At 37.1% G+C, this 60,486-nt stretch overlaps 1 protein-coding gene, 3 long non-coding RNA genes and 1 pseudogene across 4 annotated transcripts; all 5 read left to right on the top strand.

The window, feature by feature from the left end:
• The first annotated feature begins 6,656 nt into the window (after positions 1 to 6,656).
• LOC145225034 (uncharacterized) lies at positions 6,657 to 8,206 on the top strand. The gene is made up of 2 exons (XR_013859790.1): positions 6,657 to 6,874; positions 7,003 to 8,206. It is a non-coding gene; the product is annotated as an uncharacterized LOC145225034 (long non-coding RNA).
• Positions 8,207 to 21,998: 13,792 nt separating this feature from the next.
• On the top strand, positions 21,999 to 31,732 carry LOC145223749 (NACHT, LRR and PYD domains-containing protein 12-like). Its single transcript, XM_080090141.1, has 7 exons — positions 21,999 to 22,205; positions 22,262 to 22,581; positions 22,814 to 24,473; positions 24,997 to 25,188; positions 27,658 to 27,819; positions 29,174 to 29,335; positions 31,559 to 31,732. Exons 1-7 carry the CDS (start codon positions 21,999 to 22,001, stop codon positions 31,730 to 31,732), a joined length of 2,877 nt encoding a protein of 958 aa, XP_079946267.1.
• Positions 31,733 to 36,254: 4,522 nt separating this feature from the next.
• Positions 36,255 to 37,734, top strand: LOC145225357 (uncharacterized). Its single transcript, XR_013859870.1, has 2 exons — positions 36,255 to 37,285; positions 37,429 to 37,734. It is a non-coding gene; the product is annotated as an uncharacterized LOC145225357 (long non-coding RNA).
• Positions 37,735 to 38,492: 758 nt separating this feature from the next.
• Positions 38,493 to 40,247, top strand: LOC145223748 (zinc finger MYM-type protein 6 pseudogene; annotated as a pseudogene).
• A 787-nt stretch (positions 40,248 to 41,034) lies between these two features.
• Positions 41,035 to 50,800, top strand: LOC145224569 (uncharacterized). The gene is made up of 3 exons (XR_013859692.1): positions 41,035 to 41,086; positions 50,012 to 50,140; positions 50,596 to 50,800. It is a non-coding gene; the product is annotated as an uncharacterized LOC145224569 (long non-coding RNA).
• Positions 50,801 to 60,486: the final 9,686 nt, after the last annotated feature.

The raw sequence follows: 60,486 nt of genomic DNA, 5'->3' as shown, positions 1-60,486 counted from the left end.
CCACGAGCTGACTGCCTAATTACATTGATTGACATTTTATTCTGATGATGTTTAGCAAATAACTCTGAAAAATTACATGGTTTCTTTTAAATACATTTAAAATGGGTGAGATTTGAACAACTAACCATATGACTTGAAAGCGATTGTGCTAACCACTTGCCCATTCAAGCTACTTACCGTTCGTTATGGTTCGGTGGTTTTTGGCATCAATGTGATCATTTGCTTGCAAACGTTTGGTTCGTCATATTTCGGACTCAAGAGGAGGGGAAATTTAATTAAGTCAAAAACATGCGCTCAGATCCAGAAAGTTTCCACAAATACTTTCGAATGGACAAAGAGACTTTTGATGAACTGTTGCTGAAAGTTGAACCACTTATTCATAAAAAGCAATATCACCAGATGAAAGACCGGCAATCACGTTAAGCCATGGTTTAAGTTATTAAATCTCATTTAGCTTTAGCAACGTATACTTAGTTGTGTATAAATGTTTTAGATATTTGCAACTGGTGACTCTCAGACCACAATTTCCCTGAGCTACAGGGTTGGACAATCAACTGTTGGCTGATAATAATGGAAACATGCGAGATAGTTGCAAAGCGTTAGAACTGACTTCATCCAATTAGTTCTGATCGTATTTTCGAACATACGATTGTTCATTTAATCATAAACATTACTGCCAAGGTACTGGTGTAGGTGCACCTTCACTGATGATGACAACAGAGATTGTCGAAACGTCTGAACGATGAATTCTGAAAACACCAGTACCTTGGCAGTAATGTTTATGATTAAATTACTTTTCAAGTCCGTGTATAGTGTTCCTAAGCGATTGTTCATTGTTGTGAACATTTGTTAATTCTTTTAACTTGATGACTTGTTGCTTTTCACTGCTTTGAGCTGTGCAACTCCATCGATAATGATGTTTTCGTGACGTGGCCCCGGGATTCCGTCATCGGTTTCGTGACGTAAGGACGGTTGTGCTGCATTGTTGCACTAAACTGCTTCCTTTACTCTGAGAAATGTTGTACGTTTCTTCGGGATCGATTTCTTCAGCTGTTTAACATAAACAATTTACTTTATCACAAAACACATGACCGAAATAACTACGTCACGATAGGATTCATCTTAAGTTACTTGGTTTCGTCACGCAAAAAAAGTTAGTGTAATCATAATAGCAACCAGTATATACTACCTCCTGCGTTGTTGTCCATCAGTACGGCTTCGTTCACCGGTTGGCTTTTCCTGCGAAATTTGAAAGCGAAATTACCCACGCCGAGTTGTCAAAGCAAATATGTACTCGTAAAATATTTTTTTAAGGAGATAATACTGGCAGCATTATTCATTAATTATCGTTCACAAATTGTTCAGTTTCATATTGTTCATTATTGTTGTTACCTTATTTTATTGCGTGTCGTAACAAAGATAATGACGATGCAGATTATAACTAAAATGACGCATCCGCCTATTGCAATAGCAATGATGGCTGAGTTGCCTTTCTTTGGAGCTGCAAAAATCAGAAAAGAAAATGAAAGTTATTCCGCAATATTAGCATCAACTAGAAATGGTGAAATTTGTAGATTAAATCCTTCTTACCTTGTGTAGTGTTGTCAGTATGCAAACTTTTGGTGGTTGTTATTACAGTGGATGGTGTTGATGTATTAGTTGGTTTGCTATATGGTTTCACGCTTCTTGGTGGTGTTTGATGGAGGATACGATGTTGAATGATGATATGGATGGTGTTGATACGGTTGAAATTGTTGGTATGATAGATGGTTGCACACTAGTTGTTGGTGGTTTGGTCGATGATAACAGAATGTTTGTGGTTGTTGTGGATGGTGTCGATATGGTTGAACTAACTGGTTTGGTAGATGGTTGTACGCTTGTTGTTGATGATTCTTTTAATGCAAGCAGCAATTTGTAAATTATGAACTACAGACAGTAAACTCGGAATAGATTTTTGTCACAGTAGGTTTAAATAGAACATTTAATTTAACTTATTTTTATCATCGATTACAATGATCAGCGTAACCAAACATTGCTTACCTCTTGACTTTTTCTCGCAAATGTATCTCGCATTGTAATGTGTACACGGTACATCATGGCATCTATATAAGTCTTGATCATCAAGGCGTTTGTAAAAAATACCCATTGTGACGCAATTATCACTTTTATATTATCTGGTTGTCCAGGGAACCACATGGATGTTGTAAGATAAGCATTACTTCCATCACTCCATCGAAACTTATGTGTGTTTCCAACACTTTTAGCACCGATGTAAAGCGAGAAGGGTTCATCTAAAGCGAAAATTTAAATTGTTTAAATTTAAACGGTCACAGATCAAATTGCATTGTATGTTAGCAAGAAAAAAAATTAAAGTCACTTGCGTGGAAACAATATCTGATTACGTTCATTTCAAATCAAACATGTGTTTACTAATAAAAACTGATAATAATATTTATGTGACTATTGCAGTCAAGGTCGTCATGGTGTTATGACGTCATTTTGCTATATATCATCACACTATCGCGAAGATATCTGCAAAATATGTCAAACTGGCTTAAAATTAACAAATGTGGATAAACATTACCTGTCAGGTTGATATATTTCCTCAAAAACTCAAAGATTTCAGTGATTTTGACATCGGCTACATTAGCTTGCAACGCAGAACATCCCATCTCTGCTTCAGCGTATGAAGTGACTGAAGTCATTTCCATGAAATATTGAAAACCGTTGTAGATATGCCAAGTGCGTGTTTCAGCAGAAACAGACAAACACAACATAAACAACATAATTAACAATGCCATGATTGTTGTAGGCTACAAAATAATCCAAAAGCCAAAGTAATCACTGTTATTTGATACAGTAACACAATATTCAAGGCACAATCTCTAGTCAAAACTGCTTGAAATTGTTGACAGATAAATAGTTTTTTCACATGAATCTTACTAAATCTTCTGGACAAGTTTTAAGAAAAGTGAAATCTGTGTTCAATTTAAAAATGAGTCATCGCTAAGAGGTGGCATTAACTATTAAAACAACTTGTTGGTTACACATCAACTCCTTAAATCGAACCCGTTGTGTAACAAAAAACCTAAATCATCTAAATCTGACAACTCAAGAAACATGTTAAACAAAAGATTACTTAACTCCTGCTGTATTTTCAATACATCTTTGCGACTGAATCCTTTTGGAGACTTTACATAACATCGATAGCTGATTCTAGAAGTCAGGTGAAAATGGCTATGGGATAAAAATTAGTGATGCACCGAAGTTTCGGTTGGCCGAAACATTTCGGCCGAATCCGCTGTTTTCAAATGTTTCGGTTTCGGCCCGAACTTTTTTAAAAATTCGGCCGAAACCGAACTTTTGTATTGCATTGAATTTAGGCCCAAAATTTCATTTTCGCCCATCCGAAACATCAGGAACTAACTATTTGTTGTATCTATAAAATACGAGCCACGTTTTCCGCAAAATATTAGATGTTTACTAAAGCTTATACATTGTGAAAGTGATTTTAGTTTGTCAAAATTGAGTTCTCTCGCATCTACAACGCAAGGTTTAGTTGAAAACATCCATAAGAAAGGGGATTTTAGGTTCGGCCTGATTCGGCCGAAATTATTCGGCCTCATGGCCGAATATTCGGTTTCGGCCCGAACCTTTTTAGTCGGGTTCGGTGCATCACTAATAAAAATACTTAACAGGCAAAATCAATATTAAATGACGAACACTTGGCGCAATGGTCAAAAGCGCTTGCCACGTGTAACGAAACAAAGGCTGGTTAGGATTCTTGCTGTTGAATCCTGTGTTTAGCGCAAAACATAATTAGAACAAAATATTTTGGACATAAAAACAAATACATATATGCGTATACAGAATCGAAACACCAAGCAACATTTAAACACATCAACATGTCAAAACAAACATTGGATTTAATCATAATATTTTGGGCGGTTAGATGTGTTTGGAAATAACTATTAACAGTTTGTAAATTGAATGAAAGTTTCTTTTGTTTATTTGTCACGCAGTATTTTATTATAGGTTGAATGCGATTCGTCGTTAACCCCCGTATCTACTATTATAGATGTTAGTTGGATCGTCGTTAGTCAATTAAATGGCTTTTCTCTAGGCGCCGTAAACGTGGTGGTGTTAGTATTGGTATTGGTGGTGGGTTGTCACGTGCCCGGTGTAATGTTTGTCGTTTTTACATTGTTTTAAATATAAGTCTGCGCCCATCAGCTAAACCAGTGTGCGGGAGTAATTGGCTTTAGTGGTGAGCCGTTATTGCAGTGTTCTGGTCAGCAGGCTTAGTGCATAAGATCGATTTATCATGCCTGCCGAAATAATTCAGTAACAACAGTATGTTATAATGAGTGCAAGTTTTAAGTTTGAGTTTACTAAGTGTAATTATCCGTTTGTTTTGACTGTTTAACATTTTACTTTTTGCAAACGTTGAAAATAGGCGATTCGGAAAACAAAATAAATATTTTACTTTCATACACACGTGTACGCCAAGAGTATGGAAACAGCTCAGAGCAGTTTTTTTTTAGCTCAGAGCAGCTTTAGTTATTCTATGTCTATTTGATCCCAATACTGACAACTAGTGTCCAGACTGAAGCAAACGGTTTAGCAGCTTTGCACATACCGAGGTTAGCTTACCGAGGGGCTCTGTGCTGCGGCGGGAAATAAACGACCGAAGGCCCGTCCAAATTTTACAGACAGTTTTTTGTTTTGTTTTGTTAACCATGCAGTTAATGTGTGTCCAGTCCAACATTTTGAATATACTACGTTCCTCGCCACCACCGATGTTACAGAGTTGTAATTTGAGACTGGCTTTTCTGGTTCGGTTTGCGCTTTACACTAAGCAAAGAGGACATAAAACTGAATTCACACTATGTCCCATCTGTGCAGCAATTCCACCAAGTTTGGCTGTAACTCGGGTTTTCTAAAACAAAAATGAGGGTGGCTCAGCCATAACTGCTGCCCGCTTTCATACAAAAAATACAAGTACATGTCAGGTAAGTATGGATGTATTGACGAAGGGGACATTTTGCTGGAGGCAGAGTTAAACTAATAAAGTTTCCGTGGGAATTGCTGAAACGTGATTGTTGTGGTATGCATTTTAAATCTTATGAAGATCCATTTTAACCAGCGAGTTCTAAAGAATAAAACTAAAAAAGAAAAGGTGGGAAGAAATATCTGTATTTTAGCAATCAAAAATAGAAAGAGTAACTTATTAATTAAGGATCAAATGTTATGTACTCTGGACGTCGTTCTTGGCTGACGCAATAGGGATGGTCGTCATCAGCTTGTGATTGTGACGTGGTTGGTTGTACGGAGTTATTGACGTAAGTTGGTCGGGGTTCTTTGTGGGTTTCTACAAACGGACAATGGATTCCATTTAATAAAACAAGTGCAAACAAGTGGGGGCGGGAACTTGACCGAATGGCCTGGCGCGCCTGACCCACATACAAAACCTGATCGGGTTTCGTCCCCGTAATTATGCTGGGTTCGAATCCCGTGAACGACAAAGGGCGATTTTTAGTTCTCGGACTGCCGACGATTGTCGAAATATATAACAAAAAAACAAAAAACAAGCGCAATTTGCAAAACATTTTCTGCCCAAAAAGCAGATTTATAATAAAACATGAAAATTGACTACAAATAGACGAGGCCTATATTCGTTCATCTACTCTACTGTATATGTTGCCCATCTATGAACACCATATTATGAATTAATGATTGCGTCATCGGTACCTTGTTTGTGGGCGACGTAATAAGGATCTATGTCATCAGGTTGTTGTGGTGACGTCGTGGATTGTACAGAGTTATTGACATAGATCGGTGGATTGTTGTGTGTTTCTGCAACCTGGCGATTTCCACCTGTTTACAACAAATACAACACACTTTGTGTTATTTTTGTCACCACTGGAAACAGATAAAGTGCAAAAAACGACAAAAAATAAAGAATTCCGACAAGTCCAAATCAATGTTATTGGTTCGTATAAGTCGACGGTAAAGCTTGACAAAATATTTGTTCAATCTATCTATGGTTGTATTTTGATTTACTGTTACTCTGCTTTGAACAAATGTACTTACTTATGTTGACATATGCACTTTCCTCTTCCAACTTCACTGACAATTCGCGCCTGGGAATTAAATGCATTTATTGACAAGTCGACAATATAAATGTGTACATTTGTTAACTTTATTTAAGAAATTAAAAACAAGTTACTTCTAAAACGAAAATTTGTTTTTTTTTGTAGCAATATCGAGCATTTTGCTTTTGCAAACATGCCGCTTACCTCCTTCTACGTTTTTGCAACGTCACAATGGCAACGACAATGCAGATTATGATGACTACACTCCCACATGCTGCTAATGCTACGGTGACGTTGGTAGTGCTTCCTGTTAAAGCGCAAACAAGTTTGGCCTAATTAATATAGTTGACAGCCGGTGTATGGTGTTCCTAAAAGTAAAACTTAAAGCAAAACGAATGACATTTACTTTAGTAATGCAGATGACTACGAAAATAGTTTTTTTGGTGAGAAACACTCGCGAAAAGTCACTACCTTGTTGAGTGTTGGTTTCTGAGGGTGGTTGGCTTGGTCGGATGGATGTGGTAAAAATGGTGACGGACCATGTGGTGTCGGTTGCGGTAAGCATATTTCCAAAATGTAATCTATTTCGCATATGGGGCTTTTTTAACCAATCAGAGGGGCGGATTTTTGCGGACTTTCGTTACGTCACGTAGGCCGTTGCGTAGTGGTTTACTTTGCGTATTTTTGATGTTGTAAGGTCGTCACTGCTTTTTCAAGTCAAAATAATATTTTATTTTGAAAATATGGCGAAAATGGAAGCATTCAGTACAAAAGTGCAGGTAATGACCAGTATATAATGTATTGCAATAAACTAGATAGATTATATTTTTCTCTTTGTAAAATTACTGATATTATGCACAGCAGCACACAGGCTACTTTCAGAGAAATATATGCAATTTTGTTTTAGATACCATCGCATCGTGAAAGCAAGCAGCAAGATAGAAGTGTTCATGTTTACTAAAATGCAATGCTTGCATGTAATGGCAACAATGAGGGCTGGTCTTTTATATTTAAAGCTACTTTTAAAAGGCTGTATGGCTATAGAGACCTATAATCACCATCACTTACCATACTTTAAATGACATAAATATCTGAAATCAACATACTGCTTAAACTTCCAAAATGTTTACAGTGATCAGCAGTATAATCTTACACTGCAAAAAAAATTAGCTAGCTATGAAGCCAAAAAATAAAAAAGGCTGAATTCAAGCCAAAAATGGTTTGGAATGGCCCATTTTAAAAATCTTTTTAAACATGGCTTATATCAATCCAGTATCGGCTTGTAATGAGCCATGTTTCTACTTTCACACTAAAAGTTTGTTGGCTGAAAATTAAAAATGGTTTCGGCTCATTTCCAGTCAAAAAATAAGGGAAAAATGAGTCAGTACAGTTAAAGGTTGGTCCTTATGGCTCAATAGTGAGCCATTATTTTTTGCAGTGTACTATCAATTCTGTAATGAGTTGACATCTTTTGTTGTTAACAACCTTTGGATTATACAAATACCCAGTTCAAATGCTGTGTTATTTTCTTGTAACCAAGTGTTTGTGGGTGCTATTTTTTTTTAATAGCATATAGGCCCATGTCAGTTGATTTGTTGACCTCTCCAATCTGTCCTAAAATTGTTTTTGGCAAGTACAGAACAATAATTGCCTATGCACCTCCTTCCAAAAAGCACTCATTTAAGTTATGGTGGGGCAAAACACATGTATCAAATCCTGAGGTTCTGTAAAAGATATTTAAAATGTGTAAACGAAAGCTTTCGTGGTCAATAGTTGGAAATAATAAAATGAAATACCATCATTCTATTTTAGATTTTGGTATAGTATGATTGTATAAACATGTTGGAAACCTCACATTAATGTCCTTGTCAAAAACTAGTGTTGTTTATATTGGTGTCAAAACTACTGGTTGCCTTGACCTTGTTGTCATTAAAAAAATTTAGGCCTGAAAAACCTTTTTGTTCACTACCAATTTACCTAGTACACCAAATTTTTCATTTTCTGCAGTGTATCCGTTAAAGTGTCCTGTATAAGCCTCCCGAATTGCACTGCCTTCGTGAGTCTTGTGGTCGTATATGTGTAATTAATAAACTGGAAAATGGCAAGCATAATGATGACTTTAAAAAAGGCAGGCATAGTGTTTAACCATAAGCAAGCAGTCAATTTTAATTTGTTGTCTTTTCTTTCCACAAATATCCAAAACCATTTCATTTTTATTAAACAAACATTAATCACATTTTATCACCAATATGAAACAAGTTGCACATATTAGTTTCACAAGTTAACAGATCTTTAAAATGTAACAATACTTTTCATAATCTTTTGAGACAATACATACACATTAAAACATTTTTGGATTGCACTGTGTCAATCTGACACACTGGAATGCACTGCGTCAATCTGAAATAACTTTTTTAAGACCCCAATTATACATTACACATAAATTTTGAAATGCTTGTGTCAGGTCAGCCAGACTTTTTCTGTAGTCTATCCTTTCCGAAGTTTGATAGTTTTGGCAATGTAGAGGTTCTTTTTTTCAGAAAATATACATAAATATATACAATCTCTTGTGAAGATTGTTCTATTGAGTTATGATATGTTCATGATCAAATTAATAATGACACAAACATCGTCGAAAATGCTGAGGCTTAAGCATACTTCCATGCGGCAACAATAAATGTCCTACAATGATACAGCACTCAATCCTGAAATAGTGTGCTTTGGATAAGAGTGGTTGTTGGCAACTGCACTTCTTTATCTGCTACAAGCAACTTGGTCCTATTTGATTGCATTTGTTAAGTTGCCTCGGTGTTAAGTTTGACTTAAACATTTATAGATACAAGGCATAGAGTGTTGAATTTAATTGCACTGGTTTTTTTAGGACTAGAAAATGTTTGATACACATTTATTGGAAATTAAATCGGTATAAATTAGGGCTCAAATAATTAACTTCATTGACATAGCTGTCCCCAATTTGGCTTGATACACGGTCAAAATTTGGACCAACCCCCAGTCGTCAGATTGGTTGACCAAACCAATTTTTTGACAAAAATTCAAGGTCAAATTTGGATAAATTTTTGCTGGTACAAAGACAAATTGGAATTCCAGCTTGTATCAGAGATTTCACATCTGCAGAAAGACTGTCCACTCTATCCAAGCCAATTTGACTATTCTTCTGCTGAAGTTTTTTCCTCCAAAAAACATTTCGGTTCTTTCTTTTGTTACTACCAATCCAGCAAGTGCTTCTACGAAATGTTGTGCTTCTATTTTTTGAGTTTTAGCTGCAACTTTAAAGGTCTATGGTTTTGCCTACACAACAACTAAAGTTCAGTTTTTTTTAATTTAATTACCATTACTATTAAAACTACACGCATAGTACGCTTACACTGGCATCACTATAAACAATGCTATTACCATTAAAACTACATACATATGCTTAAACTGGCATAACTCTAAGCAATGCTAATGAAAAAGCTACACCTGCGAAACGGAACTTAAAATTTAAAATAAGTTGATTGCATGGTTGTCACGCATCGTGTCCTGTGATTGGTCAAAGGCAAAGTGTTCTCTGATTGGTTTGGACTGACGAAGCGGCGGTGAAAACGATACCTGTGATTGGTTAAAAAAGCCCCATATGCGAAATAGATTACATTTTGGAAATATGCTTGCGGTAATGGTAGTTTTTGGTGATGTCAATGTTCTGGGGGTTGTTACTGGAACGATGTTGTTGGTTGTTGTGCTTGACAATGGTGATTTAGTGATCAATGTCACACTTGGTGTGGTTATTAAAGTGGTCGTGGTTCCTTTGGTAGTGGTGGTTGGTGTGACTGTTGTTGCAGTGGTAGTTGATAACACCTCCTTGCTGGTTGCACTAATCAACGTGATTGCTATAATAAATAAAAGAAAATACAGTTTATTACACCAAAATCAAAAATATTTTTCTAAATGCGGAATAAATGATTATTATTATATGCACGTGAATTATAAAAGATGAACCTTCACATAAATATGATACCTTTTAGTATGAAGTCGATTCTTACGTATAATTGCTAGCAAACTTTAAAATTATGTTAGTGGTTTTCGATCTTTTTTACATGGCAATCCCTTTTTAGGGATTTTGTAAATAATCTCTTAAGCGTTTATTTTAATACAATGCGACTTTGTTTCCTACTCATTAGTAATGTCTAATAAGCTAGCAGATTTGATATACACATATACATTACTACACCCAAATATATTTTTTCTGTGCTACCAACAATACAACTCGTAGTTATATCATAATAGATAAAGCCATTTGCGGATCGCGGTCAGCTTTCATTCTAGATCGCTTTGTGTCGACAGTTCCATTTTAATGCAAGTAACAGCAAACGCAATTTCGTTCCAATACATTTAAAATTAGTTGTTCTGAAAAAAACAAACATTTCAAACAAAGATAGTGACATGCGTGTTCTGTAAATGTTGTGACTCGTTTTTTTTCTTTGCAACCCCATTCAGCAATGAATACCTTATATGGTGACTTACTTGGAATGGGTTTCTCACAAATATATCTGGAAAAATATGTGCACGGTACATCAAACCATGGAAAAGATGATCTAACGTTAAAAGCATCGCCCATGGTTATACAATTCTCTTTCCCTCCGAAGTTGTTTGGCTGGTTCAGATACCACTGAGTAGTTGTGACGTCACTTCCATCGTTCCATTGAAACAAACCAGTGCTTGTGTTTCTCATTGCTCCGATGTAAAAGCAATAAGGTTCACCTGGTTTTAAAATAAAATTTTGTTTGAGTCATTGTTTGTAAGTTCTATAAATGTAAACTTTAGTGGAAAACAATTGACAATATAATAAGTTAATCGTTTTGGACGTAAACAATCACAAAATTTTAGGTGTACGCTAATTAGTAACAAATAAAGCTGCCATGGGACCTACTATACCAATCCAGGACCAACTATTTTTTGTGTTTTCAGCTTACATTTATAAAGAATTGTGGCAAGTTTTTAATTTTTAAAGTTTTTAAAAGTGCGGCGCACCGTTTACCGTTTAAGTTTAAAATTAAGATAATAAAACAAAAAGAGATACGGAGAGATAAGGACCGCTCAAGTGCGTGATAACTTTAGTAGCTTTACATCAAGGCAGGCAAACTTTTGCTTTTTCTGGGGTCTTCACAGATTGCCAATGTTTTTACGAGCTTGAATAAATATTTAGCACCTGGATGCATCAATCGGCTTTGTCTGTTACATAGAAATCTTTGAAACCGATGTCTTCTAGATCTGCTTAAAAGTCTACACTTGTTTTGGGCTTAGATCTAAACTCTAAATACAAGCCCTATTGCACACAATGAACATTAATATTTCAAGTTTAAACACTTGTAGACACAAACATTAAATATCGTATGTGAAAAATCAATTTTTTTACCTGTCACATTTATATGGAGCTTTAAAAAATCAAAGATTGCCGTGGTTTTGACGTTGGCTACATTAGCTTGCAACGCAGAACATCCCATCTCTGCTTTAGCATATGAAGTGACTGTAGTCAGTTCAATAGAATATTGAAAGTTCTGGAATTCGTGCCAGGTTCGCGAATCAGACATCGCGCACATCAATAAAATCAAGAATATGTTAGAATTCATATTGTTTGTTAGTTAATCTGTGACACAAAAGCAACACTTAACCATAGGTTAATCCCTAATACAGTTAAATGGTAATGTACTTTGGTCGCAATTTTATGCTGTTTTATTCGTCGTGTTCTCTAATTATGCTGCTATTTTAGCTTTGGTATTTGTATCTGCAATTGAAATAAACTCAACACCGCTCAGGTTCGAATTCTTGCAAACAGCGCATGTCAGTTCACAAATTTACTCCGCTTTTCCACAATCCTAATGCCACAAATATCTGTTTTGTACGTTTTGCAAGCAGAGCTACTGTTTAACACACGATGCTCGTTCCGGCAACCCGCTTCAGACACACTTACTCGTGTTTGTAACTCGTTTGTGATCACGCATCAACAGAACGTCACCACCAAATACAATTTGCTTGTGATGAATTGCTCAGGCAAAACTCTTTAAATCCTTTGCTACCGTAAACTCTCGATTAAATTATCCGAGAGGGTCTAAGAGGAAAAGTTTACAAGGGCTACGAGGAAGTAATTAATAAGTATAGATTGAAGATTCCAGTGACTTGGAACTGCAGCGGATATTGCGTTATATGACGCAAGGTACTAATACACCTACACAACACCCATCAACTTTACGGCTCAACTAGTTACTGGATTACATTACGTATCACTACTCGAAGATTTACCTGTTTTTTCAATTATATTTTATTGCCACATGTTCTACATAAGTGGCAATCTTTTAAGTTTATGCATGACTTTAGAAACTTAAAAGGTTTCTAGTTTTGAAGTTAGCTACTTTGACTTAAACAATTGCTCGATCCCCATCAATATGTTAGTTTTCATCTCACCCAGTCTTTATCAAACTGTTGTGCCGTGGCAATTGTAAGCATTAAAAACATTCCAAACTTGTCGAAAAAATCACTGTATGCTAGTTGCCGCTTCCTCTTAGGTTTTAGTGCTTAACCTTCTGCGCGCATGGGTTGACCGAGCATTTGGTTTCTTCACCGGAAGTTCGGGTAAAGGTTAGGAATTTTTATTAAAGGCTGGTGATACTTTAGATACCACCAGGATATTTCCAAATGGGTTGATGGGTTGACCGAACCAGTTGCACCAAGGTTGACTGTTGTAAATGAAGAATCAACTTGCATCAGAAACACCTAATATAGATAAAAACAGTGTCGGATTTATCGGATTTAACTTACGATGAATTACGAAGTCAAAAATAAAAATGACAAACTACGATCAATTGATGATAATTCTTTTTTCTGTTATGTTCATTTGCTTCACCGATGTATTGTAGAAAACATTGTAAATTTGGCGCACTAATTACCCTGTATATATCATGACCAAATCTAATGCTATTTTTGGTTGCACTGTATGTTTTAGCCGTAAAATGACTCCACTGGGGATATCCACTGGTCTAACGTAGACTTTCCCGTCCACGCTGCATGTGTACTGTGTTATACTTATACCAAAATATAGGCTGTTATTTTGTGTGTTATCTGTAGATTGCCATTAGCTTCACGCATGTGATAAAACAAGTTATCAATACTATTTGGAATTTTGTATGTAATGCATAAATGTTAACAAATCGTAAATTTAACGTCAAGAAAAAAAATTGCCGACATTTTTTATACCACATTTTTAACAAATAAGAACAAGACAGTTTTTAAACTTGGAAACCAATCAGACATTGCATAATTTGAATGAGCATGTTCGTGTTACTGGTTTTACCGAGTTACAAACGCTCTGCGCTTTCCAATCCTACAAGGTTCAATTTGATGTGAGCGATCGTAAGAATATTCAAATGTTATGTAAATTTCACGCTATAAACGTTTGCAATAAATAGATTTGGTTGTTACTCATCGAGATTCGTGAGAAGTTCTTAGCCCATTTACACCGGTTTGGTCCAAAATGACTACCTTATAATAATTGATTGATGCTATCTGAAGTGTTCGCAGAGATGTATTGAAAACACAGGTAGAATAAAATTAAGGACAGTCAAGTTTACAACGATTTAAAATATAAGTTTTCCAGAAACTAGAAACTAGATATTTTTAATAGTTTGCGACCCCTTGACTATGTCGTATTTTTAGACTTGGCATTTCATGAAATTGGCCTAGAAGATTTCAAAAAGTAATATAAATTAAAGGGGTTGATAAATTATTCAACAAACATGGTGTTGTTAATTTTGTTGCATATGCATTTATCCTTATCAGTTAAGGCCCAGACTTGGCGCATCACTTCAGTGGATTTCAAATTTCTATCGAATTTACTCAGTCAATTCTTATCCTAAAACCTGTAGCTTAACTCTAACGATACCCACTAGTCTTACTTAATATATACCTTATACCGAATCTAAATTTCCCACATTTGTTTATTTTTACTTGTATATTGTCACGAATGTTGTTTATAAGTTTTAATCATGGGTCGGCAACCCCAGAGATCAGTTTTCATTTTGGAATGATACAACATAAAACGATGCTTTTACGTACGAATGTTACGCCATGTAATTCGAACTTAATGTAAATCGCAGAAACGTATGCCACATTTTTAACGAAAAACAAAATTAAGCAAGAAATTACATGCAATGTAGTTACAACCAAATTAAACTGTTTGCCGAGCGTTTTTATTTGCGCCAAAGTTAAATTGAGCTTGCAACGCAGAGCATCCCTTCTCTTGGCCACATTAGCTTGCAACGCAGAGCATCCCTTCTCTGCTTCGGCATATAAAGTGACTGTAGGTATTTCAACAGAATATTGAAACTTCTGAAATTCAAGCCAAGTTCTCGAATCAGCCATCGCGCACATCAATAAAACCAGAAAAAATTAGGAATTCATATTGTTTGTTAGTTAATCTGTGACACAATATCAAAATTTAACCATACATTCATCCCTAATACAATTAAATTGTAGTATATTCTTGCCCTACTTTGGTCTCAATTTTCTTAAAATACTGTTTTATTTGACGCGTTCTCTAATTGTGTTGCTATTTTAGCTTTGGTAGTTTTATCTGTAAGTGAAATAAACTCAACAAAGATCAGGCTCTACTTCTTATAATGGCATGATTTCACAAACTAACTCCGCTTTTCCACAACCGTAGTGCCACAAATATTTTATTTGTACGTTTTGCAAGCAGAGCTGCTGTTTAACACACAGAACTCGTTCCGGCAATCCGCTTCAGACACATTAACTCGTGTTTGCAACTCGTGTATGATCATGCATCAACAGAACCTCAACACCAAAACTATTTGCTTGTGATGAATTGCTCAGGCAAAACCCTTCGAATCCTGTGCTACCATAAACTCTCGATCAAATTATCTGAGAGGGTTCAGAAGAAAATAGTTTGCAAGCTCCACACGGTAGTAATAAGAATAGATTAAAGTTTGAAATGACTTGGAACAATAGCGGATGTTGCGTGATATGATGCGAGGTATTTATTATTACACCCACACTTAGCAGCCATCAACTACACTCTCAACTAAGTTAGTTACTGGAATACATTAAGCATCACTGCTTTAAGGTATTACATGCTTTTTCAATGATATTTTATTGCCTCATATTTGGACTTAAGTGCCAAGTCTTAAGTACCAAAGTTTATACATGTCTTTATAAATTACATGACTTGTGTTTTGACGTTGGCTACAACATTTTGCTTTATCCCCATCAATATGTTAGTTTTTGTCCAAACCAGTGTTTATTATACCCTGTGCCTGTGACACTTGTAAGCAGTAAAAGGTTTTGCCAATTGACGCTTCCTCTTACGTTTGAGTGCGTAACGAGTGATATGTGGGTGTGTATGCATCATGAGTTTGGATCGGTGTGTGATGTTTGGAATGGGTTCAGGGACGACTTTTGGTCTGGTAACAACTCTTTTTCTCTGGTGGACCAATTGTCTAAATTTGATATGTCGTATGTTTTTTTACGTATCGGACTCAACTTCCTAAATTAGCCCAGAGGGCGCATTTTAAATGAAACAATGATGTCGGGTCACAAATATGAAAAGCTATGACAAATGTTGTGCGGTCAAACAATTACTTGCTTGGTCCAAAAGTTCCTTTTAATATTGAAAGACATGTTCAGTTTAACGTTAACTACATTAGCTTGCAACGCAGATCATCCTATTTCTGCTTCAACATATGAGCAGACTGGAGTTATTTCAATGGAATACACAGCGTTAAACGATTCCTTAAAATATAGCGTTAACTCAGATACGAGTTTGCGTACATGGATATATTTGTTTGTACTAAAGCGGATGCTTTATTCAACAGCAGTTTAATAATAGAAGACCGCGCAACCATAAAACGCGCTGATAAGGGGACAACGACAATGCGAGAAAAAGAAAAAACACACGCTTCGATGAACACGATTGTAAACATGCAAGAGAGGTGCCACAATACCGTACAATTTATCAATATTACTGACATTCAAGTCTATTGAATAGGTAGATATTTCTACAACTATATCAAGCTGATTTAAAGTTTTCGTCGTTTACAAAACAACGTTTGGTATGCAACGTTCAAACTATAAAGCTGACAAGCAAATGTGATAAGTGATAAATAAATACATGATACAACAAATTTGTCACGTGAAATTTGAATATAATTTGAATATTCTAAATATTGCCCGGTTATGACATAAGCTTGAACTTTTGTTCAATGGTTGAAACCAGTAATATGCACAGTTACATTTATTGCATGTCATTTTCTGCTTGAAAGCCTTTCTATGTTACAAATCGGAATAACAGAAAAAGCTTACAATTTTTATGACACAATTTTTTAACTACAATTTTTACAATTGCCGGCAAACATACACAACATGCATACAATAGTTCCGAAAGTTATAAGTTGACGTTTACGTAATTCATTTATCCTGCTAATCACACGGTTGTTTATCATTAAAATGTGTAAATAAACATATAATGCAAGAGTCCTTTTTGGAGGAAAAGGTTCGAACTGGCCAATACAGGTTTTTCAATTCTGGGCTTAAATGTGCAAAAAACGCAAATTTTGAAATCTAGCTGTCTGCTTTGGACCAGTGAGTATCAAGACAAATGTTAACCCAGCAATTTCTGCGCTTATACGTAGCTAAAATTTTTGTTGGTTGGTGCGCAAAGCCTTTCTTCGTTGGAAACCCTTAAGTAAAAAATGTATGTGTACATAAAATGTCGTAAACGTTTGTCAAAAGCTTTCAAATCGACTTTGTTACTGTCTGTAATTACAAAAAATGGACTTTCGATTAAAGTTTTAAAATAAATATATGTGTTTTTTTTGTTTAGTTGTCACGTCGTAGTTCATCGTAAGTTGGATCCGATTCGTCATCAGCCCTGTGTTTATTATCTTAGACATTAGTTGAATTGGAGCCGCTTGCAAATTGATCGTGGACTTCCAAATGTTGAGATATTTGCAAAGTGTCGTAACTGACTTCATCCAATTGATTGTGATTATATTTCCGAACATGTGATTGTTGTCCATTGTCGTGAACCTTTGTTGATTGTTTCAACTTTCTGAGCTGAGCATAGACATCGCTGCTTCCTGCTGTTGGTTGTGCAACTTCGTCAGCACCGATGACGTGACTCCCGGATTGCGTCATAATGGTTGACGTCATCGGTTTGTTGATGTGATGGCGGTTTTTCAGTTTCTGGAATGTTGCACGTTTCTTTCAGGTGCTGACTGTGCAACGTCTTCCGGGTTTCGTCATATTGGTTGATGTCATCAATTTCATGATTAACTGGTTCGACGAAACCGCTTTTTAGAATTTGAGAAATGTTACAAGTTTCTTCGGTTTGGCGTTTATCAGCTGTTGAAGAAATAATTTTTACAATGCATTGCACAGACATATGATAAGCGTTTCACAAAAATCAGGTTAATATTTATGTTATATTAAACAATGTTTTAATTCAACTTATACTGAAGTAATTATGGTGAACAAGCTATTCGATTTAACATACATAACTTTTTGCTAACGTTTTGCCTTCCATTTAAAAAGTCAGCGGAATACAAAAAATACTGATATTGGGGACATTTGGTTGGAAAGAAGTAATACTTAAAAAAAAAACGTTTTTGATCAATTCGATTCATGTTTTATTTTTGGCCATTAGTCCAATTATTCCAGTTTAAAAACGTAATGGCCAATCAACAATACAAACAAAAATGAGGAATGCAATGGCCAATTGACCCAACATCGCGCTTATTTATGAACTAGCAGTTTCCGGTACACACCTCCTTCATACGGTAGGATGTTTAAAGGAGGTTAATTGCTAAATCGAACCTATGTAGTTTCTTAATGGTAGTAATACGCCTGTGAATATAAACCTTGTGTGACACCACATGATTTGACGTCATGAACTGGATGTTTGTGTGACGCAGTACGTTGTACGGAGTTGATGACGAACATCGGTGGATTGTTGTGTGTTCCAGTGCATTGACTATTTCCAACTATTTAAAACAAAATCCAAATGATTTACTCCAATTTTTAGCCATGGCAAAAATAAACGTTACTTCTGTTTTCACCTACTAGTATCGATGAAGACACTCTTATTTGCAGTTCTCACTGGGTGTGCATTCCTACAAAAAAAAGTTTAAATTGACGACATTACCAATAGCACCAAACCCATGTTATAGTTTCTGAACAAAGTGATCTAATTTAAAGGTATGGTTAATATTTGTTTTTGCTGTCTTTATTAAAACATATTTGACATGCACCACTCGGTCCTTTTTATTCTTGCACACTTTGTTTTCGCATACTGATCAATCAGCGTCTAAACGCTCAAAAATTCCAAGAATGCAAACGAGAAAACAGTCAGTTACCTCCTTTTGAGTTCCAGAAACGTCACAGTTGCGAAAGCAAAGCAGATTATGACCAAGGAGATTACTCCGCATACAGAGACTATTATCTTGTCTAACGTTGTTGCAGCTAAGAAATCCAATGGTTTTGTGGAGTACAATAAATAGGAACCATACTAATTCTTACCTTGTCTTCTGTGCTTAGTTGATTTTATCGTCTGGCTGGTCGATTTAATATATAGTAGCGTTTTGTTTGTGGGAGATAATAACAAGGTATACGTAGTTTGCTCGGTATGTGGCAATATAGTTCTCACAGTTTGTTTGGAAGGTGGTATTATTGTTTCGGTGAACTGTTTAATAGATGGTAATATGGTTGTGGTAGTTGGTTTCGTAGATGGCAATATGATCTTTGTCGTTTGTTTGATAAGTCTTGTTATGGTTTTGGTGATTGGTTTGGTAGATGGTAACAAGGTTGTAGTAGTTGGTTTGGATAATGGTAACAAAGTGGTAGTTTTGGACTTAGTTAATTGTCTTACTGTAGTCGGGATCGGATCGGTAGACTGCTGTAACAAGGAAATATGGTTTCCTTTAAATATATAAAATTACAAACAAGCATTAATGAGCGTAAAATGTTAAGCTTCAAAACGTCAAGGATTTTGGCGTGGTAAGCGAAGTTTATTGATCTCAAACACTTAAAAAATCAAAACTGCCCCCTTTTTATTGTCTCAAGGACTCGCAATTCTTAAGCTTTAAGAATATTTTAGGAAAAACAAGTTAACAAATGATTTCTCACTTCCCACAGGACAATGCAGAATTTAACCCATAAAAACCAAGTGTTTTATATAAATTTGGGTAAAACTAACCAAGAATTTTATTAATAATCAGACAAATATGTGTGAAAAAATTGGGGTTTTTGACCCAAAACCTCGTAAAGGAGAGATTTCCGAAAAAGTTGAAGATCACCGGTTTAAAACATCCTTTATGTGGGCGCGTTAAAGGTATTTAAACAAGTTAGCACTGTTTAAGTAGCCAAGCAATTAGGTTTATTTTACCTGGAATAACTTTTTGGCAAATGTATCCTGCACTGTATGTTGTACAACTCATATCAGCCCATTTGTAAATCGTATACTGTACAATCATTATTACAACACAATCTTCTTTTCCGTGAAGGTCGTTTGGTTCTCCGTTTCCCCAAACACTCGTTGAAACAGAAACATCGCTACCATCATTCCACCTGAACTTATTTGTGTTTCCGACCCTTTTAGCGCCGATATATATCCAGTAACGTGGACCTTTAAGTTCGAACTGATTAAGTTCTGCTTAGAACCAACAATTAAGTTCTACTTCGCGTCTATAAAAAGTGTTTTATACCGAAACGAAAGGAAACAAAATGAAAATCTCAGTTCTGTGCATTTTTTGCATATTTCGTTTTGATCCGACCAAAATGAGCGGGACGGTATTTCGGCTTTAAAAAAGAATATCAGTAGGTGGTAATAAAATTCAAACTAAAATAGAAAAAAAAGTTGCAACACAAAACAAACATTGTCTAGTCGTTATTGCGTCACATTACTTTTGTTAATTAAAGTTGAGCAGATGACACAAGAAACAAAACACCCTTTAAAACTTGCGTTTTAAAGATATGATTTGACGACGCGTAAATTTACACAGCTATTTCATATTAAATGCCACGAACGAAAATACCGGAACAAAAATAACATGACTTTCCGATTTGTGGATTGTTTTTGGGTTTGGTAGTTTGTTTCGGTTATTTGGCCAATTTTTTTTCTTTTTGAATGACACTACGTTTTATTCTTATATACTGGTTGTGACTTTAAACAAGGCTTAATAAACAATGTTGTTTTAATCCGCAACAACTAACGCTTTTCCAGGAAGCGAGGTGATATGAAAACACTCAAAGTATCATAAGGTTTTGTAAATATCCTAATTAAATTCAGAAGCCTATGTTATTTAATGTATCAGGTACAAAGAAACTCTTACTTGCTTGGTAAACAAATCTTTTCACAAAGGTATAAATTTCATTGGTTTTGACGTTAGCTACTGTAGCTCGCAACGCAGAACATCTCATCTCTGCTTGAGCATATGAATGAACTGGAGTCATTTCCACTGAATATTGATATCCATTAAAGGTATGCCAAGTTCGTCCTTCAGCAGAAATTGACAAACAGAATATAAACAGCAAAATTAACAACCCCATGTTAATTCTGCATTAACAGCTGCGTCACGGGCGCCCCCGCTTTCAACCTACTCGAAGAAACGATTTACAATATAGCATCAAGCATGCTGCGCCAAACACAATTTTAACATCACGTACTGATGTAATTTTTCTCTGCAAGTGATTTGTGTGTACTGTTTTTCTATTTCTAATGGAAATAACATCTCTTTTTTCGCCCCGTTTCCCTTGTTTGTTTTATGTACACACCATGCCTATTGGCAAATTTTGTCAGCCAAGCCTTAATGTGGATAATAAGCCCACAATTACGTTGGATAATAAGCCCACAAGCAACATTTATGATGTTTAATTGCGCCCAACTGTCTTGATTTGTTCCTCTGACCATGATTGGATAGTCCGATAACCAATCGTAGATTGTTTTTGAGTAAAACGACCAACAAACTTAAATTTCCGCTTTTAACCTTGTGCTTTTCTTATGAACGTGGTTTCGTTTTCTTTTAGTTTTCTTCCTAGTTGTGTCAAGTTTATTATACGATCCCGCTTGAGACTTCTAGCCCCTTGATTGGCCGATCGTCCGCCAATGAGGGACTTTTGTTATAAGTTTATTATGTCCCAATTTTGTTTCTTTACTATCAGCTACCGAAAAGCGGACCCATGCTATCTCCCGATCACAAGCGCGCGTCTGCCTTTCTAATTTTCTGGTTCCTATTAGTGGCCTCTTTGCATTTGACTGTGTATCGCCGTTTCGCCAATGCATTTATTGCTGTGTTTCCGCCATTTTGTTTTATTGCTACCTGCTATCAAAACGCGGGCTCACGCATATCCGCTTAGTCGGGAAGCAAAAGCCCGCGTGTACCGTTTCATTTTTCTTGATGTGTATTACCTTGTGAACCAGTAGTTTACATCGTTTTATTGCCCTAAAAAAATTAAAAAAAAACAGTTAGTTATCTACAATTGTGATTTGTATCCTTTAAATGTTACACAACTCTGCAACCAGGAATTTTGATGAACGTTTATGTTGTATTACAGCCTCATTGGCTTTATTACTTTTTGTACCTCGTTTTTGTTACTTTACTCTCTTTGTGTAGATGTTTAGGTCACCATTGTTGTAACCTCAACATTTTGACTTTGATTAGAGGCATGCTGCGTGTTAACGACTGATGTTGTGTTTATCAATTCTTTGGGAAATTCTCAAGCACCAGTGACACTGACTGTCTTTGATAAAAAAAGGAAACTTGTTACACAGAACAAACAAAACAAGCAGAATGCCGTCGCAAACCTTGTTATAGTCACGTGAAAAACAACCTTTTCTTTGCAATGGCCGACCCGGGTAATGTTGGACCCCAACCTCGCTTGGTCCTACAACTAGATGAAGCTGAACCCCAATCAAACACACTCCAAAGACAGGGTGACGTTGTATCTCAGCAGAGCGCAAGGGAAGAATCCAGGTCTATGATACCTCAGCCAAGCTCAAGCCATCCTTTACCGGTTGATTTACAGAGCAGGAATTTAGTTTTAAACTTGGTAAGTATTATACAAAATCATACCGTTTACTTCTTCAAATCTTTTTTTTTGTGCAGGAAAGCGAACAAGCACCTCAGATTGGAGACACAAACATCCACACAACTGGATCAGTTTATAACGCTCCAGTCTATCAACAACACATTACACAACATGTAACGGTGTATCAGTCATCGGAACAAACTCACTGCTCGTCTCAGCTGCATGCCGCACACTACTTAGATGAAGAAACATCAATCGAACCTACTGATACGTCGCCCTCACCTGAACAGGTTCACTGCTCGTCTCAGTTGCCTGCTCCACATGACTTTGATGAAGAAAGGTTATCCAAATTTCCTCCTACTTCTCCCTCACCAAGACCAAGGCAAACATATTCTAAGCATCAAACTTTCCCATCAGCGCAACAACACACACAACCAACAGCGGCTGCAACCAATCGTCGTACAACTGGATTTTCTACAGTTTTTCGATTCTTACGTAAACGGAGGTGCTGATTTTTTCCTAGTGGTCTTACTTTGAGTTGTTTTACCATACTAAATTAGAAATATATAAACAAAAACATTAAGTGTTGTAGCTAAAACTAACTTAACTCTGTTGTAATGTTTATGCAGGCAAAAGCCCCAAAGAATTCTTATGAATATGCTCAAACAAAGAACGGAAGCCATCGCCGGTGAACAATCGTCGCTATCGGTTTTCACCAAACGGAAAATAATACCTGTCAACCTTGCCATAGTAGACAAACCACAACAAATTGATAACGAATTTCAAGCAGAAGGACATTATCGCAGCAGAAAGGAACTTGCAAAGGTTTACAACATGCAACAAAGTGACATCACTGGTGAAGAAATGTTTGGTCGTGCAAAAGAAACAACACAACGAGAAGCGGAAAATAGATTTGGACCGGATGAAGCAAAAGCTAAACAAGATTACGTTGAAAAACATGGGAACGTGGTCGGTGTGGTCGGACAAGCTGGAATAGGAAAGACAACCTCAGCCAAAAAGTGGGCCAAACGAATTTTAAGGGGAAAGTTGTTCGGTAAGACTTCCTACTTCTTCTACATTGTAATCAGGCACATCGACTTTACTAGGGAGATGACACTTCTTCAGTTTTTTCTCTCATCCATGTCAATAGAGTGGATGTACACGGACGATGAAACTAAAGTTCTCAACGCCATTTGCAATGATCCAAATGTTGTGATGATTTTCGACGGTTTCGACGAGGCAGCCATTAATTCATTTTCCACTGAAGTTCCCCAACCCCTATTACATTCGAAGTCCAAAGCGGAAAACTACCTGAAGCATTTGGCGGGAGGAAACTTGCTTCCACTTGCTCGGAAGATTTTTACTTCACGACCAACTCAGCTGTACAAGCTCCATCCTTCATATCGACCCAGGTTTATTGTTCAAATACTTGGGTTGACCCCATCTTCACAAGATGAACTTGGACGTCAGGTATGTGGATACAGATACGACGATATACGACAAAAGCTAGAGCAAAACCGCAATGTATTTGCTTACTGCTATGTTCCTGTCAATTTTATATTGACTCTTGTCTACTTGATAAATTTTGATGGAGATATTCAGTTTGTTTCACTCACTCGAGTCCTTGCTTTCACTTGTGGCCAATATCTCACAACCAATCATTTAAGGGGTCAAGGAAGTGAGTTGGACAAACTTGCAAAATTGGCCTATGATGCATTTCTGAAGATGGAGATTGTATTCAAGGCAATAGCATTCGTACAAGCAGGTATCAAGGAATCCACAGCCGATGCATTTACCAACTTGTCAGTCACAAAGCATGGAAATCTCAAGCTGACGATATTGGATGGTCACAAAGTTCGATGTTTCTCTCATCTCATCTGGCAAGAGTTTTTTGCAGGTTTCTACCTGATGATGATCATGTCCCTTGACGAGTTTGAGAAAATCCTCGAACAACTTTCAAAAGACAGGTGGGAAGTTGTTTCCAAGTTTGTTTTCGGGATTTGCGATTCTTCGGTTTTCCATCAACTCGAGCCACTTGTTCCTGAAAGCTCTCATCAGGATTGGGAGCAAAAGAAATCTTTGCTTATAAAATGCATCCAGTCCAAGCGGATGCTCAGCAGTAAAGAAGACATCTTGCAAGCTTGCAGCTGGGCTCATGAGTCAAATGATCCAAAGATTGCTTCGTGTGTGGCCTCCCTGCTTCCGGATGAGCTCGACTTTCGTGGTTCATCTCTCCTCCCAGTTGATTACGAGAATCTTTCCTACGTGATTCAGCACCGAACGAAACCGGTAATACTGTGGTTTGTGAAGTGTGCGTTAAATTAGTTGCTGAGAAAAAATGTAAACAACCTTAGACAAAATATAAACCATTAAAATTAAGGCAGAACTGTAACTTCAGCGTCCACAAACAGCACAACTGCGACACTCACCACGTTTACAACCAGAAAACAGTAAAATCACATCTTTATGAAAGGAAATTCAATGAAACGTCATATGACTAACGTCCAATCATTACCGACCACATATGTCGCGTCGAAACTTTATTTACTTGTGCATTACGCTCACTAATATTCATGGTTACATGTTTCGGTATATGATGGTGTCGTTGCAGGCTGAGAAGTAAAAATAGTTGTATATATCATATATACATATAAGATTCATTTAAGATTCGATACACACAAAGAGCAAGAAAAAATGCAGTAAAATCTGTAAAGTGCGCAAATAAACAGACTACACAAAACTATTAAAAATCAAAGCATAATCGAATAAAGGGAAACTACATAAATTGTTTACATTGAATTTTGCTTCCAAGCCGAAGCTCAGCGGTAAAAAAGACATCCTGCAAGTTTGCAGCTGGGCTCATGGGTCAAATGATCCGGAGATTGCTTCATGTGCGGCCTCCCTACTTCCTGATGAGCTCGACCTTCGTTACCTTTATCGTTCATCTCTCATCCCAATTGATTACGAGAATCTTTCCTACGTGATTCAACACAGAGCAAAACCGGTAATACTGTGTTATTGTGAAGTGTGCGTTAAATTAGTTCCTGAGAAAAAAATGTAGAATTATTATACAAAAACACTTTATCTACATGTTTCTATAACATCGACTTCTAAACAAACCTACTATTTCATTACAACGCACGTTCCGTTTTTCACGTTGTTCTCTCATTTTCAAATTTGAAGTTGTAGTTCAGTCACCCCTGTTTACAATTATGTGATGCAAAACATTATTTCGTTCCTATTTAGCTTTGAAAAGCTTGGAAACACAATTATAAAAACGTAAAAAGCCCATCACGCATAAAAGCTAAAAGCCCTACATTTTAGAAAAATAAAGTTCATCGCAAAAACAAACACTAAAAATTTACACATTATGATCAAGGTAGAAGACACAGTAATTATGTCGTCATTCAGTTAAGAGAAAAGCGAAGCGCTTTGTAGAGGCACAAACGAAATAAGTTTCACAAAAAAACTAAGCGAAATAAGGACCATGTTTAGTTTTTTAAATATATGCCAATGAATTTTATCGTAATTTATCAATATTTAAGAATTGTGAGTGTAAAAAAAGCAAATAAGTAGATATCATCTAGTAATCGTACATAAAAAATTTACGTAGGTAACCAACAGCTTTTTGCATTATAGGCTAACAAGTGTCTCTTACGTTTTTTGTTACAATGATAGTTCAGGCATCAATTCCGGGCCGAACAGATATTTGTTGAATTAATTTCAAATTTAGACTCAAATTTTAGATTTATTAAGGCCCAATGTGACCTAATGTAGAGTCAGTTCGCCTGTTTTAATGAAACTAAAATCTGACACTTTATCCAACTTAAAGTTATAATTGCCTGTTCAAACCAAACTAACTGACTTGCCCGAAAAAAGCAGACAAACATGCAAACCATACATTGAAGTAAAGTGCCGGGCGGAAAATGACAATAATCTATCTCGATTGCTTTTTTTAAACTTTGTCACAGCCGAGTGTTGCTATAACATGGCGGGTAACTTTTAGCATCTGCGAGTCTAATGAAGTAGTGGCATTGGGGAGGTGAGCCCGAACTATTCTCATGCAATGACATAAAAACAATTACCAAGCCGGAAATAATTACACAACGTTGAATCGTAATGGGGCACATACAAGTGAATGACACAATTGGTGGGTAGTGGCGATTGTAGCTACACCGTTATTAATAGGCGTAATGTGTCTTAGGTCATAAAGAAAGCAAGATTTGCGCATTGTGAGTACACACGACGTTAGTGGGACCAGTCGAGCGGGCCATATAAACCAATGGTCGGCAACTGCCGGTCCGCGGCCAGGTACCGGTCCGCGAGGAGTTGTTAACCGGTCGGTATACTTTTTCTGGTTAACTGCTTTAAAACATTTTCTCCCTCTAACCCAATAATAATAAACTATTTTAAGCGTTTTTGAAAACGGTCCGCAGTACAAAAAAAAAACTCAAATTCCTGCTGAAAGTAATAGTAAACCTAGACCTAAGCTGTCATAAAATGCACAAAGTATTTTCTACGCACAAGGGGTTGCTGGAACAAAGTGTTTCTGGCGAAATATATGGCATGTGATATGTCATGGATTATATAAATTCAAAGATTTATTCTGAAACGTTTGTTTTGTTTCGTATCACAAACAATATGCATGTGTTAACCACCTGCTTTTAACAGAAGCGCTAGTGCTGCACCTATTGGGCTTCTCATGTTACATTTAGCTTTGAAAGTAAGAAAATGTTTCTTCAAACGCTTGAGGTTAATCTGTCATAATCTTTTGATCCTAACCTTAAACACAGTGTTCAAAATTATGAATTTACATAAAATTTCAATATAACTCACAACACACTGTTTTCATCACAAACTCACTACGATTATTTCCAAATAATTCCAACTTAAGCTTGGCACTAAATTCGAACTTAAGATTATAATCGCTGAATCAAACCGTCCTCAATGTCCTGTCTGAAAATCAAAAAAACTAAAATAACAACAAGCAAACCATAATACGAAAAATCTGTAGAAGGCGATACTGTTCCTCATACACACATTTTGTTTCAACAAACAACTTTGTCGGAGCTTACTTTTGTATTTAGCATGACGTACAACAACGCATAGTAAAACAGATGTGCAGCGCATGCTTGTTTTAATCGTGTGTTGCTATAACACAACGCAATCAACCTAAATAAATTTCTGATGTAAAGCTAACAAAGCCTAGATAGGTTTGTTAATTATTTCAACAAAGATACTGTGAACATTCTACAGCTTACTTTTCATGTCTCATTTTTTATTGATGAAATGCCAAATTTAAAGTGAAATTAAGTGTTAAAAAGTTGTAGCATTTATAACAAAGCGAAATCCGAAGTTGTGTTGTGTTGTTTATTCTTATTTACTTAAATTTGTCAAATTTAAATGCCAAATTTAAAGTGTTTTCAATTTGTCCTTACAATTAATATGATAACATTTGTTGCATTAAAATCAGCTGACGAGACTCGACCTCTCTCGCAACGAGATCGGCAACACGGGAGCAGCTTCATTGGGTCCTTGCCTTCACAACACCGAACAACTTATACTGGATGGATGTAAGATCGAAAGTGAAGGCGTCGAGAAACTCAGCGATCGAGTAAAAAAACTAACAAAGCCGGTAGGACCTTGTGAAATTCAAAACATTTGCATTTGCATCAACTTGTATTACTGACCCTTATAAATGTTCTTGACAGGTATATTTCATACCAGAAAACCGCCGTCTAAAAATGTTTGTCTTGAGGGCAAACTATTTTTAAATGTTAATGAAGTTATGTCTTTTTATGAAGTAAATATGCATTTGTGACGTCAGAGTTTGATTTTGTCTTCACAATTAAAGGACTTTAAATAAACTCTAGTAGTAAAAGTCTAATAGTAAAACAGACCCGCGACTGCCGAAACGTCTTAACTGTGCCTTCTATTTTTAATATTCACCCAAAAACAGCGCTCGCTTTAGGCGTATTTTCGTGAAAGCAACGCTTTCGGCGGCTTTACAAGATGAAAAAATATAATAATATGCACTGATGAAATAAGCGATGTTAGGCGAAACACAAGCAAAAAGTGCAAATCTGATGGCAGGTTGTAATTGAATCCAGCAATAACACGACAACAGCAATATTCAAATGGTAATCAAATGTTATTAAGATTAAAGGCTATAACAGAAGCGCTAGCGCCCTAACTATTGGACTTCACTGGTTTCATTTTAAATTTTGTAAGAAAAAAGTAAGAAAAGGTTTCTTTTAAATGCTTACACGTTTCTTCAACGTTCCACAAACGTTTGACATTGATCTTTTATAATCCGTTAATCCTGACCTTGAATCACATCGTTCAAAATGAATGTATTTGCATACAACTTCGATGTAACGCATGACAAACTGTTTTCTGCTCAACTACAATTGTGGCACTATTTCCAAAGATTGTAATTGCTGAATCAAACCGAAATAATGACAAGCAAACAAAATACGAAAAATCTGTAAAAGGAATACTGTCCCTTACACAAATTTTTTTTTCAAAACAAATTTGTTACAGCTTATTTTTGCATCCAGCATGACGTACAACGCATAGTGAAACAAACGTGCTGCGCATACTTGTTTTACTCGTGTGTTACTATGACACCAGGTCGCCGAACTCATGTACGAGTTTGGATAAAGTATTAATTGTGGAAACGAACTCACGGCGCTAACACGAGATTTAAACTATACAATTAACCTAAATAAATTTCTTACATCAAGCTAGCAAAGCCTGGGTTGGTTTGTTAACCCTTTTAACAAAACTAGTGTAAACATTCTACAGCTTACTTTTCATATATTATCTTTTATTGAGGAAATGCCAAATTTTAAGTGAAACAGAAATTATGTGTTAAAAAGTCGCATTTGTAACAAGGCGTATACCAAAGATGTGTTGTGTTGTATGTTTTAATTTCCTTCAATTTGTCACTACGATAAATGTGATAATATTTGTTGTACTAAAATCAGCTGAAGATACTTGACCTCTCCCACAACGAGATCGGCAGCACGGGAGCAGCTTCGCTGAGTCCTTGCCTTCACAACATGGAAGAACTTATACTGTTGGGATGTTGGATCGGAAATGAAGGCTTCGAGAAACTCTGCGATGGAGTGAAAAAGCTAACAAAGCCGGTAAAAGTTGAAATCTATGTTGTGCGAAATATTTTTTTCAATAGTAAAGATTGTTTGTTTGTTGCAGAAATGATAAACTTATCACATTACGCTAAATTGAAATGCTATATGAACTCAAATGGTAGTTAAACGAATATGCAAATGGCCCAGTGGTCTCTAATTGTTTGTAAAATTGTTGAGAATCAGTCCTTATAATATACTGCATAGTATATATAGTAATGAGTGGTATGCCACAAGAAAGCATTAAATGTAACTTTTTTGATCTTGGTCGTGTCATCCATGCACCTTTGATGGTTAAAATGTCCGCACAGGGCGCTTCCTGTGTTAAACTAAATTAAAGAACATGTCAGTTTGCATTTTCCTAATTTTAACATTAATTTAAGTTATAATAACCAAAGCATATGTTTGCAACGCACAACCACATATAACCAAACATTATGCGCACGTCAGTCCATAACATATTCTTTGTTTCCATACTTACAGTGCAAATAGATTTCGGATACACTTAATGACATGCTGGACAAAATTTGACAAAATATTCACGCTCTGTTTCTTACCTCGTTTCGCTGCCGCAGTATAGACATAAAAATATTGTGGATTTAGATCAGTGAGTTGTAGGTGTAATGACCTATGAGATCACGCTATTCGTTGAAGTGCGTTTCTTTTTAAATACTCTACCATAACGTTTCGTATCGTTCAGGTATTCAACATTTTAACTAAAGTGCGAAGTTTTGACAACAGAACAAAACAATTATGTTCAGCCATACTAAGTTGTGCATCAACTTTATTACTGAATCTCGCGAATATTCTTTGCAGAAATTGTTTAGATTGACAAACGGCGCTTTGAACTGTCGAAATTATTGTTCTTTTGTCTAGTACAGGGGTCGCCAACCTTTGCCGCTCAAAGGGCAAGTCGGACCAATTTCAAATAGTAAAAAAAACGCTGGGAACCTAAAGGCCGTTTTAACATGTTAAAAAGGATATGCCACTGCAAAAACGTTTTTTTGTCTCACGACATACGACTTTGGGTTCTTATCCAGTTTGTCATCGCATATCTAGTAAACCAGTCTCGTCAGCAGTGCAAGCAAATCCATCTCTCCACTTAGCATTAAATGCCCGGTTTTCTTTAGACGTTGATTTTATTTCTTTGTTTGACACTGTATTGTTTTACAAATATTAACAAACATATGTTATTACACACGCTGCGAAGAAAATGGCATCTATCGCACTGCATGTTAACCCACATACCGCCAGTTCGTCTCTTTCCGACTTCACATTTCATATATAGTGTTGAAACGCCGTTGTACACAACTACTGGAAAAGGGTTCGCTCAAATTATTTTACAGGAATTTTTAGCTTTTGTGATCGGCATAATCGTCGCAGAACTTGTAATAAAAAGTTGTACAATTTAGTAAATTCAAGTAATCGAAGAGCCGCATGCGGCTCCGGAGCCGTGGGCTGGCGTCTACTAAATATACCTCTTTGATGTCAGAGTGTAATTTTGTCGTCACAATTAAATGACTCTATAAATGATCTCGAATAGTAATACTCGGATACAACCACGAAATAGTAAGATAAAAGCTTTGTCTCGAATAGTAAGATACAAGTTTCGTTCTTTTTTACCCGCGTGTTAGAATAAAATATCTAGCTTGGAAAAGATTCAGAAACGCAACTTATCCCCGAAACACAATAAGCTCCTAAGAAAAATAAACTACGAAAGTGTGGATCATCATATGCAAACGACACAGTGGTAGCCGCCACAGCTTGGGTGCACTACCTTTTGGCTATGACGGCCCTATCACTGGTCCGTATTTCACCAACGACAACCAAGTGTCTCCATGGTTTCGTTGATATATTTCCATTTAGATCATTTTTTGACGCCAAATGTCTAGCAAACGAGATTTAACAGTGTACGGCCACCAGTACATATATTTTAATGCATATTTTAGGGTGGCACAAGTTCGTTTCAGCAGCCGCAGGTTGTGCACCAAACCTAAATTCCCAAGCAAATCTACACATCAGTATAGTTGTTACTTGTTAACTTTATCTCACAGCGTTAGTTATTTTGTTTAGGTTTCCTCAGATATATTTTTCACATTTAACACATTTCCGATTTTCATTTAAAAGCAATTAGTAGTATGACGTCATACTGCTTTATTTATTACAACATACTTGATTGGCAATTAACTCTAGTTACTTGCCTTAAACTAATTCTTGTGTTAGATGGAACTTCTTGATCTATCTTTTAACGAGCTGACAGATGACAGTGCTGAGTCATTGGCAGGATCGGTGCACAGCATCAATGAGCTGAAGGTTCGGTATAATTACTTCACAGAAGCAGGGAAGAATCTCATCAGATTAAAGTCTCCAGGAAAAGTTGTGTTCGAAATCGGTTGAAAGTAAAACTTAAACGCTTGTTTCCATAACAATTTTTAAATAAACCTTATCTGTGGAAAAGTTTCTACTATAAATACGTGACCACAAAAGGAAATCAATGTGACGTGATTTCATCACTAATGATGGCATTGTCCATTGCCTGAACGTCCGATGGAATAAGTCATTATTAGGGCAAGTTTTTGTTGCACTAAAATCAAGAGAAAGTTGCACTTAATTTTAACAAAATTTGCAGTAAAAAGTTGCATTGATGCACAAGTTGCATTTATGCATACTTCTTGGAGTTAAAATGACTAGCGGGCTGCAGGTTGGACATCCCTGCCTTAGACTGTTATCTTAACAGATATCAAGGTTATCGCTTTTAACTTGCAAAATAACGAATGCACTTTTATAAACACACAGTTTAACTAACTAAGCTATCTCAACAAGACTTGACCTCGAAAGGCTAGACACAACCTGTTTCCGTTTGTGCGGGCTTGTCCAAAAGCCAAGTCATACTTCCACTTCTAATTTTAGTTAGATTTTGCGCAATACTTGATAAAAGTTGCAGTAAAAAGTTGCACTAAAAATAGAAAAAAGTTGCAACATAAAATTCCTACAAACAGCTTATAACATCATACTACATAAATTCTGAGTATTTAGGATACTGCCGATAGCTGTAAAAAAAGTTGCAAAACTTGCAAAAACTTGCCCTAGTCATTATTGTCCACTGTAACTGTCATGTTTGTTTCAAACATTATTACTTGCTTAACTCTGCCAAGTATAGGCGCCGAACATGAGTGTGTGCAAGGTATTTTCCATCAACGTAAAGATCCTAAACCTAACCGACGTTTTGTGTCAAACCGATTTTATGCATAAACTGTCGTAAAACGCGCACTCCATTTGGCTTCATTAAGAATACTGTAAGAAATAAAGTTTTTCTTCACAAACCACATGTAAATTCTAATAAGTTCTTTTTTTTAAATAGTCAATACATTAATCTAAACCAGGGGCGTGCAACATTTTTCGTCGGTGGGACATATAACCAATTTAGGACTTCATGGGAGGGCCATACAATTTTTTTTCATGTACACAAAAAATTTTAAATTTTTCAAAAGAATCAAAACGTTTCATTTTAAAATATACCGAGTTTCGCCACAACACTAGTTTTCACAAAGAAATAATTACTAGACAAAGAGAATTATTACGTCACTTTCGGTGAAGTATTTGCAAACTGCTGTATGGCCCACCGGTTAGAAAACGCTGATTTAGCTTATTGTTACTTGTAGTATAGCAAATTAGGAGATTTACCAAAAACTAGTAGAAATTATGCTGAATTTCTAGAATAATTGTTTTTTTTCTCTAAATCAGTGTGTTGTTGACCGCCACACTAAATTGCTTAGAGGGTCGGATTGCGGCCGCGAGCCGCCTGTTGCACAACCCTGGTCTGAACCATCTTTCTGCAAATGCTCTTGTCATCTTTACACATAACTGTTAATATTGCTGTATTTTGATTTTCTACCCTACAATCCTCCACCATACTTTTTTGTTAACTTTTCATTGCTTCATATTAGTGACGTTTTTGCTGCGTAGAGTAGTTTTCAAAGTTGACAACATGGGTGTTGGTTTGTTTCTCATTATGACGAATTTTGTGCCTTGTCAGTTTGTTGTTTAATACCGTGACGTAAGTTGTATGACGTCACAAATTCAGTTTTAAAGTCAAATCTGTTGAATACCCTGACATAAAGTTCGGCGTCTATGCTAACCACTTATTGTGATTATAACGTTATGAAACTAAATAAGAAGTCCTCCAAATTTAAACCTGGAAATGAATATTTCTATGCTTGTGTTATGGGAATTAACAGGACTTAAAATTTTTGAGATGTTTTTGTTGCGTAAATGACTCATAGCAACCTTCTTAGATGTATATAAACGTAAACACTGGTGATTAAACATAACTAGTGCAAGATTTTAGTACGTGATAAGCTTATGATTTGTTTTCTGCAAAATCCAGTGCCGTTTAATTTTGTAACTGATAGTGTTTATATTTTAACTTTTGCTGTCGTTCGCCATGCTGTTGTTTAGTGACGTCACTAGGAGTTGTCCCTCTGATTTCCACCTATCAATACGTTTTCGTTGTTTTGTATGAAAGTTTTACTGCTAATGTTGAATTTTGTGTTGGATTAAAACTTTGAACCCAACTTTCTTGTCTGAGACCAAACCATGAAACGAGTTTCTAACTTTTCAACCGAAACCAAACTATGTGACACGTTATAAAACAGGTTTTATCTTTCCCTAGACGTCGTATTTCGTCATTTTTTTTTCACGGGGTTCGAACCCAGGACTCTCCCTTGGACGAATCCCGATCAGGGCTTTTTATGTCTGTATATGGGTCAGGCGCGCCAGACCATTCGGCCAAGTTCGTCATAAAAAGTCTAAATTTGCCACATATCTCGCACACCATCTAGTGGCGTCTTTAAATTTAAGTTAGTTAAATTGTTTTCAACGAATTATGTAGCCCATATATAATGTATATTCTCATGTTCTCATGTTTTGTGCAGCCTTTCTGCATTGTATATCTGTGCATATTGTGTTGAAATGTTTCCTTTATTCTGTAACTATGGTCTTATTTTATTAAATGTTTCCTGCGTCCCTGCTGACCTATATAGCAAGGGCCGCTGCCCTACCTAGTACTCTATACTGTCTTGACTCTCCGCTTGTAGTGTTTATCTGTACAACCTAATTTAAATGTAAACATTAAATTATTATCCTTGTATAATTTATGAGACATTTTTATGTGTCAACTTGGCATTACATTTTTGTGTTCCTGCCTTTTTGTTTTGTTTTTGTCAATAGTTTTATCAATGGAGACGACATGTTGATTTGTTTTATTGGCCTGTCGTCACATGTTGAAGCGGGGAGGGGCCTCTACAAATAAAACTTTATTCAGATGCAAAGTTAATACCTTGGTCGCATGTTTATTACAAGCTCAGATTAAACCAATGTTTTCTTTATGACATTTCGACAAAGCATATATCATGGAACACGTGACCCAAACAGTACTTAAGCTATAACATGGAAGCAAAAAATAGTGGGCACGAAGTGATAAACAGGAAATGCAGAAATACATGGATGTACAATACTGATCAGCCAAACCAACAGTTGTGTTTATGGCGGGTTCAACAACAGTCGGTTCAGGGGCGCAAGAAACGAAGGTTTGGCATTAGTGCTCTATGATTAGGAGGCATGTGAAGTAACCGCATGGCCATCTGTGGGCGCGAAAGACAAAAGGTTTTACCTAACGTGCCTTGATTGCCTCATATTTGTCTGCGTCTGGCGGGCTTTCTAGCAGGTCTATAAGACGATTTGCTGTGTCTGACCCAGAGTCGATACAACATAATAGAAATTCGTTAGACCTCCTGTAATGCTTTTTAGAGCGAACAGTGGCTTAGCTTGCTGAAACCAAACTCGTGACTGAGCTGTCCAAAACGTAGGTAATTTAACTGTTTTTGTGGCTTCTGTCATATTGCAAAAATAACGTTTTTGCTCCCTTGTGGTTACCAATATCAAACACCAGAGATCTAAAGTTAAGAACTGTTACTTTTTCTGCCTGTTTTCCGTAGTTCCATTGTTATTTAAATTATTGATTTTTTTTTATCCCGCTGATCTTCGTTACATTATTCTGTGTTCTACTTCCACACAAGGTCAAAGTCTGCTGTATTTTCGTTGCGCATTACTTCGTGCTTTAGTGCTATCAATCCATTAGTAATAAGCAAAACAATTGAATCAACAAACGCCGAACTATATATGTGTTAACACTGGCACAGGACCGACAACCGCATGCGTACGTTGGAAGAAAATAGAACATGCTCTATTACCTCGAATTCGACCCAGCCCATATTAAAAAGGAAATGAGCTCATTACAAATCTCTGTCAAAAACAGCAGCAGTGCACAACTTAAAGGCCAAGTACAGAATATAACACATTCACAATTGAACAACGTTATAAACCCGATTCATAAGGAAATAACATCAGACAGGCGGTGGCGCTACTGAGCACATCGGACCAGGTCGCTTGCCTTTGGATATTACACGTTGTCTGGTGCTTGTGTTAATTTAGAGTTTTGCAGTATCTAATACGCCAGCGCTTCCCAACCAGTGGGCCGCGTCGTTCGTTTTGGTGGGCCTCGAAGCTTTTCAAACTATTACCATACCCATGTAGAAGTTTAAAAAATACACAGTTCGTGATAGTGTACTTTCAAGTTCTCAAAAATATGACACTACTCATACTCACTGTGAAAGTCGTATTTCACGTTATACAAAGCTTATTGTTACACAATCAACTGCAATTATCGCGTCACAACTGAACTTGCAATAGTTGTAAAATCTCAATGCGGGAACTCGCTTTGTTGGCTTTATTTAGTCTTAGTGTCGCAACAAAATGGATAGTTTTTTAAAGCGAAAAAGCGAGGAAGGGGAAGAAAATAAAAAAGTGTCCCGGAAAGTTGTAGTTAGAAAATATGATCCAGAATACATCAAGTATGGTTTCATCATAGTATACTAACATGGTAGTCCAGCTCCTCTTTTCCTCTCGTTTCTTTTATTATCCTGCGCATTTCGGTTACGCATGAATAACACTGCACGTCGCCTGAAGTTTTGTATGAGGTACATGGTAAACAGCTAGTTTTGAAAAGCCGCTGGCGACAAATCTGTGTCTGTTTTAAAGTTTTTTAGTTATTGGGTTTATTGTTTAATGTATGTAGAGCTATTAAAACGTTTTTAGCTTTCAATTGTATGAACTCTTTAAAGTATATTTTTAAAAACTTATAGACAGGCATCTTTTTTGTAAGAATTGCTTTAAAATTGCGGCAATGAACCGAATTGGCGAGGCAAGGTTTTTCAGCATGTTACTACACTAGCCAACATGTCCTATGTTTATCATCATGTGCGCTGATGAGACCTTACAAGTCAAAACAGTGAGCAGTATTTGCAGCTTACTTATCATCTATCTATTGGCTTATTAATCATATTGTCATCACTTTGGTTCCCCAGCAGTTGCTTAGGCATTAAAAATCAGTTTTTTTTCTGTGGTTTATACCCATTTGTGGTATTGAACAGATTTGGTGAGGAATTAATGTTCTGCCTGTTACTTCCAACAAACTGGAGGGCCATCAGATGGCTACACTAACCAATATGGCATATGTCTTTTAATCAGCTGCACTGATGAGACCTTATAGGTCGAAACAGTGTGCACTGTTTACTTCTACAGCTTCTGTTTTCAAAATCCTATAATTAGTAAATCACTTGGCTTTATACTGCACTCGGATACGATTTTCATAGTAGCCTACTGTTAGCTATAACATTATTATTAAAAAGCTAACATAAAGTAGTTTCATATTTTGTAATTTGAAAAAAGAAGCACATTTGTGCAGAAAGTACAGGCACTTTTGACAGTCATTTTGATTTATTTTTCAGAGCTCCTCTTTTAGACCTTTGGAACATTTTAGAAAAGAGCTTTTTGGCAAACGTGAACGACAAAACATGAATAAATAAATCCACGAATATTAAAACCTATTGGGTACTTTCTCTTTATCATATCAACTTTCAGAATATCACATGTCCTATTTTGGAAACTTTCATAATGAGGATCATAGAAAACTTTTGCAATACACAAAAAAAGTCTAGCTTGTTGGTTGGCTAAAAAACTTTCTCTCATTTCAGGTACACACTTTGAGAAAGTTGAAGTAACTCTAATGAAGGATAAGTGAGACTTCCAGGCCCTTGCTCCATAAAAGAAACCAGCTGGCCCTGCGATTGCATGGTGGACAACTTGCTAACAATTTTACTTACTTTTGCAAAATTGTTTTTTGTCTTGAACAAAACATCACCTTCCAAATACTTTAAACTCCATGTTACTTATCACAGTATTTGACTGTTTTTCTGCACCACTTTATTAGTTGTTTATGATGTCTAGAAATTGTTTTTGTACCTTGATTTTTTTTCAAATAAACTTTTTGCTTCACATCACTCTTTTGCATGGTTTCTCATCTAATCAGTTCTTTTAGGAAAAATCTACCTCTTGTTGACAGTTTAAAATGAGTAACTTTGGAAAAAATATGGTCTTCGTTTAAGCTTGACTTTCCGTCTGTCCGGATCGAGTTCCTGGTCGGGGTCAAAGTCGTTAAACATCAGTTTATTAAAAATGCAGTCAGTTTGGAAAAGTTCCATTTTCACCAGACTTTAGTTTGATCCGTAACAAGCTTTATTCACCCTTGAATATGTTAGGTAAAACCACGCTAAAATCACTTCAACGCGGTTAAAGAAGGACTAAACGGCAAAAAAACTCAGTAAATTCCCTCCAACAGCATAATTCCAACCAAACGTAGTAATATTACACATGGTAGATGCATACAACCGACCACACACGCACAGTTTTGTCATTTTCCTGCTCTTAAGGCACCCAACTCAATGCAAGCATCCGACAAGCGTGCAGAGTTAATCAAGCGTGACGGTAACAATAGCTGGACTACCATGTTAGTATACTATGGTTTCATAAGAACAGGAAGTGAATCTGAGGCAAAAGCACAATGTGTTGAGTGCGCAAAGATTTTTTTTCAAAGGCACTAAGACCACCAAAGCTCAAAAGGCACTTGGACACACACCATCCGCACAGAGCAGCGAAGTGCAAGCAATATTTTGAGAGAAAAGGAGACGGTTTGCAGTCACAGCAGCGAGTCATGACTTTATTTAGCACGCAATCAAAGTCAGCATTGAAGGCTAGTTATATGGTGGCTGCTCGTGTTGATCGCTGCAAGAAGCCATTTACTATTGCAGAGGAATTAATTCTTCCTAGTGCTATTGATATGTGCCGAGAAGTAATGGGAATATCTGCTGCATCTAAACTTGAGTCGATTCCACTGTCCAGCAACACTATAACGAGACGAATTAATGAAATGAGTGCTGACATAGAATGTCAGCTGTTGGAAAGGATTAAGTCTAGTCCATATTATTCCACACAGTTGGATGAAGCCACTGATGTTTCCAACAAAGCTTTGTTACTTGTATTTGTACGGTACTGTGCTGATGGTAATATTGATGACGACCTATTATTTAGCCAAGAACTTCCTACTCGAACAACTGCTGATGAGGTATTTCGTTGCCTTGACACCCACTTTGCTAACAATTCTGTTGATTGGAGGAACTGTGTAGGTGTGTGCACAGATGGCGCTGCATCAATAACTGGGGTACATCATGGCGTTGAAAAACAAATCCAAGAGAGAGCGGGACAAGCCAAATGGACTCACTGCTTTTTACATAGAGAAAACCTGGCTACAAGGCAGATGTCGCCCGAATTACATGGTGTCATGCATTTAGCTGTAAAGACTGTGAACTACATTAAGAAGAATGCGCTGCACTCGAGACGTTTTGCTGCATTGTGCGACAGGCTTGATTCAGAACACTTACAGCTCATGTACCATAGTGAGGTTAGGTGGCTTTCGAAGGGTCGTATCTTAATCGTCTTTTTGAACTGAAACTTGAAGTGCACATATTTCTCCAGGATCAGCGTTCACCTCTGGCTGAACATTACATTAACAATTACTTTTGTGCAAAACTGGCCTACCTTTCCGATATGTTTGACCAGTTGAATCAGCTCAACGTGTCAATGCAAGGTAGACACAGCTCAATATTTTTAGTTGCCGATAAAATAGAGGGGTTTAAGAAAAATACAAGTCTCTGGAAAAGAAGAGTGGAAGATGAACGGCTTGATATGTTTCCACTGCTTAGTGAAAACCTCGAATCTATCCCCCATGTAGACGTCTCTAAAATCATAATTCATCATTTGGCGCAACTATCGAAAAAAATTGACCACTACTTTCCAGAGGATCCACGTCCTGGAAACCTATGGATTCGGAATCCCTTTGCTGTTAATTCTGCATCGGAGGATGTCGCTCTGTCCGTAGAACTTGAAAATAAACTAATTGAATTGTCCGAAGATAGTGCTTTCAAGTTTCAATATCAAAAAGTAGATCTTCCTTCTTTTTGGATGATGACAATCAAAGAATATCCTTCCTTGTCAGAGCGTGCGGTTAAATTTCTTTTGCCATTCACCACCACATATCTTTGTGAGTCAGGTTTTTCAACTGTAACTATACCGAAATCGAAGACACGAAACAGTCTTAAAACTGACACACTAAATGCTGCGTTGTGTGTGGGCTTGTCTCCTATTAAACCCCGACTTGATCTCATAATATCAAAGTCAATTGTTTCTAACTGCTACGATTATATATGTTTCGCTCTCATCCTAATGATATTCATTTTGAATAGAAATTTTTACACCTATTCAAATAGCTTTGATGTTTTGCAATAAACATTGCCTAATATAGGACTTTATTATAGGATTTATTCACGAATTACAAAACCATGGTAATTGTGCATGATTATTGCTATAGAACTTGCCCATTGTCTTTCACACAGAACCAACAAGCCACCAACAGCACATTCAGTTGCTGGTTAACGTGGAGCAGTCAGCATTGGAGTAGCCAGGGAGGAGCCAAAGGGGCCATGGCCCCACCCAAATTTTGTTCGGTGTGATTTGGTATCTCTTCCTGACTAAATTATCATCAAAAGGAATATACAAATTGACAAAATTGACCATTGAAAGCCGAACTCTAGATATATTTATATTTGTGGACAATTGCTACAAGTAAATAAATCATTTGGTGATCTCTTCGAACTCCAGTTTGAAAAATCAAGGGTAAAACACACCCTAGCATAAAAAAACCGTTTTGGACAACAAATCATTTGGCCCCTTCCAAAATTTTCGGTTGCCTACGCCATTGGAAGTCAGATGCATTTTTCCTCGACCTTGTTCGAAAGCAAACTGCATGGATTTAAACAAGAATAAAGCTGGAACAAAAGTTTAAGCAACATGCTGAGAGTGTTTCTGTAACTGCAAGTAAGTATAACTTGTCATCTTGCAAATATATTCTCGATACTGTGTGTTTGTTAAGAAGTGACCATCTATGAAAAGCAATCAAATTTTAACGTACTACACAGTACAAGTATTCACACCAACGCAATATTAACTCCTGAGCGTTTTAAAAGGTAATTACTGCTTTTTGTTATAGGCTAATTGACACAACATTGTTGTTTTATCAGGTATTTCACATCTTGCAATCAACGTGTTAGGCCTAGAGGAAAAGAGTTTTTAAATCACCGCCAAGAGGGAAAAAAGGGCTTTGCTGAGCAACCACTTGTGACGCGATAATCAAAATGGCGGTTTGCAGTTTGCTATAAATGTGGCTGCAAGAGCTTGATGTCGATAAAAGAAGCGCGAACTTGGTTGAGTAAAGTAGTCGTTCAAAAGACAAGATGCAAAGTAAGTTGTTTTAACTCTGTACTTGTATGTGCTGTGGGCAATTTAATAGATTGTTCGCATCGAATGCTGATTCCTGATTCAAGTTTGAGGTATTTAACATTGCTGCAGAGGTCGTCATAAGATAATCAGCAGTGGTTGAACGTTGTTGGCCTAACCACAGCACATACGAGTTACACAAAACTTTATATCAATGTTTGTGTTAGTAAACTGGGCTTTATTTATTTTATATTAACAAGTTTTGTGCTGAAATATTTTTCACAACTGTTCAAATTGTTTCCCATTACGACCGTGGGTAAAGCAGAACCAGTTTTAACACACAAAGACTACAAGGTATTCATTTGGGAATTTTTGTTTACTGTATTTGAATATTTCTTATTTGTGTTCAAACCCATTTCTGTGCAATTTTGGTAATTTGTTTACATGTGTGATTTAAATTTGCGCGTTTGACGTTTCCAGCAACATTACTTTTTTGTAATCACTTTCAAACCAGTGATAACTGTGAGTGCAAAATTGTGGTAAAAGCCCAGGACTTACTGATACAAACACGGCAATAAAACGCACAAAATCGCACAGTTTAGCATTACAAGAGTGCATGGGTGCTGACAACTTTTAGGACGCCGCTTGTAAATGAGATTTATTTTACACTCCAAATCCTAAAAATTCTTTATAGTTTCTTAATATAGTTATAGTTTCAGAAATATAGTTTTAAGCAGTTTTCCAAGTAATTTGCAATATTATTTAGACGTAAACATTTTGCTGAACACTGTAATTGTTACGTAATGGCGTATTTAGTTTAATGAACATCGTGGATATTTGTTAATGTGACAAATTGTTTACATTTATCATCAGTTCAAATTGTCAAACCGCTTATTGCCGCCGCAGTTTTTCCTGTAGCACACATTGTCTTTTGCGCCCTGTCGTTGCATTGCCTTGTTGCGTGGCATTCTATTTGGTTTTCTATTCTACAGATGCGTGCCAGGCGCGCTGTATTGATGAAACAATCGTGTACCCGAGATTGTCGTGAACGCGACAATTTTTTTTGCTAAAACACCTTTTGCATTAGCTCAACACATTACATTTGCATGGCATAATGTCAAAGTTTGCCAGTGCTTTTCTCAAATGACTTTTTTTTGCTTAGGCCAGGGGTCTCAGACTCAAAAGTTGTCCTGGGCCAAATTTGAACTACCTAGAAGCCGCGGGCTATATGCGATCTTAGATGTTAAAATTTTCTTAAAGACCTTGATACTGCAAGCTACACCAATAATAGAAATATATGTGGTTACATTACTGTGGAATTAACACTCCACGCCAGATGTTTCCAACCTAGATAGTTCATTAGTCCCTTAGTGGTTAACTGAGTTATTTTTTTGACCTTCAAGCGCTTTTGGCTTTACAATCTTACTTGCGTGTTCATCAATGCTTTATATTTCATATCAAGCAACATTGAAAACAATTGTTTGCGCATAATTTCTTATCTTAGTTTTGTCTGTGATGTCACAAACCAATCTTAGATCATTGTTACGCGTAACCAAGTGATAATATTTAGGTAAAATGTAGTGGTAGTAGTAAAGCTTTAGAGGTAAAAGTTAAAATTACTTTTAACAGCTTAAGCTGTTTAATTGGTTTTAGCATTTAATTTATCTTCGATCGCGGAAAACTGCGAAACGCCTGTTGTATATAAAATGGTTTGGAAACCACTGGCCTATGGGCATCTGAAAAAGTCAATGCGACCTACATAAGTATCACTAAAATGTTGGTTGGCCTTCATCAAATTAAACGTTCCTTATCCCTAAGCAAAACTAAAAAAATGTATCCAAGAAACTTAACGAATTTTTAACTTTACGCTTTTTATGATCAGACTTCACCATAATAATAATAATGCATCACAAAGGTTAAATTTGGTATTCTTAACTCACGAGTGATCCAAGGTTGTTAATGTTTCATTAATTTTGAACTGTGAAACACTTGGAGGGTGATAAAAAAACAAAAAAACTCTTTTTTTTACAAGATATTAATATACATTTTCATTTGCTAATAACGCCACGGGACACGGAAAAATTGCCTCGCGGACCGCGTGTTGCAGACCCCTGGCTTAGGCGTTGGTAAGATAATGTCTGTTTTTGGCTAAATTATGCATTTTGTTATGCTGGTCGCTGTAATACAACGTTAAGTATCGCCAAGATACTGTGTTCGCTGATGTTGTCAATGATAACATTCGTCTCATACTTGCATCACAGCTTTTTTTGCTGGAATAAACAGAATTCGATCAGAATTATAAACAAATCTGATGTTCCATGTTGGCTATTTGAAAACCGAGATCGCAACGAAGTTTCTTTCACGTCTCCACGACATCTCATCTCACTAGCATTCTTGCTGCTTTGCGTGAAATATGAGTTAAACACTTAAAATACCCTTGTCATTTCATGTAAACATTTATTGACACGCAACAGACATTCCCCCTGAATAATTGTTGTCAACAGGTGCCTCACATTGCGTTTTCGATTATGTTAGGTTATATCGTTACCAAAAAAGTTACCATATAAATTCACCGAACTTTGTTCTGATTTGCGGTAATCCAAAGTGTTTGACATGTTTTGTTGCAGTTCGTTTAACGTGCGTTTCTGTTCTGTTTAATATATGTCCAAATCCTTAGAGCTCAGTCACGCCGCATAGATGGATTGCTCCGCTTGGTAATTTCCACTCTGCAACCGTTTGTTGCTGAACATAGCGGCTGGAAGATATCGTTTACAAACGCGAAAATATTTTCTCTATTTCAGTTGCGAAACCTTAGTTTCATAGTTCAGTGGTAATCTCCACATACTTAACAGAACGGTTTGTAGTTTTGTTTGCGAAACTGTTTTGGGTGTTAAAATCGTTTTAAAGCGTTTGTCACAGTTTACTGGACATTTAATGCAACACAGCAATTGTTTTGGTCTAATATTATATTTAAAGCTGAACAAATATGTTCAATCTACTTGTGCCACAGTATTTTACTATATTCGATATCCGTGCCGAATATAAGCTCAAATACCTTATGTTCTTTCAGGGGTTGTAGCTGTGACAACAAACAAATATACCAACAAAAGATATGTCAGTTTTAAAACGTCACAACATTACTGTAAGATGTATTTTAAGCATTAATTTAATACGCAGTGCATGAAAAACAATAAACCCCATCAACGCTTAAGCATTTGTGCACTTTAATGAGTCCGTTTGTAATCTGCAGATCTTAAATCTAAACTCATAACTTAATACAGTCGTGGTTATACTTTTATGCTATTTTGCCACCAAAACCTTAAAGCCCAACCGAACCCGAAAGTTTGTACTTTAATATTACGTTTTGTAACTGCTTAACACACTGATTTTTTTTATTTTAAACGGGTGTTTTTCCGTTCAATTGTTTATGAAGTTTATCCTTTCGGTTATCCATTAAGTTGCGGGCTAACATTTGAAACCTGCAAATCTTTTCCACAGTCTGTTGCCCATCAAAGTAGCCGTAAACCTGTTGTCTCGGCGCGAATGCAAGCTGTTTTCAACCTGAAAATACCAAACATAGTTTTTTTATCGGAAACTAGACATTCTTCGTTGTTAGTTTGTGCATGCATTTAAGAGTCGAATATGTATTTGTTTTGTGTCTCTATGTTGGCAACTGTAGGCCCACTGTCCAGTCAAACAAGTAAAAATCCTCATTCATTTTGAATTTAAATACTTACTAAAATTTTCATGTTTTCAACGATGAAACAAAGGGCACTTGACATAATATTAACATGCGGAATAAGTTTGTTATCATGAAAATATTTGCTTAGTATAAGAACTGTGTATTTGACCCCAAACCCAACCTCAGTTCTAAACCCAAATTTGCATTATGTCCCTTGATGGGGTTTCAATAAACTGTAACCTTAGTTTATTGCTCTTTGCTAGCACTTACTTTGCACATTTAATCACTTTATTGATATGTTACCAGCCTATCATTTCAGAAATTATGTTTGATTATGGGATGTATTACAATTATATTAAAGTTTTGACATGGCATATATATGTTGCACAACACAGCGAATCAAACTTTCATTTGTTTGTCTAAAAACATTGCAGACATCGTATAAAGTTTTATTTTAAGTTAAATTTTTATTTGTTTTGTCATAGAACTGGTCTGCGTTTATTTGCGTATTTGGGTTTTGGTAACACCCTCTTTTTATAGCTCAGTAAAGTCCGACGCTAACCCGTCGCAAAACATTCCAGGATTAGTTATATTCCGCTTTGCACTTTTCCCCTCAGCACTTTTTATGGTCTGTTGCCGACCTAAGCATCCGTAAACCCCGGCTTAGAACACATTCGAAATATTACTTAAGCTGCAGACCTAACCACTCGCAAAACTTTTCAGTGATGTTTATTTCCCCTTAATATTTTTCCATTCACAATTTATACATTGCTTGTATTGTATGTTTTGCACTGATATTTTTGGACACTTTATGTCAGGGGTGTCCAACCTTTTCGGCCAAAGGGCCATATGTGGTTTACGAATGATTGCGCGGGCTACTTGAGTGTTACTGCTAATTTGGAATCTTAGAAATAGCTGTCTTATAATTTCTAATTAAAATCCTCACACCGAAATGTGTGTTATCCTCGTTTACAGTTATAACAACCATATACAACCAATTAAACAAAATGCCAATTAAAAAATTTAACATTGCTAATTTTTATCACAAAGCAATGACCTAAACAATTTCAGGTTATAGTTATAATTCCAAACATATCGTAACTTCACAACAATCACATTTTAAAATGCCCAAAATGCCGCAAATTTTTTGTTGATTTGTTTGTTTTTCGCCGAACGAAATTCGTTATTAATAACTAAGCAAATTAACATGTTACAGTAAAAATGTGACATGTGTTTTTGTTATGTGCGCGCTTTACAGTTCGGCTCTGAACTGCATTTATCAGTTGCTGCCACGTTTACAGTATTAAGACAGTTAATACCAGCACACAAAATCCGTCCGGTAAAACACATTCGTATTCTACAAGGTACAACCACGACTACACGTGCCTAACCCTGCCACGTCGAGTTTCGCCGCTTGTCACATGAAACACTGGGGGCGCCGCCTGTGACGTGATAATGATGTAACATTTTTATGACGTATTTAGCGCTCAACAATAAAACCTGATCTTTCATCTCCATTTCTTCGGCGGTATTAGACTGGTTGAGGCGACGTGCGCTATATTTGAACAAGTCAATCGAATGACGCGAGAGCCACAACACTGCACATAAATAGACAACACGAGACAATAAAGAAAAAGGTTCGCTTTGCGTCCTATGCATGTAGAGAATTACAAGGTCGCTAGATTACCCCCTCCAGAAGCGAACTTAACGAAATCGTACAGGCGGACGAATAACTCGACCAGTGCGTGTTTGGACGATTTGGCGCTACAAGTTACTGGGTGGTCCGGGTGGCGAAGTCGTATGCCCAGGTGGTCTTCCACGGCGGGGAACTTCAAGCATGTGAATAGGCTGTGTCTCGTCCAGGTACGCTGGCTTCAGGCGATCGATTAAAATTGTCTCGTTACGTCCACCTATATCCAATGTGAACGTTTTGTGGACCGTTGTATGGCTGCGATAGAGGTGGGCGATGCTTGTCAATTCGGACAAAAACATAATCACTCGTGCGAAGTGTTGTGGGAACATGTGTCTTTACTTCATTGTGTCGGGACATCGGCGGCGGGACTAGATGTCGGAATGATTCGTGCAGCGCTGGAGGTATTTGCTGTGGACACGTCGGTTTGTTTACAAAAAATGCTCAGGAACGGACAGAGTTGAACCATAAACCCACTTGCCTTCGCAAGCCGTGCCACACGAATTTTGAGGCCATTAGTTTCTTAGTGATTCTAATGGATGGATTTCACTGTCCGTGTATTACGTCGAAAACTTTCCGCTGCCATGACGCCGGCACTATTGGACGGGGCTTGCTTTGAGAAGTGTCACATAAGAGCTTTGTGCCAGATCGTCGGACTTCAATGTCTTCAAGCTTGAGGTTAGTTACCGCTGTGCGATAGGCTTGAACCTCTGGGACAAGTTGAGCCTTCGCGAGAGCAACGTAATCCATATCTAACGGAAAATGAACTACATTAACTACTCCACGTGAAAAAGTGTTTGCCACACAATTTCGATTGCCGACTACATGGCGCACATCCGTGGTAAATTCCGAAATGGCGGTCAGATGTCGCTGCTGACGAGCAGACCATGGAGAGGATACTTTAGAAAACGCAAATGTCAGTGGCTTGTGATCGGTATAAACCACAAACGGACGACCTTCTAGAAAATATCGAAAATGACGTACCGATAGAAAAAACGCAAGCATCTCTCTGTCAAATGCACTGTATTTTGTTTCCGGTAGACGAAACCGCTTACTAAAAAATTCCAGTGGACGCCACTTGCCTTCAATGAGTTGCTGCAAAACAGCGCCAGCAGAATGCTCCGATGCGTCTGTAGTGAGAGCAGTTGGAGCCTGAGGTAACGGGTGGTGCAGCATAGTTGCTTCAGCTAAAGCCTGCTTGGCGTTTTCAAAAGCTGAATTCAAAGAGGTATTCCAAAAGAGCCATTTCGGTTTTCCTGCAAATGCTGAGTATATAGGGGACATGATTTTTGCTGATTCAGGAATAAAGCGATGGTAAAAATTAATCATACCCGCGAACTGCTGCAGACCTTTGATGGTTGTTGGGCGTGGGAACTCTTGGATAGCTTTTACTTTATCCGGAAGTGGTTTTACCCCCTGTTTTGATACCCTATGTCCCAAAAAATTAATTTCTGATACGCCAAATTTGCATTTGCCCACGTTAATAACTGAACCATGAATAGTAAGCTGTTCGAAAAGTTGCCTCAGGTGCGTAAGGTGCTCAGCAACCGATGTACTGGCCACGAGGATATCATCCAAATATACGAAAACGAAATCCAAGGTTGACAGACAGTGTCCATTAGTCGCTGGAAAGCTTGAGCCGAATTTTTGAGGCCGAATGGCATACGGAGAAATTCAAACAGTCCGAAGGAAGTTACAACCGCCGTTTTTGCAATGTCTGCTGGTGCCATGGGAACTTGGTGATACCCACGCACTAGGTCGATCTTTGAAAAAACGTTGAGCCCCGCTAAACGAGCGGAAACATTCTGAACATGAGGAATCGCGTATCGATCGGGCAGTGTAGCTGCGTTCAAGCGTCGATAATCACCACATGGTCTCCAGTCTCACGAAGCTTTCGGGACCATGTGCTTTGGAGATGACCACGGGCTGGAGGATCGTCGTATAATTCCAAGTTTTAACATATGGTCAAACTCCTTCTCAGCAATCGCCAGTTTCTCAGGAGGCAATCTCCTAGCCTTGGAATGTACAGGTGGGCCACTGGTGATGATGAAGTGCTCCACACTGTGTGGGGGAAAGTTGTAATTTGCGGAAATTTGCCCAATAGACGGGTGTACTCAGAGACACTGCTAGCTAGTGCGTTTAACTGTGGTGCTGATTGTTCCATTTTGCCGATAGCATTGCTAAAAAACGTCTTGGCGTTGACAAGGCGTCTGTGTTTGATGTCTACCAAAAACGCGTGTGCCCGCAGGAAATCCGCTCCCAGCAAAGGCTTCGAGACATCAGCGAGAATATACGGCCATTTAAATTTTCCCGAAGGCAGATCCAATGAAACACAGCGCTCCATAGGTGCGGATCTCGCATCCTTGGGAAGCAAGTAATGTTTGGCCTAAAGGATTCATGCGGGGTTCGCGTCCCGACGGAGGAAAAACACTGACCTCAGCGCCAGTATCGACAAGAAAACTGTGACCAGAAGTGCGGTCAAACACGTGGAAAAGGCTGTTTGCTGTACCGGCCAACGCAGCAGCCAGCGCCAGTCGGCTTCCTCGTTTCCTGCTTGCCAAGAACATGGAGGGCGGCAAGTTCTAGCTTTCATACCAAATCGATCATGGTAAAAACACATTCCGCTTCCATCTGGCTTTTTAGGTTTGTTTTGCCGCATTCGTGGCTTAAGATTAAAACCAACAGCGTTCTCAGAATCATAGCGTCCGGCACGCAGCAAAACATCAGCTGTCCGAGCCATAGCTCGATAGTCCGTAAATTTCTGGGTGGCAAGTCCCGTTCTTACATATGTTGGCATCGGTTGCAGAAACAGTTCTTCGAACAAAAAACACTCTTTCTGTTCATCCAATAAAATTAGCATGTCATCCATCAACGCTGATGGCATTTTGTCGCCTAAAAGAGGCATCTGAAGTAGGCATTGTGGTCTTTGCGACTTTGTCAAAGTAAACATGGAGAGCAAACGTTCTTTAAGACCTACATACTTGTTGTCTTCCGGCGGATTGTCAAAAGGTCAATTAACCGACCTGCCGTGTCCTGATCCAACGCCGACAGAACGTAATAGTATTTCGTAATGTCCGCAGTGATATTTCTTAAAGCAAATTGTGCCTCTGCTTGTTGAAACCATAATTTAGGCTGAGTTGGCCAAAAGGTTGGTAACTTTAAGGCAACTGCGTTTTGAGATTCTGTGCTCATGTTATCACGCCGGTGGTCACCAATGAGGCGACCTACACTTTATTTAAACAAGTCGATAGAATGACGCGAGAGCCACAACACCACACATAAAAAGACAACACTAGACAATAAAGAAAAAGGTTCGTTTCGCGTCCTATGCATGTAGGATATTACAGGGCGCTACATGGTCAAATAAGCGGCAAGTTTTGTGTTTAATGTATTTAAAATGTTGAATTTCAAACACAAACTTCATTCGGTGGAATTTTGGTTTTTGGTGTAACTTGCTTAAAAGGCAACCTGTCTGAAACTACTTTGTTTTGTCATAATATATATGGCTTTCACTATATAGCTTTTATATTCCATAAATTGGCAGTGGAGCGTCACGAACAATATTTTCTTTGTGCAGAAGCAATATTGACTTGATCGATTTTGAAACTAATGTTTGCTCTGGTGTGACACCTGGCGGCACACGACTGTGAGATGAGACACAAGCCGAAAGCGAAGCACTCGAATGTAGACGCACTGTGTTGATGAGGTACTGATTTTAATAGTTAAACTTATTTGCAGTTCCATAACAGATCTTTACAAGATATGCTTTATTGCAAGTTAACACATAGCACTAACTCAAATTTTCAATTTAGAATTTTTTATGCTTCGGCGCCAAAGATAAGACGTTTTTGTTTTTATGTTTTACTACTGTGCGTTTAACAGTTGGCAGGCACAAGTTGGCGTTTCTTCTTTGCCTGCTAGCGTACGAGTTGCGATAATTGTAACGGCAAAAGAGCGCTTACTAAACACCTTCTATCTGGGTCGGAACAACATAGCGTTTTGATATTTGGTCGCTAGGTGCAGATTCTGAAAAAAAATCTGTTTAATGTTTTTGTAGTTTCAACTAACTCGCATTGCCTAAAGCTAAAACCAATGTTCGGATGTGAATAAAGTATTGTTACCAGCCATATTTCAAAGACTTTTCTTTTTTTGTTCATCCAGCAAATACAAACAAGTCATCCGACGTTTTCGACGTCTTATACGGGGTAAACTGTTCACCTATTGCAGTTATAAGAACGAGTGTGTTAGGTAGCTGACGTTACCTTGAAGAAGACGTCCCGTATAGAACGTCGAAACGTTTTGGGTTTTGGGCATAAGATTGAATTGTCTTGGATACTGATTTTGCTTCGTATAGAATGACATCACCAAAAATGTCAGGTTGGTTTCCATGTACTGTATGCGGCTGTTCTTAAAGTCACTGCTTCTGTTTGTGCGATTAAACCTTGTTACATTCCTTTATTGATTTTGAAAACTTTGCGGAACCGCAGAAACGTAACTAAAACTTTTTTTCCCATTTACATGCCACTATATCGGCGCTGACTTGGCATTAACAATTGCTCTGGTGAGAGCCTAGCGGTGACTTTGGGATAGGACAAAGGCTGAAAGCGAAGCACCCAAATTGTGCTGGATAATAGAGATGGAACTGAGGTACTGAAAAGTTGCATGATATAAACAAGTGTTAAACGTTAAATTTCAAAAATACGAACCCATGGGATCGAAATGGTCAATATGTGGGGTGGGTTCGCTGAGGTATTTTTAAGGAATAAGTGAGTAAAACATGCAAGCAGAGAGGATGCTTAATGCAAACACGTGTTGTATGCAATCATGAAATGGCATTGCAAATAGCAATAAGCGCATGTATTGTGATGTAATTAAGTCTATTTCGGTCATTGTGTCGACATAAACCAAATATTACTTGCGAACCCCTTCTACAAATATTCATGTTGATCATAAACACTATAACTGGTCCTTTTTGGTCCTTCCACACTGACACACATAACCAGGTATAAACAATTGTGTATTAATCACATTTAAAGCAAGTTTTGACGTTCCACGTCTTGCTGTGGCCCTTCTATTCGTTTTTTATTATTATGGTCTTATCATTATTATAATGCAGCACACACAAAAAAAAATTTACGGTGATATTTTAAAACTTTATGCTTTACATGGTTTCATTTTGTTATTGTTGATAAACGTTTCTATTTTTGTTTATCAAATACCAAAATATTGACGAAAATGTATGCATGTTTCAATTTATGATAACACAAGGAATCAAAACCCAACTAACAATGAAATGGAACATAATAGGAATTATATGACCATTACTAACGCAACAATTTGAATACAGTCGTTGTATTCAAATGTTTCAGGCGCGAAATTTTTATTGTTGCAACCCATACGACAACTGTTTTTGTGACGGTTTAACTCATTCGTTGCTTCGTAGATATAGACGAACTTAGTTTAGTTTTGCTGCATTACGCTTTACTTCTGTTTTTGCTGTAAAAGTAGAAAATTGTATGTACATGTCTGCTATGTGAACAATTACAACAATGTTTTTTATTACATTGGAGCAGGACAGTTTTGCAAAGCTGCAATCCGCCTATTTGAACCTGATGATATTTAAATTCTGCATTCGGAACTGGTAAAGACTTAGATTGAACGAAGGTGGAAGTGCTGCCAACATCTATCAAACATGCAACAACTGTAACAAACACTTTTCTATTAGTTTCATAATTTTCACATTTTGTTGTGGCAAGTGTGGATTCTTACCTAAAACGAGGATCACTATGTGCCTTTTGGGTTAATTTAAAAACGAGGATCACTAACTATTTGGGTTAACTTACTTGTTTACATCGTAACATTGTGTTTATTGGTGTTTTTTTCGAAAAAATCTTTCATTTAAGGTTCTGTGCAAGTTGACATTAACTGTGACTAAGAATGCATGTAATGATTTTAATACTTTATTGCACCAACTTTAAATTCCGTCGCCACCTTTATACACAGATTATGTGCTTGATAATTTGTTGTATTTGGGTAGATTGGACATTGTTAGTTGTTTTCTGGTTGTGTTCGTTTGTTGTCTGTTTTCTGCGGAGGTTGCGGTGGTTAAGTTGTAACCAATGACGAGAGCAACTTGGATTTACATTTTGAATGTATTTTGGGGAACAAGATGTTTTGTTTAAACCGTTTTCGAAACCCACTATTACCCGATTGTTCAATGTCAATTTTGTTTTCTGTTCGACAAATATTGTCCGTTTTGCCACTTGTCCATTCTGAATTGTCCATTCCATTACAAGTCCACGAACCTCCCTTGGAGGTCTATGTGTTTTAAGTCGAGTTGCATTCTGTCCGTTTTATAACTTTTTTATTCCTTGTCTTTAAAGCTTTACTGTTTTCGTAGATGTAGGGCGACATTGTTGTGATAATAATTTTTTGTGAAACGTCTGGTGATTCATGTTGTAGTGGTCACAAATTTATGACAACAACAAACAAACGAAACGTGGACGCAACCGTGTAAATGTCACATAACATAACTGATTAACAGGAAGACAAAAAAAATATCCCAAGACAATTAATCAAAAATGGAATTTTTGAAAAAACAAACCAATACAAACCTAAAAAAGGATAACAAGGTTGCCAAGTCCAACTTATCTCAAAGACCCCAGTTCCAATCGTGCTTTACCCAAGGAGCAGATGATGCTACATCCCAAGCAAGTTTTACCCAAGAACCAGACGATGCTAAACCCCAACCCAGCTTGACCCAAGGGCCAGATGATGCTCAACCCCAACCCAGCTTGATCCAAGAACCAGATGATGCAGAACGACAATCCCCCTTCACTCAAAGACCAGAAGGTGCAGAACGCCAATCCCCCTTCACTCAAAGACCACATAATGTTGAGCACCAATTTAGCTCCTTCCAAGAACCAGATGATGCTCAACCACAATTCAGCTTGACCCGAAGACAGGATGATGCTGAAACCCAACTCAGCTTATCTCAAGATCCAGAAGATGCTGAACCCCAACTCAGCTTGTCCCAAGGACCAGATGATGCCGAACCCCAACCTCATTTCACCCAAGGACCAGATGGTCCTGAACCCCGAGCCAACTCAATCCAGGGACAGGATAATGATGGTGTTCAATCTAAATTAACACAAAGTCCTGATGATGTATCTCATTATAAGTTTTCAACTAAAGATTTACATTGGCAGCAAGGTGACACGAACATCTACACACGTGGACCAGTTTACAACGCTCCTATTAAAATAGTTAACCTGTATGCAACAACACCAGAAACAAACGAAACACATCAAGATGTTCAGTTTGTTGAAGATCTGATGTTGTTACTCAAACAACGGGTGGAAGTTATCGCTAGTGAAGAATCGTCCCTAGCAAACATTGCTGAACGGAAAATAACACCTGCCAACCTTGCCATAGTAGACAAACCACAGCGAATTGATGATGAGTTTCAAGCAGAAGGACATTATCGCAGCAGAAAGGAACTAGCAAATGTTTACAAGATAACGCAAAGTGATATAACTGGTGAAGAAATGTTTTATCGCGCAAAAAAAACAGCAGAACATGAAGCGGAAAATAAATTCAAAATTGACGCAAAAAACGCAAAACAAGATTACATGGAAAAACATGGAAACGTGGTCGGTGTGGTTGGACAAGCTGGAATAGGAAAGACGACCTCAGCCAAAAAGTGGGCCATCCAAGGTTTAAGGGGTGAGTTGTGCGGAGAGATTTCCTTTTTCTTCTACATTGAGGTCAGGCACATCGATTTTAAAAAGAAGATGAAACTTCTTGAGTTTCTTCTCTCCGCCATGTCGATTGAACAAGTTTGCTCCTCGGAACAAGAAAAAAGCGTTATCAATTCCATTTGCAATGATCCAAATGTTGTAATTATTTTTGACGGTTTTGACGAAGCAGCTTTTAAATCATTTTCCACACAAGTTGCCCAACCCCTACAACATTCAAAGTCCAGAGCGGAAAACTACCTAAAACATTTGGCGGGAGGAAACTTGCTTCCACGTGCTCGAAAGATTTTCACGTCACGACCAACTCAACTGTACAAGCTCCATCCTTCATATCGACCGAGGTTTATTGTTCAAATACTTGGATTGACTCCACCATCACAAGAGGAACTTGGACGTCAGATATGTGGAGACAAATACAACGATATAAAACAAAAGCTGGAGCAAAACCGCGAAGTATTTGCTTATTGCTATGTTCCTGTCAATTTTATATTGACTGTATGCTACATGATGAATTACGATGGAGATATTCAGTTTGTTTCACTCACTCGAGTCCTTGCTTTCACTTGTGGTCAATATCTCACAACCAATCATATGAGGGGCCAGGAAGGTGAGTTGGACAAACTGGCAAAATTGGCCTATGATGCATTTCTAAAGATGGAGATTGCGTTCAAGGCAAAGGCATTCGTAAAAGCAGGTATAAAGGAATGCACAGCTGATGCATTTACATACACGTCAGTTACAAAGCATGGGAATCTCAAGCTGACCATATTGGATGGTCACAAAGTTCGATATTTCTCTCATCTCATCTGGCAGGAGTTTTTTGTTGGTTTCTACCTGATGATAGTTATGTCCCTTGACCAGTTTGAGAGAGTCCTCGAACAACTTGCAGACGACAGATGGGAAGTTGTATCCAAGTTTGTTTTCGGGATTTGCGATTCTTCGGTTTTTCATCAACTCGAGCCACTTGTTCCTGAAAGCTCTCATCCGGATTGGGAGCAAAAGAAATTATTGCTTTCAAAATTCATTCATTCCAAACCCACGGTCAACAATAAAAATGAAATCATGCGAGTTTGCAGCTGGGCTCGTGAGTCAAATGATCCGGAGATTGCTTCAACTGTGGCCTCCTTACTTCCTGATGAGCTCGACCTTAGAGAATCATCTCTCCTTCCAGTTGACTTCGAGAATCTTCTCTTCGTGATTCAACACAGAGTGGCACCGGTAATATGAAGTTTTTTAACTGAATGATACGTTAACTGATTGGAGACATTTGGAAAACACCGCAGAGTTATGAATTGCTTGATATATGTGGCCAAACGTTATAAGAAATCCGCGTGCACTGTTAACTCAAGCTAAACCTCATACGGATTGTACAACAATCCGTGTTCTCAAATTCGAATAAATTTCTCACCCAACTTTTATTAACTTATATGCTACATTTATGAAAAGTATTAAATAACACAACATGTGTTATTTTCGTTTAAATATATGCAATAAAATTAAGTTTGTTGGATTGTTGACTATGTTAAATGTTATGTTATTTGTTCCATTAAAATCAGCTGAAAAAACTCGATCTCTCCTACAACAAGATCGGCCACAGGGGAATACCATTACTGGCGCGTGGTACTTTAAACATTGAGACACTTATACTGGAGGGATGTGATATCGGCAGTGAAGACGTCGAAAAACTGGGAGTAAAAACCTCGGAGTGCGTTGGAGTGGAAAATCTTAACAAACCGGTAATATAACAAATATCTCTCCAGCGTTTTGACAACAAATGTCACAAAGTGACAATTCTTATCGTCACAAAAACTTGTTCCAACTTTTCAATAAATGAAAAGAAATTGTCACACTTGAACAACTTACTGTGTGTTTTAGTTTACTGTTCCGCTTGCCTTGCAAAACCAAACTTCATCGAATATTCCAGTAAGATCCCTCTTTCCCAAACAAAACCCAATCCCTTCCAAGACTGCACCAACTCAGCAACAAACAAATGTAAAGCCTTCTGCAACGAACCGTTTTTTGTCTACACTTTCACAAAAGTTCCGTTGGTTTTCGAGGTGCTGAAAGTTTTTTTTACATCTTGAAATTGCATGGATTTATCAACCTTAAAACAATTGAATTGCATGCTTTATATTTTGCAGACCAAGAATTGTTACAGATTCCAGAAAAGAGAGTGAACAAAGTCAACAGCCTTTATCACAACAACGTACCTCAATATCTGAACAAGCGCACTGCTCGTCTCCATTAGCTCCCCAAAATTCTTGCGATAACAAAACGCCCCCACCCAGGCACCCTGTTATAACTTCCTCATCGAAACAAATGCAGATGTTTCTGCCACATACAAAGTCAAAGCCAGTTGCTACGGATCCTCGTATTTCTGGATCGTTCACCGATATGATAGGTAAACGTAATTTGATTGCAAACTAAACTTACTGCAGTAAATGGGTTATTTATTTGAGTAATAAAGAAGCAATCTTTTAAATCAAAAACAATAAACACGAATTTGTAACAATCAAAAGTTATGTTATACCTACACAGGCAGAGTCAGCTTTAATAAAAATCTAATGTGAAGTGTTAGGTTTTATTCCTACTTGTTTTAGCTGTTTACTATTTTATGTTTTGCTTTAACCTCTGATCTCTATTATTCAACCTACGTTGTTTGCAGTGGTTTGGAAACTGACGATGTCTGTGTAGGCGAAATATATGTATCTTGTTTCAAGCAAAATCGGTAATAGATTGGCAAAAACTTTCTGTGGGAAAGTTGTTAGGTATAAAATTTTCCACAAATTAAAGACAAAAAATATTCGACGACGTCATCACTTACAAAATGACGTCATTTTATTTATACTTTTTCATAAAACTGTGGTTTAATCATGTTTACGTGATAATTGTTAGTTCCAAGTTGTTTTACAAACAATTCCCTACAAAACTTGATGTCTGTTTTTTCAATTACGTTACTAATTAGCTCATGACGCCATAACTTATTTCAGTGTTTACCAAATAGCTACACCCATATTAAATTTAAGTCTTTGTACATGGGATGTTTATTATGTATCATTACACAACAACAAGTAAAATTTTGAAACCCAATTAATAGAAGGTAGCAAAAAAAACACAATTCCAAGCATTCCCAATGTTAATTGCACTGATTCTCACATATATGTTGTCCATTGATTTGGTTAAATCGCCCAATCATACGACAAATGTGAATGCAGTTGAGGGCCACATAAAGTCAAAATATCGGTCAGCAAGCCCCAACTTCCAAAGTTAGAGTGCTTTTACAGCAGTTGTTGCATTGACAAATAACTGCTGTCATCAGTAATGGTAAAGCTAAAATGACTGAAACAGCAGTATATTCATGCAAGTGAAGGTAAACATTCCGCCTCACACTTTCTAGCCCAATTCACCTGAACACATATCAAATTGTAAACCAGTTGGGTCACGGATCCCTTGTATACATTTTATGGGTCTGCGGACCCCCAACGCAATTTTCCGTAAGTCTTTCTATGTTTTTCGTTTCTTGCATAATACGTTATTATACTTTTTTGGGTAGCAGTTTAATCAACCCTCATAGACCCCCTGAAACTATCTCACGGGCCCCTTAGGGAGATCGCCGCAACACACTAACAAAGCCCCGAAATCAACTCCAAACAGCTGTCTGTAAATTAACCAATCGTAAAAATACAAACAACGGCTTTAAAATAAACATAAGCTGAGTTTTTTTCCTTTCTTCTTGGTGTAATTTTTTTTTCAAATACAAACATATCATTTTTTTCGAATCAATTAAAGCCACTATGCACAGGCTTTTCAACGCTCTGCAGGTGGAAAAATGTTCGCACTAATGATATTCATCTAAGCTTATTTGGTATACTTATAAAATTATAAAGAAGCACAGCACTTTCATGCTGCCAAATACAACTAGTGCATTTTGATGTACATTTGGCCCAATGTACATGTCTACATCCTTTGGAAGTTGTTACAAAGTAGTCTGTCAAATGCACTTTGCTTAGTTACTTTGCTGGTTTAATCCTCTATTTGGTTGCGAAACTCTGCTTCTCACACCAACCACATCAAATGAATTTTCATCGATTTGTTCTTTTATACCAGTGGTTCTTAACCTTTTTTCCTTGCTGCACCCCTTTCAAATCACCAACCAATTTTCGCACCCCCTTTCAAATCACCAACCAATTTTGGCTCCCCCTTCTGCAATCGTTTAAATAGAATAGACCTAACCAACCTTACTGATTCAGCATCCCCGCACACCCTAGGAACAGTTCTCGCACCCCTTGGGGGTGCGTGCACCCCTGGTTAAGAACCCCTGTTTTACACCTTAACGCTATGGAAACCTTAGGCCGTGTGATTTTGCCAAAAAATGGTCTTGTTAGTTTTGCGACATTCGTGTTATTTATTTAGAAGGAATACCAAAACTTGATGAATCAACTTTGAAGTCAGATCCATGGATCATATACAACCACACACAAATATACGTGGTATGTTGTACAAAAAACATAATCTGTTACGCTTTTTTAAATAATATCTGAAGCTTGCAAGTGGTGTTTTTTGTTACACTTTAATTTTATTTCTCATTAATGTTTTTTTTATCCAGAGCAACAAGCAGGAAAAATTAGAAGCAGGTTTGTTTCTGATTCAGCCTATTCATCCTCCTTTAACATACCTGTAATCATATCATAAAAATGTTTTGCTAAATATGAAACATCGTGTTCAATAATAAATGAAATACATAGCAAACAGATTTTGCGCAGATACGAATACTCCGCATTTTTGTGTGAAGTACGAAAAGGGTGCACTCATTGCCAAAGGAACACCAGGATCACGAATATACAAGTAAATGTTGCTGCACTAAAACCTAGCATACTAAATAATTTTTACAGACTTGATCTTTTTAATTACAGGTGCAAAGGAGTTAAAGATGAACAGCAGTTAGTTATGAAAGAACTAGATAATTCCATGTACCATATTAATGATGCTGTGTTGGAAGCAAAAACTATGTCCAAATTGAATCATGAAAACATTGTCCGCTACTACGGCATATGTATTAAAGAAACAACAGCAAACATTGTGATGGAGATGTGTCGCACGTCTGTCTATGATGTATGTATATAAATTTTCACTATTTTTAAAAATCGCAAAACAACGACAATATTGCAGCAAATTTGCTGAATGTTTATATGCGTTTAAGGTGGCATGTTTAGATCATATATATTTAAACTAGTCAACATGTACTGCGTAGCATGTCAAATTCTGATATGCAAAGAAAGTTCAACTTTAAAAGCCATTCTTTAATATTTGTAGTATTTCAATGATAAAAAGAACTTTGCCAATAAGGAAGAATGCATATTTATTGATAAACAAAAGATTTTGGTGGATGCTGTAAAAGGAGTCATGTTCATACACGAAAAAGGTTTTGGTGAGTTATTTAAAATCTATTGTTACGTTTTAGTCTACTTAATCAAATACAAAACTGATAAAAACTTATATGTGATCATAAATTATGTTTTGAATATATTATATCAACAGGTTTTTAAAACCGGTGGAAATGTCAAAAAAAAACTCATACAACCAAAATACTATAGGTATTCATTAAAAACCCGGTAGTGATGTTATAAAATAATAAACTGATTTGACAATTCGACAAAAAAAGGATTTGCAGCGTGTTGTGAACATCCGCTTGTGCGTATGTGTTAATGAACTTCATGTCAAACCTTTTTAATTTTATTTTGTTTTTTTCCTTGTTTATTGGCTTGAGAGATCTTTAAACTGTAAGTTTGGTTGCTGTTTTGGTAATAAGCTTACAACAATTCTTAGTGTTATGCACTGTTTGGTGTTTCAGTACATCGAGACTTAAAACCTCATAATTTTTTGATATCATTCGATGGAAACGTCAAAGTTGGTGATTTTGGGTTTTGCCGCGAATTGGATACAGGAAAATCACTTTTTGATGGTAAAGCCGGTGCGGAAAACTTTGTGGCACCTGAAAATTATGATGGAGACTTTGTAAGATCTATGTAACCCTTTACAAGTTTTTGCATGCATAGCATAATTTGGTAATTTTCATTTTTTTGTGTTTATAAGCCTGTTGGTCCCCAAGAGCCCAAATTGTTATTTGATTGGAGACTAAGTCATAGCGGTTTTTGGTTGACCTGTTAGAATTGTGGTAACGCTTTTTGCTAAATTTATGCTCAAACGAGGACAGTTTGCCTCAAATGCTGTACCAAGCTGCACAGAGAATTGATTCACAGGTTCATAAACATGTCAGCTTAAGGAAAAGGTCACT

This window comes from Phallusia mammillata, chromosome 4 (assembly GCF_965637545.1).
Source record: "Phallusia mammillata chromosome 4, kaPhaMamm4.hap1.1, whole genome shotgun sequence".
NCBI lineage: Eukaryota > Metazoa > Chordata > Ascidiacea > Phlebobranchia > Ascidiidae > Phallusia > Phallusia mammillata.
The sequence above is the reverse complement of the archived record's forward strand: the minus strand, read 5'-3'. Positions and strand labels throughout refer to the sequence as shown.

Coding starts and splice junctions, on each gene's coding strand:
- LOC145223749 (XM_080090141.1), top strand. CDS start 21,999: ATGGCCGACCCGGGTAATGTTGGACCCCAACCTCGCTTGGTCCTACAA. Junction 22,206..22,261: donor GGAATTTAGTTTTAAACTTG/GTAAGTATTATA, acceptor TTTTTTGTGCAG/GAAAGCGAACAAGCACCTCA. Junction 22,582..22,813: donor CCAAGGCAAACATATTCTAA/GCATCAAACTTT, acceptor ATGTTTATGCAG/GCAAAAGCCCCAAAGAATTC.